The sequence below is a fragment of the Stegostoma tigrinum genome, chromosome 35, assembly GCF_030684315.1.
Source record: "Stegostoma tigrinum isolate sSteTig4 chromosome 35, sSteTig4.hap1, whole genome shotgun sequence".
Taxonomy (NCBI): domain Eukaryota; kingdom Metazoa; phylum Chordata; class Chondrichthyes; order Orectolobiformes; family Stegostomatidae; genus Stegostoma; species Stegostoma tigrinum.
Window position 1 is genome coordinate 10,951,899 of NC_081388.1, and position 60,948 is coordinate 11,012,846.

At 44.2% G+C, this 60,948-nt stretch overlaps 1 protein-coding gene across 1 annotated transcript; it reads right to left on the bottom strand.

Moving 5' to 3' along the window:
* Positions 1–9,030: 9,030 nt before the first annotated feature.
* On the bottom strand, positions 9,031–60,443 carry LOC125447398 (adhesion G protein-coupled receptor E2-like). The gene is made up of 24 exons (XM_059640005.1): positions 60,343–60,443; positions 58,050–58,130; positions 54,765–54,923; positions 53,961–54,095; positions 51,906–52,064; positions 51,102–51,236; positions 49,047–49,205; positions 48,243–48,377; positions 46,188–46,346; positions 45,384–45,518; positions 42,022–42,141; positions 40,879–40,967; positions 39,063–39,161; positions 35,012–35,189; positions 33,450–33,566; positions 30,746–30,948; positions 29,899–30,069; positions 23,153–23,344; positions 17,642–17,877; positions 15,752–15,818; positions 14,127–14,218; positions 13,444–13,612; positions 10,716–10,802; positions 9,031–9,123 (listed from the first exon to the last, which is right to left on the bottom strand). Exons 1-24 carry the CDS (start codon positions 60,371–60,373, stop codon positions 9,031–9,033), a joined length of 3,201 nt encoding a protein of 1,066 aa, XP_059495988.1. The 5' UTR covers positions 60,374–60,443.
* Between the last annotated feature and the right edge of the window lie 505 nt (positions 60,444–60,948).

Consider the following 60,948-nt stretch of genomic DNA (forward strand, 5'->3'; position numbering starts at 1 on the left):
GTACTGCCACTTTCATTGGTTCATCTGCTTGTAAGACTGAAAGGCAGTGCCACATGCTCAGTGGCGGGGGCACTATCCACTACCCCACAGGGACCTCCCTTGCAAGACATCAGGAACATTTTAATTCCAGCAAGCAAAATGAATCACCTCACACTTCATAGAATTTCACTCCAAAAGTTAGTTTATACAACAGAACATTTTAATAAGGGGCCTGTATTATTTATATAATTGATATTCTGTATAAATCTTGATATCTTAACTCAAATTGAGTTTAAAAGTCCTCCTACTGTCTAGTGGTCACCATTGGATATACATCAGAGGAAGAAAGGAACAGAAACCAGTCTCCAGGCTATGACTCAACAATGCACATCCTGTTTGGTTTGGAGTCCATGAAGAGCATCTATTGTTAAAGCAGATCATTCGGAGTAAAAAGATTTCAGACAAAGTCACAGTTAGAAATCAATAACTGAAGTTACAACTCTTCAGAGAACCAAACAGCATCTGACTGCTTCAGCTAAAAATAACTAGAAAGTCTGATCTGGGAGATCTAGCCATTCCCCTTCTATTGTTACAACTGTTGTAAAAAAAACCTAACCGTCTCTTAAATTATTGACTTTGGCTGGCTCCAGTAGACACTTCAGAAACTCTGCCTTTACAACCCCTCTTCAAAAAACTCAGCTCAAAACAACCTTTTTAAAGTGACAGCATTGTCACACTAGAGTTTAGAAAAGTGAGAGGAAACCTAATTAAGGATATAAGATGTTAAAGTAGTCCTACAGCGGATATTCCTCCTTGAGGGGTGATCTCAAATGGAGGGGCATACTTTTGATTAAGGAGTGGCAGATTTAAAGCAGAAATGAGGAGGAATTACTTCTTGCAGAGAATCATGAATCTCTGGTAATCACTCCCCAAAGTGTGGTCGATGGCAGGGCACTGAATAAATTTAAGGAGGTCATAGATTTTTATTTTGTAACAGGTTAAAGGGTTCCGGTGAGTTACTAGGAGAGTGGAGTTGAGCTGAGATGAGAGCAGCCACGATTGTAATTCTGAGAAGATAGATCAGAATCACAGCCAAAGAAGGACTCGCATGAAAGAATGGGTGTGACCGTCTTTCAAAGACAAGTTGGTCACTGAGTTTCATGTTGTTGACATCGATTACAACGCAAGCAGTTGTACTGTATGGTTAAAACAAAGACCACTGGGGGAAGTTTTCAACCTTGTTATCCTGAAGAGTGAATGGGGGCTTTGCAAAATCTGTTGTGTCCAAGTTGATAATGGAGTTTATAGATACTTTGCATAAATTCCACAACTGATTGTGGGCATTGTAATTTTTCTTCTCTACCCAGCTCTTATACAAACTGAATGCTTTTCTCCCTTCACCAAAAACCATGGCATGTGTTTTTCTATATATTAACCAGCAATGGTAAACCGTCTGTGTTTCCAATTGGGATTCAGGCCTCTATGCAGCCATTTCAAAATTGATCCCAACTTTTGTCCCTGTGGCAAATTCAGGTGACCATGGATTACAGAGGATTCAAGAAAGGGGCTGCAGTGAGAAAAACAATAAGAAAATGGTGACATTGGTGACAATGCAACTATCAACACAGAAGGGAGAACAGGACGTGAGAGAGATGCAGGGGAAGGGGCTAGAAAAGATAGGAGCTAGAGCAAAGGAGGAAATTGGGTGGGATGGGATGGGAGAGCACGGTGAAGAGAGGGGAGATGAGGAGTCAGAAGTCAGAATTTGGACATGTCCTCTAAAGAATGGGAGGGGGAGTTAAAATGGTTCATGACTGGGAGGTGCAGTTTATTGCGAACCAAATGGAGGTGTTCTCCAAAGCGGTCCCCAAGTCTCCACTGGGTTTCCCCAATGTAGAGGAAGCCACACACATGCTAGCACCGTGCCTCTAACACCATGAGCCCTTATCTTACTCAGCAGCCTCCTGTGCGGCACCTTGTCAAAGGCCTTCTTGAAATCCAGGTAGATAACATTGATTGACTCTCCTTAGTCTAACCTGTTTGTTACTTCCTCAAAGGATTCTAACAGATTTGTCAGGCATGACTTCCCCTTGATGAAGCCATGCTTTACCCTATTTTACAATGCACTTCCAAGTATTCAGAAATGTCATCCTTTACAGTGGACTCCAAAATCCTACTCACAACCGAGGTTAGGCTAATTGGCCTGTAATTTTCAGTCTTTTGCATTACTCGTTATTTAAACTTGCGTATCACTTTAGTGATTTTCCAGTGCTCTGGGACTCTCCCTGAAAGATCACCACTAACAACTCCACTATCTCTTCAGCTATCTCCTTAAGAACTCTGGGATGTAGTCCATCTGGTCCTGCTCATTTATCTACCTTCAGGCCAATCAGTTTTTCTATCACCTTCTCCTTGGTGATGGCCATGATACTCAACTCTGTACCCTGACTCTCTTGAATTTCTGGTATATTAGTCATGTCTTCCACTGTAGAGACTGAAGCAAAGTAATTATTCAGTGTCTCAGCCATTTCTTTGTTCCCAACTACTATCTCTCCAGAGTCATTTTCAGCAGTCCAATATCCACTTCTGCCTCTCTTTTGCCCTTTATATGTCTAAAGAAACTTTTACAGCCCTCCTTTATATTACTGGCTAGCTTACCCTCATATTTAATCTTCTCCCTCCTTATTTCTTTTTTTATTGCCCTCTGTTGGTCTTTGTAAGCTTCCAAATCCTTGTTTCCCACTGCCCTTTGCCACGTTATATGCTTTCTCTTTCACTTTTATGCTATCCCTGACTTCCCTTTTCAGCCACAGCTGCCTCATCATCCCCGTACCATGCTTCTTTTTCCTAAATTTGAATTTTTGCTGTGTCTCCTTCCTGAATTACACCTAGAAACTCTTGCCTTGGCTATTCCACTGTCTAGCCTGCTAGGCTCCTCTCCAGTCAATTTTGTCCTGCTCCTTCCTCATGCCTTTACTGTTGCCTTTATTCAGCTGTAATACCATTACCTCTGATTCAATCTTCTCCCTCTCAAATTGCAGAGTAAATTCAATCATACTATGATCACTGCCTCCTAAGAGTTCCTTCACCTTAAGCTCCCTGATCAAGTCTGCTTCACTGCGGAACACTAAATCTAGTATTGCCTGTTCCCTCGTGGGCTCCACTACAAACTGCACCAAAAAACAATCTCGTAGACATTTCACAAATTCCTTTTTCTTACAATCCACTACCAACTTGATTTTCCCAGTCCACCTGCATATTGAAATCCTCCACGATCACCGTAACTTTGTCTTTCTTCCACACCTTTTCTATCTCCAAATATATCTTCTACCCTCAGCTGCTGAGTACTGTTTGGAGGCCTGTACATAATTCCAGCTGCGGTCTTTTTTTTACCTCTATGGTTCTTCAACTCTACCCACATAGATTCTACAACATCTGACCCTACTTCATTTCTAACAATTGATTTAATTTCATTTTTTACTAGTAAGGCAACACCATCCCTTATGCCCAACTGCCTATCTTTTCAATAAGATGTATATCCTTGCATATTCAGCTCCCAATCCCGATCCCCCTGCAACCATGTCTCTGTTGTGCCCATCACACCATATCTGCCAATTTTGATTTGCACTGGAACTTAACCAGTATCAGCAGTATATCCCTGCTCTGATGTCAATACCTTGCCCTGTGAAGGAAAGCCTCCCCATACCTTCTTTATCACTTTATCTACCTGTCCTGCCACCTTCAGGGACTGGGGGACATGCACTTGAGGTCTCTCACTTCTTTTACCTCTCTCAGTGGCATCCTGGTTATTATCTATTCCCTTGTTTTGTTTACCTTCCCTAAATGCATAATCTCCCAATTCTCTGGATCAAATTCCATTTGCCATGATTCTGTCAATTCAACCAAACCACTGATACAACCCTGCAGTTGATAGCAGTTCTCTTCACTATCAAATGCCCTGCCGATTTTTGTGCCATCTGCAAATTTCCCAATCATATTTCCCACATTTAAGTCTAAATGATTAACATATACCACGAGCAGCATGACACCTCACACTGAGCCCTGTGGAACACCTCTGAAATTCATTCACAAAAAACATCCATTCATCGTAACATTTTGTTTCCTATCACTGAGCCAATTTTGGATCCAACTCACCACAATCCTTTGCAGAATTTTTCTAGCAATTTCTGTCTTTGTTTGAGACATCCTGAACACTGGCACCAGGTAGGCAGCATAACCTTTAGGACTCTCAATCTTAGCCACAGAGATATTTTACAGGATGACAGCATCACTGTCTAGGCCAGCATTTGTTGCCCCCCTCTAATTGCCCAGAGGGCAGTTAAGAGTCAACCACATTACTGTGGATCTGAAATCGCATAAAGGCCAGGTAAGGATGGCAGTTTCCTTCCTTTAAGGACATTAGGGAACCAGATGGGTTTTTCCTGACAATTGGCAATGGATTTGAGGCCGTCATTAGACTCTTAATTACAGATTTTTATTGAATTCTAATTCCACCATATGCAACAGTTGGATTTGAACCCAGGCCCCCGGTGCATTACCTGGGTCTCTGAATTAACAGTCCAGGAAGAATGCCACTAGGCCATCACCTCCCCTCCAGAACAGAGTCTATTCCCTAACTGTACTATTCTCGATTTCAACTATGTTTCTGTTTCTCCCCGGTTTCTCTCCACACAGTCACAATCATCCAAGGTTGGAATCAAAATCAGATCCCTGGCACTATGAGGCAGCATTGCTAACCAGTTGACACTTAACTGTCCTCTGAAATGGGCCTAGCAAGCCACTAAGTTCAAAGGGTAATTAGAGATGTACAGTAAATGCTGGGCTTAGCCAGTGATGCCTGCTTCTTGCATTAATATTTCCATCCTCTGCACAGTACTATGATCAGTTTGCTTATCCTCCTTCTTGACCCCACTCTCATCCAAACAAAGCAAGAATCTCAAATGTGTTAAACAAGCTCAGGGCCCGAGGCTTCTTCAGCACCACCTCTTGGATACTTCAAACTGCCTCACTTGTAGTCACACTTACTGTCCCTGATCACTGAATGGATTTAAGCTATTTAATCTAAAAGATGAGACTGCCTGCCGAAACATGGAGTGCAGGTAACTCTTCCTCCTTCCAGACGGGTCGCAGCGTTCAAAGCTCAGACTCTAGCTCATCAACTCTGAGCTGGAGTTCCTCATGTAACCTATACTTACTACAGATGGAAAAAGTTGTAGAGCTGGATAAACACAGCAGGCCAAGGAGCATCAGAGGTGCAGGAAAGCTGACGTTTTGGACCTAGACCCTTCTTCAGAAATGGGGGAGAGGAAGGAGATTATGAAACAAATAGGGAGAGAGGGTGAGGCGGATCGAAGATGGATAAAGGAGAAGATAGGTGGAGAGGAGACAGACAGGTCAAAAAGGCAGGGATGGAGCTAGTAAAGGTGAGTGTAGGTGGAGAGGTAGGGAGGGGATAGGCCATTTCAGGGAGGACAGACAGGTCAAAGGGGCGAGATGAGGTTAGTTTGTAGGAAACGGGGGTGGGGCTTGAGGTGGGAGGAGGGGATAGGTGGGAGGAAGGGCAAGTTAGGGAGGCGGGGATAAGCTGGGCTGGTTTTGGGATGCAGTGGGGGGAGGGGAGAGTTTGAAGCTGGTGAAATCCACATTGATACCATTGGGCTGCAGGGTTCCCAAGCAGAATATGAGTTGCTGTTCCTGCAACCTTTGGGTAGCATCGGTGTGGCACTGCAGGAGGCCCAGGATGGACATGTTATCTGAGGAATGGGAGGGGGTGTTGAAATGGTTCACGATTGGGAGGTGCAGTTGTTTAGTACAAACCGAGCGTAGGTGTTCTGCGAAGCGGTCCCCAAGCCTCCGCTTGGTTTCCCACCAAAGACATTTTCCCCTCCCCACCCTTATCTGCTTTCAGGAGGGCTGACTCTCTCCGTGACTCCCTTGTTCGGTCACACTCCCCTCCAGCCCCACCATATCTGGCTTTTTTCCCTGCAACCGCAAGAAGTGCTACACCTGCCCCTACACCGTCCCCCTCACCCCCATCCCAGGCCCCAAGAAGACTTTCCACATCAAACAGATGTTCACCTGCACATCTGCTAATGTGGCATACTGCATCCACTGTTCCCGTTGCGGCCTCATCTATATCAGGGAAACCAAGCCCAGATACTGGGCTTCAATTTATCCTGTTCAAACAAATCCCTACAAACTATGAGTCATAAAAGATAAACAAAAAGCACCTCTTTACATCTGCACCAAATTCCTATGCTGCCTCCAGTCTTCCCAAACTATATTCTCACTCAGGTTCCTATATTGGCATTCCAGGGCCAAATTGCAAAGCCAGAGAATAAGAAAGAGAGCGAACTGACACCAATGAGTAAGGCAATGATTTCACTGCAGGTTGGGTCGAACATCAGTCTATAGAAACAAGTCACTATGCGTGACAGCAAACAGAATCTATTTTATGCCAACATTGGTGATCATCTCCACTGTAGTCAGGTCTCATGGTGTCTCTATATGTAGCATAAAGTGAAACTCATTTGGTCACAAATATTACGCAGTACACCTAAAAGAGTAATAACAGTAAAAAAAATGTTTATTCTATTAAAATGCAATTGGTAAAGAATTGCAATTAACCATTAAACAGTCCAGAAAATTTCCAGAACATATTCTTTTGCAAGCACAATTTCACTGTAATTTTAAATCCTGTTAATTGATATGTCCATTTCAAACATCAATCTTAGAAAAACATGCTTGATGTTAAACAAATCTAGAAAGCAGCTTGTGCGACCAGGGTAGGGTAGAAATGGAAGCATTATTCTCAATGCTTTCAATGTGTACATATATGCGTGTCCTATGTATATCTGTTATATCTTTGTCACTGATGGCTATGTATGTCACATATGTGACTCTGTGTGTGTGTGTGTGTGTGTGTGTGTGTGTGTGTGTGTGTGTGTGTATATGTGTGTGTGTGCACGTCAGTATCATCTATGTATATACATATTGAGGTTGGTTGGCTCACTGAGCTGGTTTATTGTTCCGCAGACGTTTCATTACCATGCTGGGTAACATCTTCAGCGCAGCCTCCGATGAAGCGTCAGTGTGTTCTCCCGCCCAGTGTATATGGGGTTGAGTTCAATGTGTTTATTAATATTATACACTCCATTATGAAGGAAAACCGGAAGTGAGGCAATCTAGCTCAACGGACTCCAGAGTTTAAAAACCAGGCAGGAAAACACACTGACGCTTCATCAGAAGCCGCACTAAGGACGCTACCAAGCATGGTAATGAAACATCTGCAGAACAAGAAACCAGCTCAGCGAGCCAATCAACCTTAACACCCACAACCGTACAAATCTACTCCAAAACCTTAGAATGTATAGACGTATGCCTGTATGACTATGTGTTTGCGTGAATCTGTGTGTGTGTGTGTGTGTGTCTGTGGGACCTTACCAGTGAAGCCTACATCCCATGAGAGAATAAAGAAAAAGCACCAACTTCTGTGAGGAAACAAATAAGCTTGTCTGGCAAAGCTTGAAAGCCAACAAAACAGAAATTTTATTTTTTAAACAATGCACATGCTGTATTCACAGAGAGAGACAGACAGACTGACAAACCGTGGACGCTCTTCTCACAGTCACCTCTTGAGTTTCAGGAGAGTTATGGTGTCTTAGTCTAGTTGAGAAAATAAATGAGGATCTCTCATTACTTGCCCCTGTCCAATTTGGAGATACAATTATCCTGAAACCCCTTGGGGTCAATGATGGCTGATGACCAGGCGCACGGTGCCTAATAACACCTGCTGGGGTTTACAGGGTCAATGGAAGACCATAAGATGTTGAAGCAGAGGCAGGCCATTCAGCCCCTTAAGACATCTCAGCAGTAGAGATAGGGTGGGCACTACCAGTTTTTGGCAGGGGAGCAAAGCACATGTGCCTAGGCCTGTTGGAAATGCTGGCATCCAGTTGGTATGTGAACATAGAACATAGAACAATACAGGGCAGAACAGGCCCTCTGGCCGTCGATGTTGCGCCGACCTGTGAATTAATCTAAGCCCCTCCCCCTAACTATCCCATCATTATCCATATGCTTATCCAAGGACTGTTTAAATGCCCCTAATGTGGCTGAGTTAACTACATTGGCAGGCAGGGCGTTCCACGCCCTTACCATGCTCTGAGTAAAGAACCTGCCTCTGACATCTGTCTTAAATCTATCACCCCTCAATTTGTAGCTATGCCCCCTTGTATAAGCTGAAGTCATCATCCTCGGAAAAAGACTCTCACTGCCCACCCTATCTAATCCTCTGATCATCTTGTATGTCTCTATTAAATCCCCTCTTAGCCTCCTTCTCTCCAAACAGAACAGACCCAAGTCCCTCAGCCTTTCTTCATAGGGCCGTGAAGATGAAGGGGCCCAAGACTTCTGTACCAAACCATGCTTCTCTCTAACTTCTGAGCAAGAGGCTTATCTTGCATTAACAAGTAGCCCATTCCATCACCGAAAAGGAGAGGAAGGAGGTGTGGTAAGGCATAAATACTCTTGTGGAGGAAGGTAACACCCCTATTTACTTAAGAATCAGTCACCATGTCAAATGCAGAACGTCCCAAGCTGATCTAGGAGCAGGAGATAAGAAGAGTGGACTCTGCACTGCAGCAGAGGGAGAGGGGCTCAGTGCAACAAAATCAAGGAAAAAATTGAGAATGAGAGTGAGCTAGATAAATCCAGTCTTTGGGAGTCACCCACACCCTCTCCACCTCTGCCCTCCGTACGACATGACAACCCCTCCCCAGTTCCTCCAGGTCCCATTCTTTTCTTGCCCATTTAGGAAACAGTAGCGTCCCAAGAGCAGTGTTTGGTTTTGAGATGGGATTGTACAGGAATTCGATGGCGTTCCCACAGAAATTTAATCCTAACTCGACAGGATCAGGCAAGGGTTTAGCAGCATTGTTTCGTACTTTGTTGCACTTTATTGTCTCTCCACCTTGACTTCACTCTTGTCCCAACTTGTTTGGAGGCAACATTGGTGTCATGGGAATGCCATTAGATCCAATTTTTCCAGGGAGAAGGGTTCCAATCCCACCATGACATCTCTGAGAATGGGGCATGAGGATCCAGGATATGCTGCTGTGGGCACTGGAATGCAAAGTGAAAGCATGCCATTCTGAATCTGAGCATGGAAATCACTTGACCATTCCACAGGAGAAAGCGGACAATCTTCACCTCACATTCATCTATCTGCACATATTCCCATGAATACAGACACATCCTGAGCTCAGGCAGAAGGCTGGGAACTTGGATTAAACAGTCCGAGGTATGTGAGTTTCTGCAAAGATGCCATCCTGAAAAGACCACAGGTCAGTGCTTCCCACGAGCATCCTGTGGTAGGTGAGTCGGGTGTAGAGATGGGATGGTGGGCTGGTCCAAATTGCAATTCACTAACACACATTGTCATGGGCAAGATCAAATGAGGGATCAAACCCAAACCTGTCGCCAACACTCCCGCAATATTGCAAAATCAGATGTGCTCCCACATGCACGATGATCATTGTCACTTTGGGATGATGTCCCTTTAAGAGTTCACCATGCAAAATGAGCCAAACAGTGGGATGTTAATACATGATCATAGGTTCCTGGCTTTCTGCACTGCAGTTTTCAAGGCACAGGCTATGTCTTGGGATTACCCTCTGTTTTATATATTCATCCAGAAATTAGACTCATTAGAGATTTTCAAGTAAACTGGATCCACTTTTCTCATTTGAGTTACATTTACATAACACGGAAATATTACTCCAGCCATAAGCAATGTTATTTTATGAACTCAATATATATTATTGTTGTTATTGTTTGATGAATACAGATGCAAGATGAATGCTAGTTTCTCAGAGATTAAGGCTGCCTTATGAGGAAGGATTAAGCAGGTTGGACCTGCACAATTGGAGTTGAAAAGAACAAGGTTTGCACTCTCATTGAAACGTAAGGTTCTGAGGGGGTCTTGACAGGGTAAATACAGTGAAAACATTTACTCTCACGGGATAATCTAAAATGAGACAGCAGAGATTCAGAACAAAAGGTCTTCTATTCAAGACAGAGATGAGAAGCAGTTTCTTCTCTCAGATGGTCATTGCTGCTTGAAATTCCCTCCCCACAGAGGGCAGGGGAGGTGGGGCCATGGAATGCTTTCAAAGCTGGATTCAACTAATTTTTGATGGACCAAGGAGCTGGGATCATGGGGTACAGGAGTGAAAGTGGAATTCAGACCAACATCAGAAGATGGAGAAGTCTATTCCTGAACACTCTTTATGCTCATGTTAAAGACTGTGATGGTTTTATAACACAGATTAGAACGTTTTAAATAAACATATTATCTTCTGGTATTAATGTTTATCGTAAGAATAATGTCTGCTCTTATTTTTCTAGCTGAAGTCAATTTATATATGTTATTTAGTCAGATATTGATGGCACATGTATTCACTCCATTCAGTGGGGAAAAGCAGGAAACTTTACACATTCTCCATTTTACCTTGAATTCTAATTTTTTTTGAGAGAGAGATAAGTCGGTGGACTAGGATTGGTGGGTGGGGGGTATAGTATTGGTGGGGTAAGGTGCCTAGGGTCCATGGCATCTTTCTGCCCTGCCTAAAGTATTCCATAGTTTGAAGGTTTGACAACTGCTTATGAGACAACGTCATTGCATGTCACTTGCCTTTTGGTGCCTCATTCCTTACCTCAAGAGAACTCATCTGAACATTTGAGGTGTTGCTGGTTGAGTGTGTGCTTGTCCTGATGAACCATTTCTGAACTTCATCCCTCACCTTCAACAAAATGAGGATAATTAAGTCAGTCACAAAAAGTTGCGTTAAGTCCGTGGAAACACCTGGTCGCACCCAGCTCACATGGCTGTGAATATTTTTGATCTCCACGGTGTCAAAAGAACACACAAACCATGGTAAAGGGGCAAACATGAAGATTGACTAGGATGGTATCAGAATTGTGGGGCTGAGCAGGAAACATTGATGAGTCTGAGTCTGGTTTCCCCAGAATAGAGCAGGTTGAAGGGTGACTGTTGAGTCAACGGAATTGTACTTTTATTTGTTGATTACCAACACAGCATGTGCCCAAGCATGGGATTGGAACCTGACTGTGTAAAGTTCTGGAAGATTTTTTTCTTCCGTTGTACACAGCTATCTTTAATGAGGCCTTTTAAAGGTGACTTGCAAGATTGCAGACTTGATCTTACTACAATGACTGGAAGTCTGTTTGGTTCTTGTTTTGGTTCAGTATTGATTTGGACTTAAATGCGGGAGGCATGACCAAAATATTTAGGAGATGACATGGAAATTGGTGTTGTGCTAAGTAATGCGGAGGCTAACTGTAAACTAGTGGAGGCTATGAATGGACTGGACAGCTGGGCACAGCAGTGGCAAAAGGAACTTAACTCAGAAACGTGTGAGGTAATACACCTGGGGAGGGCTAACAAGGTAACGGATTATAAATAATAGGTTCCTGGAAAGTGCTCAAAATCAAAGGGAACAAACACAGAAAATATTGGAGAAACTCAACAACTCCAGCAATATCTGTGGAGAGAGAATCAGAGTTAATGTTTCAATGCCCAGCCTGACTCTTCTTCAGAACATCAGAAGATGAGAGAGACCTTGATGTGGGTAAGCACCATTCTCAGATATAGTGTGTGCCGTGCCTCCCCGTTGGCCCTGCCGGTAAGCCCAGCAGTCCCGGCTGCTGGGTGACCAAATGACCAGAAAAAGTACGAGACAACCGTGGTCTATATACAGACCAACACTCAAAAAACCAGTATGAGTCTCCAGTTCCACTGGAGCAGTCTGGTTGGGAAGCGTCCCGGATAAACAACCTCCCCGCAGCATCGTCCACAACCGCGAGCTGTGATAAATCAATTGGTTGTACATGCGTAAGATCCGCAACAAGGTCCATCTCGGTCCAGGTCCAGATCGAGACAGCGACATAGAGACATTACCTACTACCATACATGGAGCTGAGTTCGGTCTGACAGATGCCGGCTCACCCTGTATTGGATGACATAGATAACGTTGAAGGCGGCACCGTAAGGGCAGCCCACCCTGCGGTTGAGATAAGCAGTACCACCCAAACCTTCTACAACAAAAGTTATCGACACACTGGGCAGAGACAAACATAACTGAGACTGGCGAGGAAACATCTGATGCAACTGCCTTCATGGAAGAAGTTGTCATCGAGCCAGTATACGACATAAAGACTTACTCTGTCACTGACACTTGACAGCTCTCCAGTGACAAGTGAGCAAACCCAGGGCATGGGCCCCGCTGATAATGATGATAACAACGCCTCATATAACACCTGTATCATCTGGTCCTTGGCCTGTGGTGATACTAGAGAGTAGACAAACATCGACGAGCGATGTAAAGACTCGGAAAAGGCACTCCCCGGAGTGTTCCAAGATAGCAGGGCAGGTAAATGAGGTGATTAAGAAGCCAAGTGGGATACATGCTTTTATTAGCCAAGACACAACACAAGAGCAAGGAGGTTCAGTTGGAACTGTATAAAATACTGGTTAGATCATAAAGACAGTATTGCACGTCATTCTGGCTTTCACATTGTAGAAACGATGTGATTGCATGAAAGAGGGTGGGGCGGAGACTCACAAGGATGTTCCCTCAGTTGGAACACCTCAGCTTTGAGGAAAGACTGGAGATGCTGGGTTTCTTTTCCTTGGAGCAGCAAAGGTTGAGAGGGAACCTTATAGAGGTACATTAGATTATGTGGGGCGTAGAGGGTGGATAGGAAGGTCCTTCTTCCCATTAGTAGAGAGGTCAATTACCAGGGGGTATAGATGTAAGGTTAAGAAGTAGAAGGCTAACAAGAGAGTTGAGGAGAAATGTTTTTCACCCAGACGGTGGTGGGAGTCCGGAACTTACTGTCTGAATGAGTGGTCGAGTCAGAAACTCTTGTAACATTGAAGCAGTACTTAATATTCACTTGTACTGCTGTAGCCACCATGGCATTGGGCCAAGAGCTGGACAATGGGATTAATGTAGTCAGAATGTTTGTGACTGGGAGGACACGATGGGGTGAATGGCTCCTTCAGTGCCGTAAGTCTCTGTGAGACTATGATCTATGATGAACAGGGTTGATGGAAAATAAATAGCAGTACAGACTAGCTGGGCCAAATGATCTCTATGTGCACTGAACTTTGTATTTAGTTCTACATGACGTGAAGGATCTTTGTGTCTTTTACTGAAATTAAATGGATTCAGGTTGCTAACTACTGTTAACTCTTCATCAGATTGTTGGCAGTGAGAGTCACTGGACAGTCACTTTGCCACACAGCTAATATCTGACCCACACCCAGTTCCTCTGATAAACCTATCCTTTCCTGTTCCACAAATATAGCGGGGTTTGGAGAGTCTCCAGTCGCTCCACCTGTAAAGGAGTCAGCCTTACCTGGCGATTGGAAACACAGTAGACCATGAAAATAAAGAGGCCCTGGAGAGTGTTGATGATAGTGAATAGGTAGGAGAGGAAGTTGGTGCTCTCGTTGAAATGAAATATTCCAAAGATCCAAGTGATTCCCAGGACAAACAATCGTGCAGCTGCCTTAAGGGTCAGGGTCCTGACAAAAGGCACAAAATAAAAGAATATTCATGTTAATCCACATCATCATAATTAAGAGAAAGGCGCCCATTTGTCTTTCACTACAACAGGAGGTCTTAAATGCCACAACAGCCAGTGAAAAACATTTGTAATGTTGGCAATGTTGTGATACAGGAAACGTTGCATCCAATTTGCATGCAGGAAGCTCCTACCGTTGGTATTGTGATAATTTATATTTGCTGCTGTCACCGGAGAGATAATTATTGACTAGGATGTGAGGGAAATGATTTGTTATAATTATGTGATGGGATGTTTCAGTTTGATGCTTCGTCTGAAAGAGGGTACCTCTGAGAGTGAAGCACTCTTTCTGTGTGCACTGGGGTCTAACCCTAGCCCTGCACCATCCATCTCTCAATATAAAGGTAGAATGGACCATTGCAGGGTGATCTCATTTCAGCCACTGCTACTGGGTGGGAGTGAATCATGCTGTGATCTGAAGACAGTGGGCCATGAATTTTCTGCTGGATACTTACGTGGTGTCTTTAATCTTTGACACATTCACGTCACGTGAAGACAAATGATGTCTCAGTAAGCAGAGTGTCCAGATGTACAACACCATATTCACCTGGACAGGAAGAGAGACAAAGTTTGGGAAGCAAAGGCTGAATGATTTCTTAGAAAGTTTCAGTGCACAGAATGCTCGCTGTCTAACCATTCAAGTTCTTTGTCATCCAATCTTTCTCCTCCTACTTGCTGGTTGTTAGTTTTTGGGATGTGGGCATATCTGGCCTGGCCAGCACTTGTTGCTCATCCGAAATTGCCCCTGACAAGGCAGTGGTGAACTATCTTCTTGGTCCGCTGCAGTCCATGTGGTGTGTTAAACACCAGAGTTCAACGTTTGCTCAGACAAAGTCCAGCCAAAAACCTTTCTGATTTAATTTGGCTGATACACTCAAACAACATTGCTATATTCATCCCTGTAACACAGCCAGCCAGAAGGGGAGGTGGTGGCATTCTGGCATTGTCATTCAATTGGTAATCTAGAGACTGAGAAAATGGCTTGGGGCCTTTGGGTCAAATCCCACCAAAGTAGATAGTGATAATAAAATGTGAGGCTGGATGAACACAGCAGGCCAAGCAGCATCTCAGGAGCACAAAAGCTGACGTTTCGGGCCTAGACTCATCTGATGAAGGGTCTAGGCCCGAAACGTCAGCTTTTGTGCTCCTGAGATGCTGCTTGGCCTGCTGTGTTCATCCAGCCTCACATTTTATTATCTTGGAATTCTCCAGCATCTGCAGTTCCCATTATCTCTGAAAGTAGATAGTGAATTTGGTTGAATGTGGTGTGTCATAATTTGCCTAGACAGGTTGGTTAAAATACCTACACCCAGTCAAGCTCTTGTCCAATTATCCTTTAACTAGCTTAGGTAACCTGTTTCATTTGGTTTAATGTATACCTACCAATAATGATAACATTGTATTGCTGCACTGAAAGAGGTTTCTTTCTGTTTGACACAACTAAATGTCTGCTAGGGTGACTTAGCTCAGTTGGTTGGACTGCTGGTTTGAGGTACAGAGTAACACCAACAGTGTGAATTGAATTACCACACCAGCTGAAGTTACTGTGAAGGTCCTGCCTTATTAACCTTTTCTCCCCTTCCCTGGGATATGGTCATCCTTAGATTGAACCTGCCCAGTCATCTCTCCTGATATTTGAGAACAGCTCTATGGTTACCTTTATAACTAAGTATGTTGCCTAGGTGGTTAAGAGTTAATATCATCAGCAGTACCTAGAGTCAAATGTAGGCCTGACCTGGTAAGGTTGGCAGCTTTCCACATTGATGGACATTCGTGAACAGGACAATATAACAGTTTTGTGATTATTATGACTGAGACAATGATTTTATTCCAGATCTACTAATTGGTTGAGTTTAGGTTCCCCCAACAGCGTTGGTGAGATTTGAACTTTAGTTTCTCTCACACCTTCCTTGCTTTGTGGCTTTGCCTATGACTTCTTTTCTAACTTTTGTCTAAAACTCCTCTAGTCTCTGCGTCCTGTGCCTTCTAATTTTACCTGATAGCCTGATCTCTCTCTCTGTCTTTCTCTCTCTCTCCTGAGCCAATGTTAGGGGCAAGGAAACACCAGAAAGACACGTACCACAATCACAAGACAGACTGGCCCTTGGAAACTCCATCGAAAGCCCCGCTCTAGGCTTAGCCAGCAGCTGTGAGAACCAAAGAATTCATTACTGCATGTCATCCAGCCACTGAAGTACCTTTGTAATGTTGTCACCATTATCATGTAGAGACCAGTGTGTGCACAGCAAGCTCCCACAAGTGAAAGTTGCAGTGAGGGGTTTACTGTATGATAATGAAATGAGACACAGTATACATCATCTCAGGAAGTGATAGAATGTCACATGATATGATCACAGCCTTGCTCTTGCCTACAGCTTGATGGCTGGATACAGTCCCTGTTGCTTGCTGTTACTTTTGGTTATGTTCTTAAATATTAATCTCTTGCACGTGGTCTCGGCAAACACTGTCAGTATACGTCAACACATCAAGATCAAAAATATTATAAAGTAGGAACAGCCGACAATGTTACAACACTGACCAAGTATTAATGATTCAAATGTTCTAATGAGATTGGTTCAGAGGATACCCCAGTCCTAGGACTTCAGCGACACCTACCCACACCTTCTCCAGTCTTTCATTTGGAGTCAGTGAAAATAAAATCAAAGACATGTGGAGGGACTGCCAACCTTTTTTATATTTATGACAGAAAGTTAGGGCCGGCGTATCAATGGGGTTACTAGACAGTGAGGGTTAATGAAATTTTTGATACTGAAATGCAGCCCCCAAAAATCTGGCTAACAGTAAATTCCTAAAATTTGGAGTCAAAGCTATGACATAACTACAGCTGGAACACTCCTGTGCAGTTTTGATCTTACATAAGGAAGGATGTATATTTCCAATATGTATAATCAACCTGTTCAGACATGTTATTACACATATCTGGAACAGATAGGTCTTGAGTTCTTTAACGCAGAGGTCTATGGAAGATTATAGGATGCAGTGCAGAAACTGATGATGTGTAAGCAAAGCCTTGAAATGTAAGGAAAAATAATTTCACAAAGCATCTCATGCACACAACAAGTTTACACAGTGACACTCTGCACTATAGGGAAGGTTGCAATCCTGGGGACAGGTCAACTGAGGCAAACAACAGGGTGTTGGATGACTTGTTGATGGACAATAATGGTGTGAACAGTTATAGGGAAAAGGCAGGAGGCTGGCTGTATGTAAAACAGCCAGACTAGATAACCAAACCAGACTTGATAGTGGAGCCAGACTAGGTAACAGAACCAGATAGAATAGTGGAACTGGATCAGATAACAGTGCCAGGCTAAATAACAGAGCCAGATTAGATAAGAGAGTCAGAACAGATAAGACAGCCGGATGAGATAAGGGAGCTGGACTGGATAACACAGATGGGCTGGACAATAGAACTGGATCAGACAACAGAAATGGATAAGGTATCGGAGCTGGGCTAGATAAATGAGCCAGAGCAGGCACTATGTGCTGAATGGCCTCCTTCTGCACTGCAATCAATCTGTGATTCTGTGAATTAGTTTTTGGATGAGATGATTATCCTATGATGAGGCCGAGGGTGTTTGCTAAAAAAGAAAATACTAGTCCAGTACTGGCCTGCTGTCTATTGTCGTCAAAGCCCACCTGGTTCCTTAATGCTCCTTTAGGGAAGGAAATCTGTCATCCTCACACTGTCTAATCTACACATGGTTCCAGATCCACAGCAATGCGGTTGATTCTTAACTGCACTCAAGGCAATTAGGGATGGACAATACACACTGGCATAGCCAGTAATGCCCAACCCCACAAAAAATAAAAGTATAGAAGAATGAAACGTTGAGATATACAAGATTCTGAAGGAGCCTGACAGAGTATACTCAGGAGCTTCATACAGCAAATTACCTCCTTCTGTGCTGTTGATTCTGTGATGTCAAATAAACATAAAATTACTCACTGTTTTTCTGATCCGTAGCCGAAGGGATAGATTGCTGCCGATATAATGACAATCAGCGCAGAGACAGCATAGCCAGAAGGATACAGGTATCTCCGTCTGATGATGTATGTGTGAGTGAACTTTGTGACTGTGAGGTGTCTGCACACAATGAAGATCTGCAAAGCATCCAGGAGCATCCAGGCAAAGACAGTTAGAAAGAAGTAATGTAGGCAACCTGCAACCAGGGCACAAACCACCTGGAGGGAAGATCCGAATAATCGGTTAGGTTCAGCAGTGAGTAAAAACACACAGCGACAAAGGCAGATGGAGAGAAACACAGGCGGACACACTAACACGACAAACACAAAGACTAACACTCTGAAGGGAGATGTAACACACAGAAAGAAATATGTCTGGAGAAACACAGAGAGATCACGTAGACAGATATACAGGCAGACTCACTCAGAAACAAACTTGCAAACAAGGAGACACACAGGCAAAGAAAAGCACATAGACAGAGACACACATAGAAATTACCAATAGAGATAAATACACACATAGTACAACCAGAGAGACACAGCGATAAAGAGACAGACATGGGTAGAGACACAAATACAGACAATTGTTGATACTGGCAGAGACAGGCACAAGCAGAGACAGACACAAGCAGAGACAGACACAAGCAGAGACAGGCACAAGCAGAGACAGGCACAACCAGAGACGGGCAGAACCAGAGACAGGCACAAGCAGAGACGGGCACAACCAGAGACGGGCACAACCAGAGACGGGCACAAACAGAGACGGGCACAAGCAGAGATGGACACAAGCAGAGACGGGCACAAGCAGAGACAGACACAAGCAGAGACAGGCACAAGCAGAGACGGACACAAGCAGAGACAGGCACAAGCAGAGACGGGCACAAGCAGAGACGGGCACAAGCAGAGACAGACACAAGCAGAGACAGGCACAAGCAGAGACGGACACAAGCAGAGACAGACACAAGCAGAGACGGACACAAGCAGAGACGGACACAAGCAGAGACAGGCACAAGCAGAGACAGGCACAAGCAGAGACAGGCACAAGCAGAGACGGACACAAGCAGAGACAGACACAAGCAGAGACGGACACAAGCAGAGACGGACACAAGCAGAGACAGACACAAGCAGAGACAGGCACAAGCAGAGACAGGCACAAGCAGAGACAGACATAAGCAGAGACAGGCACAAGCAGAGACGGACACAAGCAGAGACGGACACAAGCAGAGACAGACACAAGCAGAGACAGGCACAAGCAGAGGCGGACACAAGCAGAGACAGGCACAAGCAGAGACGGACACAAGCAGAGACAGACACAAGCAGAGACAGACACAAGCAGAGACGGACACAAGCAGAGACGGGCACAAGCAGAGACGGGCACAAGCAGAGACAGACACAAGCAGAGACAGGCACAAGCAGAGACGGACACAAGCAGAGACAGGCACAAGCAGAGACGGACACAAGCAGAGACGGACACAAGCAGAGACAGACACAAGCAGAGACAGACACAAGCAGAGACGGGCACAACCAGAGACGGGCACAACCAGAGATGGACACAAGCAGAGACGGGCACAAGCAGAGACGGGCACAACCAGAGACGGGCACAACCAGAGATGGACACAAGCAGAGACGGGCACAAGCAGAGATGGGCACAAGCAGAGACAGACACAAGCAGAGACAGGCACAAGCAGAGACGGGCACAAGCAGAGACAGGCACAAGCAGAGACGGACACAAGCAGAGACGGACACAAGCAGAGACAGACACAAGCAGAGACGGACACAAGCAGAGACGGACACAAGCAGAGACAGACAAAAAACTATATAATACAGTCACAGCTGCAAGCAGGCACACAAAGATGAGCAGAGACACAGAGAGAAACGGGGTAATAAATAGGGGGTTTTGTGAAATCTGTAACTCCATGGTTTGATGTATAATTTCGATTGTAATGATGGGGCAGAATCTGTGGACTTTAAAGATCATAGGGCTTTCAGCAGGGTCATGACCTACTATTAAATTGTCAATAGACAGGAGAGGATGGGGTGATGGAAAGTTATATTGGTGAGCAGTAGGTGCTGTCCTGTAGAATAGTAAACAGTGAGAAGAATAGTCGTAAATTAAAGGAGGATATAGATGGGCTGATCAGATGGATGGATCAGTGGCAACTGGCATTCAATCTGTATAAATGTGAGATGATGCACTTGGGCAGGCCAAATAGGGCAAGGGAAGACATTTTAATTTTTTAAAATTTAATTTACTGTTGTCAAATGTCTTCAGATACAGTGAAAAGATTTGTTTTACATGTAGTACAGGCAGATCGTGATATACACAGGCACAAAGATCATAGGGTGATTAAATAGAGCGAGGACAACAAAGTTACGTCAGTAAAGAAGGTGTAAAAGAGCAAAATCAACGTTAGACTTGAAATTTGAGAGGTCCATTCAGAAGTCTAATATCAGTGGGGAAGAAATTGTTCTTGAGGTTGTTGGTCCATGCATTTAAGCTTTTGATGAACTGCAGGACACCAGTAAGCACCAAGGATCAGAGAGAGATAATGGTAACTGCGGAATCTGGAGAATCTAGCAACCGCCGCATATGCTCTCAGGATGAGGCATTCCACTCCCGCACATCCCAGATGTCCGCGTTCTCCAAGGGCCGCAACATCCCCCACCCCTGCAGTGGTCGAGAACACCCTCGACCATGTCTCCTGCATTTCCCGCACCTCATCCCTCACACCCCGCCCTCACAATAACCACCAAAAGAGAATTCCCCTAGTCCTCACGTACCATTCCACCAACTTCCATATACAACGCATCATCCTCCGACACTTCCGCGATCTACAATCCGATCCCACCACTAAAGACATTTTTCCAACCACACCCTTGTCTGCATTCTGGAGAGACCGCTCTCTCCGCAACTCCCTTGTTCGCTCCACACTCCCCTCCAACCCCACCACACCGGCACTTTCCCCTGCAACCGCAGGAAGTGCTACACTTGCCCGCACACCTCCTCCCTCACCCCCATCCCAGTCCCCAAGATGACTTTCCACATTAAGCAGATGTTCACCTGCACATCTGCCAATGTGGTATACTGCATCCACTGTACAAGCGGAGGCTTGGGGACCGCTTTGCAGAACACCTCCGCTCGGTTCACAGTAAACAACTGCACCTCCCAGTTGCGAACCATTTCACCTCCTCCTCTCATTCCTTAGATGACATGTCCATCCTGGGCCTCCTGCACTGCCATAATGATGCCACCCGAAGGTTGCAGGAACAGCAACTCATATTCCGCTTGGGAACCCTGCAGTCCAATGGTATCAATGTGGATTTCACCAGCTTCAAAATCTCCCCTCCCCCCACTGCATCCCAAAACCAGCCCAGCTCGTCCACGCTTGCCTAACTTGTTCTTCCTCTCACCTATCCCCTCCTCCCACTTCAAGCCGCACCATTTCCTACCTACTAACCTCATCCTGCCCCCTTAACCTGTCGTCCTCCCCGGACTGATCTATCCCCTCCCTACCTCCCCACCCATACTCTCCTCTCCACCCATCTTCTCCTCTATCCATCTTCAGTCCGCCTCCCCCTCTCTCCCTATTTATTTCAGAATCCTCTCTCCATCCCCCTTTTCTGATGAAGGGTCTCGGCCCGAAACGTCAGCTTTTGTGCTCCTAAGATGCTGTTTGGCCTGCTGTGTTCATCCAGACCCACACTTTGTGGTCAAGGATCAGAGAGACCTTAGTAAGCAAGTTCACTAGCCCCTTAAGGTAGCAGGAAAGGTAAATAAAAGTGATTAAGAAAGCATGAGGAATACTGCCTTTAGTTACTGAGGCATGGAGCTTAAGAGCATGGAGATTATGCTGGAACAGTACAAACTTAGTTAGGCCACAGCTACAGTATAGTGTAGAGGTCCGGAAACCACATTATAGAAGGGATAGGCTGACACTGGAGAGGGTGCAGAGGAGATTTACCAGGACGTTGCCTGAAGTGGAGAGTTGCAGTTATGAAAAAGGATTAGACAGACTGGGCTTGTTTTCCTTGGAGTAGCGGAGACTGAGTGGGGACATGATTGTGACATTTAAATTTATGAGGCCATAGCTAGCACAGACAGTAAAGAAACTTTCACCTTGAGGGTGGATCAATGACCAAGGGGCATAGATTTAAAGTAAGGGCCAGGAGATCTAGAGGAGATGTGAGGAAAATTGTATTCCCCCACAGAGTGATGGGAATCTGAAACCCACTGCCTATAATGATGGTAGAGGCAAAAACCCTCACAACATTTAACAAGTATTTAAATGTGTGCTTGTAATGCCAAGGCATGCAAGGTTATGGATAAAGGGGTGGAAAATGGGATTAGAATAGGTAGGCGGTTGTTTTTCGCTGGCACAGATACAATGGGCCAAAAGGCTTTTTTCTTGCAGTGTAGATCTCTATGATGCTGAATGTGTCATTCCATAACTTATTACATGTCTCAATGATGACAATCCCATCTAGAGTTGTGCAGGGTACAGACTGAGATCTTAGATATAGCCATTGTGAAGGACTTAGGGCTGGAGTCCACTTCCAGAACCTCATCAGAATCAATTCTGAAGTCACTGTGGAATGGATATAAAGGTGAAGGATGAGCTGGTGTTGAGTTCCCATTGACTCCTTTGTGGTCCCCATTCATTGTGGCATACAGGATCAATGCCAAAACTGATGAGGCAACTGATCAGCCAATCCTTAGGGTACTTCTCTGGTCACTCAAATGTCCCACATCCTCCTGGCAAGTAAGGACTGGCAGAAATCTGGGACTGGTCAGTGGATGAGCAGTCTCATCACCAAAGAGAAATACACTGTGACTGTAACAATCTAGAAGGATAAGCACATCTGATATAAGGGAACACCACCAAGCCCCATTCCATCTTGACTTGGAAAATATCGTCTTTTCCACACTAATGCTCAGTCTATATCCTCCCTAACAGTAGTGTGTGTGTGTGTGTGTGTGTGTGTGTGTGTGTGTGTGTTCCTACACTACACCAACTACAGCAGCTCCAGAAGCTAGCTCACCAGCACCTTTTCAAGGGCTATGAGGGATGGTGATATTCAATGATTGAATGACAGAAAGAGAGGATCAAGTGTCAAGTGTCAGCAAGGAGAGTTAAGAATGAGTTCGGGTGGACTGAGAGTGATTCATCTGAGAAATAATTGGCATATAAAAACCTGGATTAGACACTAAGGCAAAATAAAGTTAATTTTTCCATTCAATCTGGGCAGGATTATAAAGGAGCAGCCTGCACATAGTGATGGAAGATCTGAATTGTTTTGAACTGATGAAGCTGAAAATTAGACAGAATTGAAAGAGACCAAACCTAAGATGGTATCTTAAGCCTGATATCTACGAAGGCTTGATTGATTGGACAGCTCGGGGAGAAAGCAGAGGGTGAGGGTCCTGTGGCGTGGATGAGGAGCCTGGGGTCAGTTGCGTACCTGAGAGAGGTGGTACACAGGCCAGCTTTCTCACCTTGTTTGTCACATGGATTCCTGTCAGGAAGATGAGCTGTGCCAGGAAGAGGTTGATGCTCAGGTGCTTGTACACGATGATGTTGGCCTTTTGGATGGAGCGGCACTTTGTGAACACAACGATGGAGGCGGCGAGGCACAGCAGAGATATTGTGAGCCCGGCTGTGCTGATCAGCAGCAAGGACCAGCTTTCCTGCAGCAATGACAAACAAGGAATTACATGCTGGGGCACAGCCGTTTGGATGCTCCCACAGAATTACTTTGGGGATATAGCTCAGAAACAGGTCATTCAGATCATCGGGCCCATACTGATGTTTATATTCCATACAAGCCTATCCCCTATTTCATGACATCTCATGCTATCAACATGAGAACCTTCTGTTCCCTTCTCCTTCATCTATTTATCTAGCTTTCTTGCAAATACATCAAACTGTTCACCTCAGCCATTTTGTGTGGCAGTGAGTTCCATCTTCTAATCATTCCCTGCGTGAGGAGGTTTGTTCTGAATTCCCTGCTTTCTCAGCTTTGGTTCGGGGATTTGAGTATCACCAATACGCCCACCATATGTTGCTCACCCAACGTTGCCCACCCATAATTGCCCTTGAGAGGCAGTTATGAGTCAATCAAATTGACTCTGAGTCAAGAGTCACCGACTGAGTGAGATAACAAATTTCCTTTCCCAAAGGACATCGGTGAACTAGATGAGTTTCTATTTCCAATAATCGATGATCGTGTTATGGTCGCCTTCACTGAGACTAGTTTTGAATTCCAGATTTAATTAATTCTATTCAAAATTCCACAAGATGCCTCAGCGGGATTTAAAACCACAAAAAACAGAACATTAGCCTGGGCCTCTAGATAATGGATCCACTCACATGGCCACAAACATGAAGTACTTACGTTGTCATAGTCCACCCAGACCATAGGTTTGCTCTCTCATTGGAGGGACAGAGAGACAAGTGGTAGTGGCTTGGAAACATGCAATGGAAACAGACCCTGATGACCGGATATCGTGAATTAATCCGGTCCCATTTGCCACCATTTGGCCCATATCCCTTTAAACCCTTCCTATTCAAGTACCCATCCACATGCCATTTAAATGTTGTAATTGTACCAGCCTCCACCACTTACTCTGGCAGCTCATACTGTACATGCACCACTCACTGCTTGAAAACGATGCCACTCAGGTACCTTTTAAATGTTTCCTCTCTCACCTCATACCTATGCCCTCTCATTTTAGACTCCCCCAACCCAAGGAAAAGACCTTGGTTATTCATCTTATCCATGCCCCTCATGATCTCATAAAGCTCTACACAGTCACCCCTCAGCCTCTGACATTCCCAGGAAAATAACCCCATATTTCCAGCATCTCTTTACAACTTGAACCCCAATCCCAGCAACATCTTTGCAAACATTTTTTGAACCTTTTCAAGTTTCACAACATCCTTCCTGTGGCAGGGAGACCAGAATTGCACACAATATTCCAAAAGTGGCCTAACCAGTGTCCTGTACAGCCACAACATGACCTCCCAGCTCCTGTACTCAATGCACTGACGAATATAGGGAAGCACCCAAAATATCTTCTTCACTATCCTGTCTACCTGCAACTCTACTTTCAAGGAAAGTCAAGATCTCTTTGTTCAGCAATCCTCCCCAGGACCTTACCATGAGGTGTATAAGTCCTGCCCTGATTTGATTTTCCAAAATGCAGCATCTCACATTTATACAATTAATCTCCATCTGCCACAGCTCGGCCCTTTAACTCACCCGATCAAGGTGTCATTGTATTCTGAGGTAACATTCTTTGCCGTCCACTACAACTTAAATTTGGTTACCATCTGCAAAACTACTAACCAAACCTTTAATGTTCAGATCCAAATCATTTATATAAATGACAAAAAGCACTGGATGCAGCACCGATCCTTGTAGCAAAACACTGGTCACAGGATTTCAGTCTGAAATTAACCCTCCACCACCACCCTCTGTTTGGATGCTGAAGATCTAAAACAAACAAACACAGAAATGGCTGGAGAAACTCAACAGGTCTGGCTGCATCTGCGGAGTGAAAAACAAAATCAATGTTTTGAGTCCAGTGAATGCCACCGCGTAAACCTTCTCTGAACTGATACATACACATTTACTTCCTTCGTTAAATAAGGAGACCCATACTGTCCACAATACTCGATGTAGTCTCATTGGTGCATCATATTATTGAAACATAACTTTCATACAGTTGTATTTAATTGCCCTCGTAATGAATGATAACATTTTATTAGTTGTCCTAAATACTAGCTGTTGCTACATAATAGCCTTTTGTGATTCATGTACTATGGATATACAAATCCCTTTACAACTTGGAGCTACACAATCTCTCACCATTTGAATAATATGCTTCTTTACAATTCTTCCTGACAGAATGACGGAAATCACATTTTCCTACATTAAACTTCATTTGCAAGATCCTGGTCAATTCACTCAATCTATTTATGTGTTTGTAGCTCCTACACTTTCACCACATCTTTTTGTGCCATTAACAAATTTAGTACCCCATATCTTCAACCTGTTCATCCAAATCATTTATATAAATTGTTAAAGATTGAAGTGTTAACACTGATCCTTGTCATACACTACACATGACATCTTGTTAACCCATTATATGTTAACTCCTGTTAGCCAGTCAAACTTATATCCAGACAAATATATTAGCCCCTACACCGCAAAAGTCCATTTGCCGCAATAATCTTTGATGTAGCACCTTATGAAATGCATTCCGGAAATCTAAGTTTGCTATGTCTGCCCCTTTAACCACAATGTATGCCACTTCTTCAAAGAATTCCAACAAATTGGTTAAGCATGACTTCCTTTTCACAAAACCATGTTGACTCTGCCCGATTACCTTGAATATTTCTGAGTTTTGATCCAGCATCTTTCATAATAGTTTCTAATAACGTCCATTTGACATATGCTAAATTAAGTGGCTTTTGGTTTCCCGCTTTCTGTCTTCCTGGTGTTATATTTACCGTTCTAAGGAGGAGTCATACTAGATTCAAAACATGAACTGTTTCTCTCTCCAAAAATACTGCCAGACCTGCTGAGTTTCTCCAGAATTCTTTTGTGTTTGTTTCAGATCTCCATCATCACAGTCCTTTGGTTTTACTTGAGTTACATCCAGTATCTACTCATTGAATGGACCCTTATCCAAATGCACAACACTTTGAATATTCGAAACAACTGATCAGATATCTCATTAACCACTGCCAATACAGCGAAGATCACCATGAAAACCCTGCCTTCTTAAGCTCACTCCTTGCCTGGGGCATGGCATTCCCAGGTTAAAGCCATTGCCAGCCATTTCTTTTAAATGAGTCTATGGTTGTCTGTAAACTTTCACTCATGTAAAACAGTGATGATCTTGTCTGCAAGTGGAGTTATAGTGGACTCAAAATGTTAACTATGTTTCTCTTGTAATCGCTGTTTCGACTTCAGATCTGCAGCATCCACAGTATCTTAATCAACCTGTTCAGACGTGTTATCACACGCCTCTGGAGTGGGCGAGATTTGAACCTAAGTCTCCTGGCTCAGGGATAGTGCCACAACCTGTTTCACACTTTGTTCATCTTTTAATTATCCTTGATTCTAGTAATGACCAGGGATGTTGCTTCTGGGATAAATATTGATGTGGGACATCTCTATTGCTTTCCTTAAAAATAACTTCATGTGATCTTTACCATCCTCCTAACACAGCAGATAGTCCCTTGCTTTAATTTCACAACTGAATGATGGCAATCCAGACAGTGTCATACTCCTTCACAAATGCGTTTGGAGTGTCAGGTCTGATTTATGTGCTGAGGCAGATTTTTCATGTAGAGAGAAGTTCATACGTGGAATGAACTGCCACAGAAAGTGGTAGATGCAGGTACAGTTACAACATTTAAAAACCATTTGGACAGGTACAAGATAGGAAAGGTTTAGAAAGATATGTGCTAAATGCAGGCAGATGGGACAAGCTTAATTTGGGAACCCTGGTCAGCATGAACGGATTGGACCAAAGAGTCTGTTTCTGTACTGTTTGACTCTATTCCCATAAAAATTATAACTTCTGTATTTATTTCAGAAAGAGGAAACACAATTCAGCCCAGTTCCATAGAAAAACCCATCTATCTGCGTGCGGTTGGTAATGTTAATGTACTTCATCTATTGTGTCCCTGAAAATATCACACTATTTTATTAAATGGAGAGCACAGTTTCACTTGGTACCATATGCTGTACAATTATATCTTGCTGAGAGTCACACAGCAGAGGTCCCAGATTCAGGTGTAGCACTGAATATTTCCTGAAAATGTCAGAGAGGCTGCACTGTGATCACTGATGGGTCAATACTTGTGTATTAACTTACTTACTATCAGTAATGCTGTGTTAATGATGGGACAATATTCTCATAGCCCTCCATCACCTGTTTCCTGTCTGCTTCTTGCTGTATTCTGACTGGCTTCATTGTTCTGTTTGCAGTCAAGAAGTTATTCCCTTGGGTCACTGTCTGGGTTCACTCCCTGATATAGCTCCTGGAGTCTCAACACACCCATTCACTGGGGTAATTGTCTGTGTTAATCTGTGGTCACTCCTTGGGTGACTTTCTCGAGTCTGTGATCACTACAGCGTCAGTCTTTGGGGTCACTCTGAAGTCAGAGAGTGGTCCCTCTCTAAGTTCACAGTCTGAGTCCCTCTGGGTTTCAGTGGTAACTGTCTGAAAGTATAGTCTGGCTGATCCCTCTGTGCTTCTCCAACTGACTCCACTCTCTGAAAACAATGCTGCGAATCTCCAAGATAACGTTCTTCGAAATCTATGCTTCTCATTTTCTTCAGGTCATTGCGGTGGCCATGGATACGTTCAAGGGCCCCAATTAAGCTTGTCTCTTTGAGGGGTATGTGGAACATTTCTTGCTCCAGTTCTAATCAGGATCCCACCCACAACTCCTTCTCTGAAATATCGATGATATCGTCAGCACTGCTTCCCTCTCTCATCTGCAGTAGGAGAAGTTCATTGATATCGCTTACAATTCACACCTTGCCCTCACATTCAGCCGGTCTAGCTCTGACTTCTCCCTTCCCTTCCTCAACATCTGTGTTTCCATTTCCGCGGATAAACTGGCCACAAGTATCCACTGTAAACCCACTGACTCCCAAAGTTACCTGGATTATACATCCTCACATCCTGCTTCCCATAAAGACACCATTCCACTCTCTCAGTTCCTCCGTCTCTGTCGCATATGTTCTGATGAGGCCAGCTTTGACAAGGGAGTCTGTGGAATACCCACTTTCTTCCTCAACGGAGGATTCCCCAGCACCACTGTGGACAGAGGCTTCAACTGGGCCTAAACCATCTCCCGCACACCCATCCTCACCCCTCTCTTCTCTCCAGCAACAGTGATAGGGTTCCCTTGTCCTTACCTTCCATCCCACCAACATTTATACGCAGAAGTTCATCAGCTGCCATTTCTGTCATATCCTACAAGATGCCACCACCAGACAAATACTCCCCTCCCTTGTCCACCTTCAGCAGGAACTGTTCCCTCTGGGAAACTCTGGTCCACTCCTCGTCCATTCCTCTTTCAATTTCAACACACCCCACAGCCGCATGGCATCTTCCACTGCAATCGCCGAAGGTGTAACACTTCCCCATTTACATCCTCCCTCCTCAGTATCCAAGGGCCCAAACATAGCTTCCAAGTGAAGCAGCACTTTACCTACACTTCCCACAATCTAATTTATTGCATTCGCTGCTCACAATGTGGTCTCTTCTACATTGGGAACTAAAGCTTTGACTGGGTGACTGCATCACAGAACATCTACATTCTGCCTGCAAAAAAAGAGCCTGAGGTGCCACTTTAGTACACCATCCCGTTCCCTGGCCAACATCTCTGAATCAGGCTTGCTGTAGTATTCCAGCAAAGCTCAGTGCAAGCTGGGAACAAGACAACTCATTTGCGGCTTGGAGGCCCTGCAGCCCTCTGGACTCAATACTGAATTCAATAATTTTAGGCTGAACTCTCCCATGTCCTAGCCCCCTACCCCATACACCACGCCTTGTTATCACATAGTCTGGCATTAAACACTACCTCTGTTGTTAGCCATTATCAGTCCCATTAACAGCTATTCCTAGCTAGATTGTTATCAACTCCTTTAGCTGTTCAACTGTTCTTCTCACTTTGGGCTCCATCCCCACCTGTCGTTTATTCCTTACCCATTCCCAAACCCTATCTTCTGCATATAAACCAACATTTTCCCGGCATCAGTTCTGAGGAAGGATCACTGGACCCGAAATGTTAAGTTTGATTTCTCTTCACAGATGCTGCCAGACCTGCTCAGCTTTTCCAGCACCTTCTATTTTTGTCCCCGAAGATAACCTTCTTCACTGTCTACTACATCACTAACTTTGGTGCCATTTACTGACACTTCTCACTGTATTTTACATTTGAATATATCTGACAATAAAGGATATTCTATTTGGTGTTTCAGGGGCCTGTGGGCTCACTCTCTAAATTACTCATAATCATTAATGGAGTCAATTTCCAGCTCGCTGACAATCTTTCGTGTTATTCTGACTCTGCAGCTTCATCTAATCTCTTTCTTGTGTGTCTGATTCCTAACTGTTTCATTCTGTCAGTCTCTGCTTTCTGGCTGGTACACCTTTCTGTTTCCTATTTGGATTTACTTCCCACTTTGACTGGAGTTTGAATGATGTTTTACCTCAATCTCAATCGGAGACATTAAAATAGCAAAGCTCGTCAGATGGTCACATTGGCACATTACGGAGCTTCCACTGGAACCAATCAGGAAGCAGCCCTCAGGGGACCAGAAACTTCCCCCGTCTGTTATCTTCAAATAAACGCATTTGGCCTTCTCATGATCGTTGGTATCCTGCGTGAAGGAACAAACCTTGTTACACAGCCTGCACCTACCACAGATACAAATATTTACACCTCCCTGTACCACACCAGAACAGAACAATCAGTACATATGAACTTAAGATGCAACAGTATATTTCATACAATTATAAAAGCAACATTTGCAAAATCTTCCTCTACACAGTCCCCATCAAAGGGTCTGGGGTCAGATATAATACAGGGTTAGATACAGAGTAAAACACTCTTTACCCTATCCCCATCAAACCGTCCCAGGACAGGGACAGAGCAGAATTAGATATAGAGCAAATCTCCCTCCACTCTATTAAAACGAAAGTAAAGCTCCCTATGCACTGTCCCCATCAAATACTCCTCGAAAGGTACAGTGTGGGGTTAGGAACAACGTAAAGATCCCTCTACTCTTTAGAATGGAAAATAAGGTGTCCTGTAGTCTTTAAAATTAAAAGTAAACAGAAAGTAAAGCCCCTCTACGCTGTCTCCAGCAGACAGTCCCAGGCTAGGGACAGCATAGGCTTCGGCACAGAGTAAAGCCTCCTCTGGCCCATCAAACATTTCCAGGGCACCACGGGGTTAGATACAGAGTTAAAAAAAAACTCTCTACGCTGTCCAATCCTTCATCTTGGACCACTACAACTCCATTTGCACGAAAAGCCTCAGTCTTCCTTACAAACCTGGTTGAATTTCAGTGTAAAATTGACCATTTCTGTCAGTCCACGACTGGCTGCTTTGTTACTGATTCTGGCAGTTACCACTTTTGAGTTTAACCAGCTTGTTCCTTCAGTTGCCTCCAATTGCTTCACCCCATCTTTACGGATCTCGCTGGTCAAAAGGGATTCCATGTCGCTGAATACAAAGAAGGCAACTGCAGCAAAGTCTGGTGGAGCAAAGCGATTTGGACTTTGATCAGTGTCAAGTCATCTGAAACAGTGTGGCAACAGTAGTTGATCTTGGTATAAGTCCAATTCTACAGCTCATTGAATCTATTCCAATGATACGTTGTAGAATGGTTCCAAATATGAAAGAAAGGCAATTTTTAAAACTCATTAAAAAATGTGAGTAATTTAACAGCACAGAAGCTGAAAAAAGACAAATGTTCAAAGCGTTCTGGCTTGCACTCATCAGGACAGAACTGCAGGAATACCAAACCTCAGAGGAAACACCAATTTGTACTGCATGGGAAGAGGTGGGAAGATTTGTACTAGTATTGACTTGTTGCTACAAGAACTCATGGGCATATTTGTGAACTTGCAATTATATAGGGCATTTCATGATCACAGGATTTTCAAAAACGCCCCACAGTCAATTCTTTTGAAGAATAGTCACGAGAATGATAGCAGCCAAAGTTTGTGTGGAACTTTCAACAAGTAGCAATAAGATAATGGGCCATGTATTTAACTGCTCTAGCCTTCTACTCTCACACTCATGGATAGTTTTGTGGCATTGGAAATGATCCAGAGAATAATCCATTCAAGAGAATCGCAGCTGACCTGACTGTGATCTTAATGCCACTTTCCTTCCTGTCTCCACCCCCACTCCCACCATGACCCGTACGATCAAAACTCTGTCCTTGCTCATTGGGGCAGGGAATTCTAAGGTCTAATGAGCCTCTGAGAGAAAAGAGGCTCCTCCTCAGCTCCCTCTTCAGTGGGAGACCTGCGGGCCCTAGGTCTAGATTATCAGGGTTAGTCCGCTGAGATTTTCTTTATTCAATCACGGGATCAGGGTGTCGCTGACTAGGTCAGCATTTATTACCCATCTCTAATTGCTCTGAGGGCAGTTAAGGGTCAACCACACACTGCTATAGATCTGGATTCACATGTAGACCAGAGAACAGCTTCCTTGCTTATAGGACATTAATGAAGCATATAAGTTTGTCCCAACAATCAATAATAGATTTACAGTCACCGTCAGATTTTTAATTCCAGATATCTATTGGAGTCAAATTCCACCATCTGTCATGGCGGGATTTCAACCCTGGTCCCCAGGACATTACCCGCATATCTGGATTAACAGTCCAGTATTAATTCACTAGGCCACTGCATTTCTCAGTCAGTTGGATGCAGAGTGATATCAACAGCATGGGTTCAATTTCTGCACCAGCAGAGTAACAGAATAGAACAGAATCGCCTTTATTGTCACATATACCCAATGAATAAATTGAAAAGTTTAATGATCGCCAATTACAGCACAAACTTAGATACAAAAGAACCTAGGCAAAGCTTCTTTTGTTACAAGATTTGTTACAAAATAAAATGTCCAGTATTAGAGAAATGAGCTCTGTACAGCAGACCATGCTGGCACTTAGCATCTACCAGGCCCCGGCTCTACACCATGCTGGTGACATGCCGGGAGGCTGCTGCAGGAAACTGGATGGTATCCACATCACACCAGGAGGACGCTGTGGTGCCAGGCCAGGAGATCACCACGCCGTGCTGGGAGGTAGCTGCACAAGGCTGGGAGGTCAGGTCGGGTGGTCGACACACCAGTGCCAGGAAGCCGCCCCAGATACCCAGAGGACTCCACTCCAGAAGGCGGTTGTGCAAAGCCAAGAAGCCACAATGAGATGCTACTGCAGTAGGCTGGGAATCATCATTGGAAGCCGGGAATAGTTGCTCGCTGGATGCACGGAATCATCACTGGAGGCCAGGGATCGTTCCTTGCCAGAAGTCAGGAATTGTCGGCGGAGACCAGGATCATCGCTCACTGCAGGCCAGGGTTCGTTGCTCCTTGCCACAGGCCGGGAGTCAAACGGAAGAAAAGATGAAGGAGAAGAAGAAAAGAAAACAAACACGAAGAGGAAGAAAAAGAGTAGAAAAATAAGAAAAGAAGAACAGCGACACAGCAGACAAGTTCTGGCTGGATTGGCCAACTCAGCAGCCATCTTTCAACAAATCATGAAGGTCCCTCATTCTCAATCTCTCCCCTCACCTCAGGTGTGGTGGCTCTCAATTTAAAACTCCACCAGTCACCTCTCTCTAATGGGAGAAAAGCCCTGAGGTCTGGTAGGGCTGTTACTACTTTACTTTTAAGTTCTAGATTGCCCCCACAATGGGAAACATCTTTTCAGCATCTGTCTAGTATCAGCATCTCTCAGAATCCTGTACATTTCAGAAAGATCACTGCTCATTCTTCTGGAGTACAGACCTATTTTCTTGTTTTTTTTTAATAAGGCAGACACCTTCATTGCAATAATATCAACACAAAAAGGGAGGAATGAGTGAGGGAAGAGGAAGCGATGGGGAGAGAAAGAGATGGAGAGGGAGAAGAAGAGGGAGAGGGAGAGGGTGGAAGGAAAGAAGGAGGCGAGGAGAAGCATTTCTTAACACAGAATATTGGAAAATACAAATTTGGATGCAAAAGAAACTAAACACTTACCAGAGTTCTTTGCTCCCATGACTGTTCTCCAGTTTATCTCCATGGTGTTATTCCAGATCTCGATTCTTACCAAGTCGTCTGGTAAACTTTGATTACCAGATACTTGGATCTGGGCAGCTAAAAGTAAAGATAAGACTTTGTGAAGAATGCAGTGCCGATTGAAACTGTCTTGCCTCTTTCTCTCTCACAGGTTTACTTGTCTCTGATGTTACTCGATGATTCGTTCTGAGCTTACCTAAATACACAGAGCATCCCTGGCTTGCCTTTCTGCACTTGTCCGAGACATCAATCTCATTGTTTCTGAAGAAGACTCATCTCGGATTTGAAGCATAAACTCTTTATCACTTCACAGAATGCTGCCAAATCTACTGAGTTTCTCCAGCAAAGTCTGTATTTGTCAAACATTCTTTTTTGTTTCTGGGAAATGAGTCCCTAGGCATTGATGCATGTTGCCATTCATGGCAGTAAACAAGCCAGCTCGACTGACTACATTTTACAATGGTTAGTTGGCATAGCTATGAGCACACTCAGGACATTCCACCAGCAGACAACTGAAAGTGTTATGTATGAATTTCAGGGTCAGTGCATGTTGACTATACATTTCAGCAAACATCTGACTGAATCAAACAGGATGTTCCTTCAGTTGATGAAAACAGGCCAGATATAGACCCCAACCAACCAGGCTTCAATTGCAAAATCCAAAACAAAACATCTACTGTTCAATGTGATTCTGCAATTGGGCAGCAGTCACTTAATCCCAAAGAATCTCGACTTCATGTCCGATGTGAAAGACAGTCCCTCTGGCAGTGTATGCTCCCTCAGAACTGCTGTGGGATTGCCTGCCTCGATCCTGAGCATGAAGCCTCCAGAATCGGACATGAACCCCCAATCTTCTGACTGACACGCATTAAAATAACCCACTGAGGCCCAGAGGAGATTGCGCAAATGTTGAGGCACAGCGCAGCGCAGCACAGCAAACAGAAACAACCACGTCTGAACAACTGATACTTTTGGATTTGGAAGGATGAGGGAGGATCTCATTGAAACTTACAGAATACTGAGAGGCCTGGATATAGAGTGGATGTGGAGAAGATAATCAACCAGGAGGCGGCCCAAGTACACAGCCTTGGAGTGAAGGGATGAACTTTCAGCACTGAGATGAGGGTTGAATAGTAAAGGGTTTGACGGTTAAGAGATAAGATATAAGTGCTCTGATATCTAATGGCCTTATGTACAGAAGCAGTAACACAGACAGATATCAATTTCATTAGCAGTGTTTCTCTGGAAATGTGATAATTGAACACGATCCAGGAACTTTCTCCACTCTATGACACATCATCATTGACAATAATGTTTCTACATGTTCGTTAAAACAATTATAGGAAATATTGTTTGAAATTATTGATCAGATGTCACCATTTTAATTGATATCTGTGCTCAATCATAAAGTGCCAATTGGCTCAGAAAGGGCAGGCTATAAAACCATAAATAATAACCTTCTCTTTGATTAAATGTCCACTCGACATCTAGAATGTTAGTATTTCTACTGAGTAATATTTTACCAAAAGAGTCTGCTGAGATTGACTTTGTTTCTCCTCTGGGCAAAGTCAAAGCGATAGCCATTGCTGTATTCTCCACAAGATCCAAGATGGTCGCTACGACATTTAACCGCTGACTGGTCGTCATGTTCTGCAGCCGTGAATTCCTATTGAGGAAACCATTTGTCAAGTTTGTGACAGCCTAAGGGTAGAAAAAGAAATGGCTTCTTGAACTCATGGGCCTGTTTTGTCTGCTTTTTTATATTCATTTTCTCTCATTCCTTTCCTCTATGAACCGTTTCCTCCTCAATTTCTTTTTGCTTTTTCACCTCCTTTTCTCACACCCCTGTCACGGTGTTTGTCTTGGAATCTTTCTTTCCGCTCCTGTTTTCTCCCTTCCCTGTTGCTGCTTTCTACCACCTCCTCCTGTGATTGCCAATTATCTGCCTCAATAAATAAGGTTAATGCCCCTGACTCTTACTAGTTGTTGTAACATGCCACAACAACGGTGAACTGCAATTCACAAAAAGAAACTTTGAAATGAAACAGAAACAGCCAAAATAAGTGTTTTCACAATCACAGAATTGTAACAGTGCCAAAGGAGGCCAATCAGCCCACCATACCTGGGCTGGTTCTGTGCCCAGGTGCCGACCTTTTGCCTTGTCCTCATGGCAAATTACTACCACTTGTTGCCTTTGAACTGAGTGGCTTCCCAAGTCCATTCCAGATTGGAGTTCAGCCTCAATCCCATTGCTGTGCGTCTACAATCACGTGTGACCCATGCTGTTTTACCACTGACACACATCACTCAGACCCTGCCCAATTTACAGTCTGTGAGTTGAATGCTCCTACCTTTACAATGGTCATATTTACACAAGCTTTATACAGTGCTTAGTCCACTACTGCAGGGAGGTCTTATGGGTCCCTACAAGCTACACAATGACAGGATGCTATACACCCATCAAATAAGAACATCCTTGGCATATCAAACCCATATTCAGATTGGAAGATCCAGTTTCTCTTCAGAAGAGGGAGGTCATGAAGGGGCCATCAGCCTCACATTAAACATAGGGTTCTTTCCCCAAAGCAAGTAGACTATCACAACCGAAGGATTAAAAAATTACAATATCAAGTCATACTAGTCACATGATGACAAAAGGCTTGGTCAAAGAGATCGATTTTAAGGTGTGTTTCAAAGAGGGGGACCACATGAAATCATTACCTCATGTTGTAAAGGTTGAGCATGTTCATTAATACCTTTTAGGGAAGAAGCCCTGCCATCTTCACCTGGTCTGACTAGTACATGACTCCAGGCCCACAGTCATGAGCTTGACTCTTAATTGTCCCTTGAATCAAACAGGACAGAAGAGGCCTTTCAGAACATTGAGTCTGTATCACCTATGAAATGGCCTCAGTTCAAAGGCAATTGAATAAAAGCAACAAGTACTGGGCTTGCCAATAATATCTACTCTCAATGAAACAATAAAAGAAATGGGTAAGCAAGTTGAAGAGGATGCAAAGAGTCTGCAAATGGATACAGATTGGTCAAGGCAACTAGCAAAAAAAAATTTTAGATGGACAGTAATGTGGTAGAATATGAAGTTCCCCATGTTGGCAGAAAGAGTAAAAATTCAGAACATCATTTAAGTAGAGAAACATCAAAGGGTGCTGCTGCACACAGCGATCTCAGTCCGCTTGTACATGAATTACAAGATGTCACTGAAATGGAACCTCCAGCAGCAGGTGGTGATGCTGAGGAAGGGTGCTGAGCAGGGGAGCTCAAGCACTTGCGCCAGGGCCTCCAGCTGCAGGTGACAATGAGAGCAGGCATCTAGAATGGTCAAACAGATACTCTCTGGAAAAAAAGGAGTCTTTCTGGGGGGAGGACTAAATGGGAAGGAGCGGACATACAAAGGGTTTCTCAACTCATCATAAACCATAGGCTTCATTCCATGTAAATACATCCTCATTTAACCTTAATTTCTAATCACTTTTGTCATAACTTGATGCCAATGAAATAAAGAATTAATGTTTCATTATCTTTGACCCTTCTGTGTGTTCAACTCTCATGTTCTATATGCAAGACGGTTCAGCAAGTAATTAAGAAGGTAAATAGAGTGTTAGCCTTAACATCAGTGGGGATGAAGGATAAAAACAGAAAAGTCTTGCAACAGTGCTATGGCCATTTGTGTGAATGCATCTCATAGAACTCATAGATCTCGACAGTGTGGAAACAGGCCCTTCAGCCCAACAAGTCCACACAGACTCTCAAAGTATCCCACCTAGACCCATGTCCCTATAACCCACCCAATCCCTGAACACTATGGGCAATTTACGATGGTCAATCCACCAAGCCTGCATACCTTTGGACTGTAAGAGAAAACCAGAGCACCCAGATAAAATCCATGCAGACATGCGGAGAATGTGCAAACTCCACACAGAAAGTCATCCAAAGGTGGAACTAAACAGGTCCCTGGTGCAGTGAGGCAGCAGTGCTAACCACTGAGCCACCGTGCCAGCCCTCAGCTCACCTTAAATTAAAATTTTATGGAGGGGATATTACTGGCATCAGAAGTAGTTCAAAGAATGTTCACTCATCTGATTCCTGGGAGAAAGTGGTTATCTTATGAGGAAAGTTTAAGCACTTTTGGACTTAGACTCATTGCAGTTTAGGAGAACGAGAGGGGATCTTATTGTAACATTATGTTCTGAACAGGCTTTACAGGATGGATGCGCAGAGAATACTTTTCCTCACAGAGGAATCGAGAATTAGGGAGCACAGTTCCACAAGATGGGTTTTCATTTCAGACATCAACAAGGGGGACCTTTTCTGTCAGAGAGTTATTAATCTTCAGAATTCTGTTTCACAGACAGAGTTGAGGTTGGGCTATTGAACACCCTGATGGCTGAATTTTATTTTTGAGCAACAGGGAAGCCAAAGCTTGGGAGACAGGCAAGAAAGTGATCAAAACCAAATTGTCCCTGCTCTTATTGAATGATGGAAGAGGCCCAATGAGCTGAATGACCCTCTTCTGTTTCTATATTTTTATGATTTAATGGAAATGATGAAGGTAGAAAAGCTAATGAATACATGGTATTCCAAAGCAGAAGGTGATGATGGAGCCATTGAACTCAGAAATGCATAAGAGGCTAGAATCTGATCAACACAAATACCTTGGAGAATTGGGGCAATGGAAGTTGCAGAGATAGTGGTGACTCTCATTTCCTCTTACTCCTGCATTAGTTTTTACTCTCATAAAAGACTATACCTAGATATGGGAATGTCAGCTGTCTGCCATCAAATAATTACAGTTAGTAAGGAAATTTGCAAAACCCCAAGTGAACATAAGCACCTCTGTCTGGCAGGTCTAGCAAATAACCCACTCCTGCTTGCTATAGGCTGAAATTAAAGTCAGGCACAATCCTAGTACTAAGGTTTTAACTCATGTTATCCATATTTTAGTACACATGTAAATCTGGTGTATCAGATTAACTCAACAAAATCTAATCCTTTAAATTAATTGCTAACAATTGTGCTTAATTATATGCTAATGGAGGCATTAACTGGGGTCACAAATTGTCCAAATAAAAAGATATTCAAGGTCCATCATGCCAAGCAGTGATAGTGTCCTGGCCACTGGACTGAGGAAACCTGTCTCAAGACCCACATGCTTCAGAGGTGTACAATAACACCTTCGAACAAGTTGATTGGAAAAATAGATTAATTTAAAAAAAACTTTAAAAAATTCATGAGACATTCAATGAAGCTATAGATGGTTGATAATAAAATGTGAGGCTGGATGAACACAGCAGGCCCAGCAGCATCTCAGGAGCACAAAAGCTGACGTTTCAGGCCTAGACCCACCTCACATTTTATTATCTTGGATTCTCCAGCATCTGCAGTTCCCATTATCACTATAGATGATTGAGTTTGGAGGTACATGCTTGTACTGTTACATTCTGTAAATAAATGTAGGTCTATTCTTCACTGACTGGCTTTGTAGAGTCGAACACTCTGCACCAGAACCATGTCACTTTTAGAGTAAATAAAAACACTGGGCCTATAATTCCTTACCTGGAGATCCCCTGTGACGCTGAAATTCTGACAGACTTTGTTAAGTAATTTGTGAGCTGCTTCCATTGCAGAACAAGACCCAATACCCTCCGAGTTTGTCTAGATAGTGGAACAAGGCAATAGTTAAAAAACACCCCTTCTCATTGATAACTAATACTGAGCAAGTCAAACTAGAAAATACACCAAAATAACAGTCCCGAGAGCAAAAGCCTGGAGAATCGACTCTGTATCGTCTGGAAATAAGGGACATGGCATTGCTTGTGTCACCCGTGGTGACGCTGGGATTGTACCAGACAGTTATGTCTGGTTCTATTCCATGGGAGTTAATGTCATCAGTACTGGGGAACCTTGTTGGCATGGGATGTGTGAGCAAGCATCTCCTGAATAAAGAAACAGAGACTGAAAATGATATCACACCCTTCATTCCCTTTGGACATTTAAAAACTCTTTGTAATTAATTTTTGAAAAATGTATCTGTTCATGGGAAATGGGTGTGACTGGTTAGGACAGTATTTATTAGTCACTGCCCATTCCTAATTGCTCCCAGAAGGTGATGGCGAACTTCTTTCTTGATTTCTTGCAGTCCATCCTGTGTAGGGGGCACCTGGAGTGCTCTTCATGGGGAAAGTGTGCAGGGAGTTGCAGGATTCGGAATCAGTTACAGCAAGGGAACGGTGATATAACTCCAAGTCAGGATGGTGCATGGCCTGGAGATTGCTGATGTTCTCTAGGCATTAGCTGCCCTTGTCCTAGAGGTGACAATTTTCCCAGGTGCTGCCATGGGAGCCCTGGTGAGGTGCTGCAGTGTATCTTGTTAATCGGATACTGTACTCCCACTGTGAGTCACTGGTGGAGGGTGAGAATGTTGATGGTGCTGGATGGATGGTGTAGGCTGCTTTATCCTGAATGCTATGCAGCTTCTTGAGTGCTGTTGGAGTGACACTCATCCAGGCAAGTGAAGCGTATTCCACCACATACACGACTTGTGTTTTGTAGACAGTCTCTAGGATTTGGAGAGTCATAAGATGAGCTACTCACTGCTGGATTGATCTGCTTTGGTAGCCCCTATACTTATACAACTGGTCCAATTCAATTTCTGGTCAATGGTAATCCCCAGGACATTGATATTGGGGGACACAGCAATGGTTATGCCATTGAATGTCATGTTCAGACTTGCTGGAGACAGTCATTGCCTGTCACTTGTAAAGTGTGAATACAACTTGCCACACATATAAACACAATACTGAATGATGGACACAGATTGGTTCAGTAACTGAGGAGTCATGAATGGTCCTGAATATTATATGAGCTCCTTGATGCCAAACCTGGTCAACTATGGGCTTTATGTCAAGGTCAGTCACTCTTATCTTGTCCATGACATTGATTTTCTTACAGTTGTAAGTAGGAAAAGTGTCACTCAACTTTCACTAAGGCAGTTCACACAAACAGCAATGCCAAGTCATTAGAAAATTATGAGATAAACCACTTATAATTTCATATTGAGGACTAAATCTTGACTTGGACATTACTGGAAGCTCCTTCGTGCTTTTTCCACAGGAGTGCCACTGTGATCTTAGTTCTACCCATGAAGGCACATGGGATCTGGGTTTGACATCTCATTTGAAAGCTGAGCTTATGGTCAAGAAAATTTAAACCTACTAACAATCAATACCTGTGACCATTACAACCATCGGCAGCTATTTCAAATCCAAGCTCATGTTCAATCAAAACTCAAGCATACAAAGAAATGGACCCCATTAAACATCAGGACCGTTTGAGGTGTCAGTTTGAAAATGGAACAGTATGGGTCACATACCTGTTTGAGAGTTTGTGAATGCTTCCCACCACACTGTGAGAGGGTGGAATTGTTTGGCTTTTCTGGGTTGGGACAGTTGAGCGGTTGCACTGTAAAAATTAGAGTTGTTAAAACATCTTTCAAAGTTAATGCCTAGTTCAAAACTCATGTCGTCTTCCTACTACAGATTTCTGATGACCACATGACTGGGGAGATGCAGCCGAGTTTAGAAATCTCAACTAAAGCATGTTCCTCCAACAATGCAGCATTCCCTCAGCACAGGACTGGGGTTTGATGGGGAGAAATGGTTGAGCTTACACTCTCAAATCTTGGCATGGTGTTTCATACCAATACCCTTCTGACTCAGAATGATAATAAATGAGCTAAACTGACATTCACAATACTAACAAGTCTGCTGACAGGTTAGCTCGAATTATAGGTGAATGGAAATCAGGTTTTAGGCCTCCTTTAGGCCCTGTAATTTTGTCAAAGAGGGGCTTAGCACATGTGGGAAGACCCCATGAATAAAATTTCCTCCACAGAATCTGAAATAACTGCACAAAAGCCTGCACCGTGTCACCAAGTCACCCATTATTTACATGTGCACAGTACACTGGCTGTAACCAGCCAGTTCACAGTCAGTCCCTCAAGTAAACAGATTCTGAATTGCCCATTTCTTTTGGTCACCCAGTGCTCCCTAATGGCCCAGATTAACATACCCAATTCAGGATCTCATCAATGAGTTCCACTGGAGTCCAATCACTGCAGGGTTGATCTTGTGATTCTTGGCAATTAGCAATGAAAGATGAATTCAATTTAATTTCGGCTCCACAAGCTTTCTGATATCCTAAAATTTCTACCATTGCCTTTTCAGGCCCTGTCTTCCCTGGAACTGACCTCACAGTCATTGCCTGTTCCCAAAATTCCTCAGGATGGGCCAGAAAGTAACCTCAGGCCCAATTCCCTAGGCCTCAGGTATCCAAGGTCCATCAGGGAGCTGCCTGTGCATTAGGAGTCTTGGCCAAGTAATGGGCCCAGCCTAATTTCGACTCCCATTTATGTAGACTGACAACCACACACCTACCCCTCACCAAGAAGCCCACCCAAACCTCCAGGGCCAATAATCACTTCCATGCAGGTGTGTGTTTTAATCATTGCCTTTACCTGTGCAGGTCTTTCCTGTCTGTTCTGCAACTGGCTGACAGATACAATGGTAACTCCCAAAGGAGTTAACACAGGTTGCATTCTTGCCACACACATCTTCATCCTCACACTCGTCCACATCTGAAGGGAAGAGGGAAAGAGATCATAGCAACTGCTCCAGAGCTTGACTGAACAAACATGGACTACACAGACTCCCAGTTGACCAAAGCCTGGTAACATGGTGTTAATAATCTACATTACACTGCATTTGCAGCATGGAAAATGGCCATTTGGTCCATTAGATGGTTGGTGGTCTTGATGCTACACGAGCAGCCTCCTCCAACACTGTCTCACCGCATCAACATATCTGTCTATTCCTTTCTCCCCCATGTACTCATCTACCTCATACATCGATGTTCAACTTTTCCATGTTGTAGCAAGTTCCACATTGTTACAACTGTTTTGCTAACTTGGTTTCTCCTTAATTCTTCATGAGGTTTCTGAATAACTATTACATATATGCATCCTCTAGGTTTGAGCTGACCCCCAACCGAAGCTGGATTGTGTCCCAGTTAACACAGAAGGAAGCGTGATATATTTCCAAGTCAGGATGGTGTACAGCTCAGAGGGCAATTTGCAAGTGGTACACTTAGTTTCATTGTATCTCCTTGTATGCAAGTTTATTATCTGGGATTCACTTGTGTCACTTCATGAAAGAACAGAGTAGAAGAGTGGAGTGGTTGTTACATTAGGAGGTGCCTGTTTGTAAAGTGTATCTGAATAGGTAAATGTCTTTAAAAGTGTGCACATATTGGCTTCAGTTCTAGATCCAATCACAACTTTCTGGAAAATTGCAGTAGTAATTTCAACAGTCTGATGTTCTCGTTCACCTGGGTATGGGAGGTGTGTCGACAAAATTTTGTTGAGCTGCTGCTGTGCATTTCGTAGCCTGTGTCCATGGCACTGATAATGGGCTGACAGTGGAAGCACTGAATACCTAACACATTGTCTATGGCACTGATAGTTCAAATGTCAGATACTGCACTTATGGTATCGTGCTCTAATGGAACAATTAGACCGCCTGTCGGCGTGTTCTGGCTTGATCACTTATTTTCACCTCCCTTCATACACAGGTTCTCTCCTTTGGGGAATGATTGGGGAGGTTTCAAAGGATTAATAAGCTAATTATTAGTTTTTATTAGCTTCCAAACTTCAATGTTTAGTCCCAAATTACTGAGCTTCTCATCATGGCTCAACTCCTCCTCTCAGGTGGCACCCAGTGAAATTCCAGTGTGTTGTGTTCAAGGCAAGTACATCCTTCATCACAAAGGGCACCAAATCCATTAGCCAGGGCTATGAAAGGTCATGAAATAGAGGGAGCTAGTTGGAGTTCAGATACAGATCAACCATGATCTCATTGAAAGTGGGTGATTTTCTGGGGCTGAATGGTATTCTTCTTTGCCCACAGACAGCCTACTCTTTAGAAGTCACAGAGCTCAGCATTTTGACCCTGTATCCAGACTTAAATTCCAGCAGAGGCAACAGCAGTTCGTCTGATTTCAGTGAACAATGCTTATAATGAGGGCTGTGGTCAAGAGCCCACCAAGTTTAGAAATGGTCTCGAAGCCTTCCAGCTTCGACCTGGTATATTCGGATCCTGGAACCATTCTCCAGTCCTTCACTGGCACTATATGCACAGGTTTAGGCCCTGTGGAAACTACTGAACCTAGGAAATCCTTAATAATGATCTCACTCAACCCCTGTGTCAAAATGTCCATCCTTGCGCGACAACATTTTGTTTCCTTGCATTCTTAATGTCTTTGGAATTTATCAAGAAATATACAAGGCAAAAGCCAAAGCACCTGGAGGTAACCTACGCAGGCACGGGGAGAATGTGCAAACTCCACACAGACAGTTGCCGAAGGGGGAATTGAACCCAGGCCCCTGGCACTGTGAGGCAGCAGAGCTAACCACTGAGCCATGTCACCCTTATTGATCAAAAATCCATCTCATGCACCTTGATAATTGTATCACAGAGAACAGGAGCAGGAATTGGCCATCAAGTATGCTCTGTCATTCAAAACGGTCAAGAACGATCATCATACTGATTTCTGCGCACAGGCCTTTGACAGCCATGCAGCCATGAAGAAAATTCGGGGGCATATCACGCAGGAACTTCTGAACAAAGTCTGTCGCCTTGTATCTGTGTGCAGTTTTGGTCTCCTCATCTGAATAGGGATGGTCTGGCTATGGAGGCAGTGCAGTGAGCTGACTCCCATGATGGTTGGACTGATATATAAGGAGAGATTAAATCAGTTAGGATCATAATTGGGGCGGCACGGTGGCTCAGTGGTTAGCACTGCAGCCTCACAGCGCCAGGGACCCGGGTTCAATTCTAGCCTCGGGTAACTGTGCGGAGTTTGCACATTCTCCCCGTGTCTGCGTGGGTTTTCTCCGGGTGCTCCGGTTTCCTCCCACAGTCCAAAGATGTGCAGGCTAGGTGGATTGGCCATACTAAATTGCCCGTAGTGTTCAGGGGTATGTGGGTTAGGGGGGATGGGTGTGGGTGGGATGCTCCAAGAGATGGTGTGGACTTGTTGGGCCGAAGGGTCTGTTTCCACACTGTAGGGAATCTAATCTAATCTAATAATTGGTGGAGTTTAGATGAATGAAGGGGGCATCTCCACAAACTCCTCTGGCAGTCCATTCCTGGCTGTTACCACCCTCCGTTTAAAAAAAAATCTGTCTCACACCTCCTTTAAACTTTCCCCCTTTTCTCTTAAACCCATGTCTTCTGGTAATTAGGTGTAGAGTTGGATGAACACAGCAGGACAAGCAGCATCAGAGGAGCAGGAAAGCTGATGTTTCAGGTCAGGACCCTTCTAAACATTATCAGAGCTGACCCAAATTGTCAGCTTTCCTGCTCCACTAATGCTGCTTAGCCTGCTGTGTTCATCCAACTCTACACCTAATTACCAGGAGACATGGGTTTAAGATAAAAGGGGGAAAGTTTAAAGGAGGTGTGAGACAGGTTTTTTTTTAAACAGAGGGTGGTAACCGCCAGGAATGCACTGCCAGAGGAGTTTGTGGAGGTGGACATAATATCAAAGGGGAATTCAAAGTATGTAGGGGCAAAAGGTTTCCAGTTAAGAAAGACATCATGTGTTGCACAGTCTTGGTGGGCCAAAGGGCCTGTCCCTGTGCTGTATTATTCTTTGTTCTTGTTTTTTTTTAAATTATCCTTACAATTTTTCTCCTAGCTTTGACTTGGACATCAATAGCTGGTTCTTTTGGAGTCCATGACCATCCTGGTGAACTGATAACATTATCATAAACAAGAGATTACTGCCCCGTTTAACTGCTTGTAATATTATCCTCCTTACCTTTACAAGTTGTTGCATTGCCGGAGCTCCCAGGACTGGGGGTAAACCCTTTACCACAGTAACACTCATAGCTCCCAGTTAAGTTGCGACATAATGAGGGTGGATCACACGGTGACGACTTACACTCATCAATATCTGTGTAAAACAGTCATGTTTATTCACGGCTGGATCACTGTTTTGCTTGAATTATAACCTAATATGCTATATAGGAGCATGAGAAGGTGACTCAGCCCCTCAAGGCTACGACACCATTCAATAGCTGATCTGTATATGGCCTTCACTCCACTTTTTCTGATCAAAATCCATTGCATGCACCTTGAATATCGAAAACAGAGACAGCAGGAGTAGGCCATACAGCCATTTAAATATACTCTATCATTCAATATGATCATGAATTATCATCCTCCTATGTTCCACGCACAGATCTTGGACAGCCAAGCAGCCATTAAGAAAATTAGGCAGCAAGCCATGCAGGTACTTCTGAATGTTCTGCTAAAGGAGATGGTGGAGGTAGGTACAATTGCAGCGTTCAAGAGATATCTTGACAGATACATGAATGGGCAAGAGAGTAGAAGGATATGGACCATGTATATGCAAAAGGTTTTTAGTCTAGAAAGACATCATGAGTGGACACAGTCTTGGTGAAACAAAGGGCTGTTCCTGAGCTGTACTACTGTTTGTTCCTACCATTTGTCACTTGGATTTGACTTGGAGGTTAGACTCTAATTCCTCTGCAGTCCAGGATCATCCTGAAGAAGAGATAACCTTATCATAAACAAGAAATTAGTGCCCCTGTTTAGTCACCTGTAAGATTATGCTCTTTACGCTCTTGACAAATTGTCGCAATTCCAGAGCTCCCAGGAATGGTGATAAGCCCATTATCACAGTAACACTCATAGCTTCCCCGTAAGTTGCGACATTTTGCGGATGAATCACACGGTGACGATGTACACTCATCGATATCTGTGTAAACAGTGATGTTTGTCAATAGCTGGATCACTATTTTGCTAAAATTAGAACCAAAGATATAGGAGCATGTGCAAGTTACTCCGCCACTCATGTCTACTCTACCCTTCAATAGCTGACCTGTATGTGGCCTTCACTCCACTTTCCTGTCAGTTCCTCATAACCCTCAACTATTTTCCATAGAAGAGAATCACTACAGTGTGGAATCAGGTCCTACGGCCCAACAAAACCACCACCGACCCTCATAGCATCCCACCCAGACCCATTTCTCAGACCCACCTAATCTACACATCCCTGAACAATATGGGCAATTTAGCAAGGCCGATCCACCTCGCCCACACATCTTTGGACTGTGCGAGGAAACTGAAGCACCTGGAGGTAACCTACGCAGGCACGTGGAGAATGTGCAAACTCCACACAGACAGTTGCCGAAGGGGGAATTGAACCCACGCCCCTGGCACTGTGAGGCAGCAGAGCTAACCACTGAGCCATGTCACCCTTATTGATCAAAAATCCATCTCATGCACCTTGATAATTGTATCACAGAGAACAGGAGCAGGAATTGGCCATCAAGTATGCTCTGTCATTCAAAACGGTCAAGAACGATCATCATACTGATTTCTGCGCACAGGCCTTTGACAGCCATGCAGCCATGAAGAAAATTCGGGGGCATATCACGCAGGAACTTCTGAACAAAGTCTGTCGCCTTGTATCTGTGTGCAGTTTTGGTCTCCTCATCTGAATAGGGATGGTCTGGCTATGGAGGCAGTGCAGTGAGCTGACTCCCATGATGGTTGGACTGATATATAAGGAGAGATTAAATCAGTTAGGATCATAATTGGGGCGGCACGGTGGCTCAGTGGTTAGCACTGCAGCCTCACAGCGCCAGGGACCCGGGTTCAATTCTAGCCTCGGGTAACTGTGCGGAGTTTGCACATTCTCCCCGTGTCTGCGTGGGTTTTCTCCGGGTGCTCCGGTTTCCTCCCACAGTCCAAAGATGTGCAGGCTAGGTGGATTGGCCATACTAAATTGCCCGTAGTGTTCAGGGGTATGTGGGTTAGGGGGGATGGGTGTGGGTGGGATGCTCCAAGAGATGGTGTGGACTTGTTGGGCCGAAGGGTCTGTTTCCACACTGTAGGGAATCTAATCTAATCTAATAATTGGTGGAGTTTAGATGAATGAAGGGGGCATCTCCACAAACTCCTCTGGCAGTCCATTCCTGGCTGTTACCACCCTCCGTTTAAAAAAAAATCTGTCTCACACCTCCTTTAAACTTTCCCCCTTTTCTCTTAAACCCATGTCTTCTGGTAATTAGGTGTAGAGTTGGATGAACACAGCAGGACAAGCAGCATCAGAGGAGCAGGAAAGCTGATGTTTCAGGTCAGGACCCTTCTAAACATTATCAGAGCTGACCCAAATTGTCAGCTTTCCTGCTCCACTAATGCTGCTTAGCCTGCTGTGTTCATCCAACTCTACACCTAATTACCAGGAGACATGGGTTTAAGATAAAAGGGGGAAAGTTTAAAGGAGGTGTGAGACAGGTTTTTTTTTAAACAGAGGGTGGTAACCGCCAGGAATGCACTGCCAGAGGAGTTTGTGGAGGTGGACATAATATCAAAGGGGAATTCAAAGTATGTAGGGGCAAAAGGTTTCCAGTTAAGAAAGACATCATGTGTTGCACAGTCTTGGTGGGCCAAAGGGCCTGTCCCTGTGCTGTATTATTCTTTGTTCTTGTTTTTTTTTAAATTATCCTTACAATTTTTCTCCTAGCTTTGACTTGGACATCAATAGCTGGTTCTTTTGGAGTCCATGACCATCCTGGTGAACTGATAACATTATCATAAACAAGAGATTACTGCCCCGTTTAACTGCTTGTAATATTATCCTCCTTACCTTTACAAGTTGTTGCATTGCCGGAGCTCCCAGGACTGGGGGTAAACCCTTTACCACAGTAACACTCATAGCTCCCAATTAAGTTGCGACATAATGAGGGTGGATCACACGGTGACGACTTACACTCATCAATATCTGTGTAAAACAGTCATGTTTATTCACGGCTGGATCACTGTTTTGCTTGAATTATAACCTAATATGCTATATAGGAGCATGAGAAGGTGACTCAGCCCCTCAAGGCTACGACACCATTCAATAGCTGATCTGTATATGGCCTTCACTCCACTTTTTCTGATCAAAATCCATTGCATGCACCTTGAATATCGAAAACAGAGACAGCAGGAGTAGGCCATACAGCCATTTAAGTATACTCTATCATTCAATATGATCATGAATTATCATCCTCCTATGTTCCACGCACAGATCTTGGACAGCCAAGCAGCCATTAAGAAAATTAGGCAGCAAGCCATGCAGGTACTTCTGAATGTTCTGCTAAAGGAGATGGTGGAGGTAGGTACAATTGCAGCGTTCAAGAGATATCTTGACAGATACATGAATGGGCAAGAGAGTAGAAGGATATGGACCATGTATATGCAAAAGGTTTTTAGTCTAGAAAGACATCATGAGTGGACACAGTCTTGGTGAAACAAAGGGCTGTTCCTGAGCTGTACTACTGTTTGTTCCTACCATTTGTCACTTGGATTTGACTTGGAGGTTAGACTCTAATTCCTCTGCAGTCCAGGATCATCCTGAAGAAGAGATAACCTTATCATAAACAAGAAATTAGTGCCCCTGTTTAGTCACCTGTAAGATTATGCTCTTTACGCTCTTGACAAATTGTCGCAATTCCAGAGCTCCCAGGAATGGTGATAAGCCCATTATCACAGTAACACTCATAGCTTCCCCGTAAGTTGCGACATTTTGCGGATGAATCACACGGTGACGATGTACACTCATCGATATCTGTGTAAACAGTGATGTTTGTCAATAGCTGGATCACTATTTTGCTAAAATTAGAACCAAAGATATAGGAGCATGTGCAAGTTACTCCGCCACTCATGTCTACTCTACCCTTCAATAGCTGACCTGTATGTGGCCTTCACTCCACTTTCCTGTCAGTTCCTCATAACCCTCAACTATTTTCCATAGAAGAGAATCACTACAGTGTGGAATCAGGTCCTACGGCCCAACAAAACCACCACCGACCCTCATAGCATCCCACCCAGACCCATTTCTCAGACCCACCTAATCTACACATCCCTGAACAATATGGGCAATTTAGCAAGGCCGATCCACCTCGCCCACACATCTTTGGACTGTGCGAGGAAACTGAAGCACCTGGAGGTAACCTACGCAGGCACGTGGAGAATGTGCAAACTCCACACAGACAGTTGCCGAAGGGGGAATTGAACCCACGCCCCTGGCACTGTGAGGCAGCAGAGCTAACCACTGAGCCATGTCACCCTTATTGATCAAAAATCCATCTCATGCACCTTGATAATTGTATCACAGAGAACAGGAGCAGGAATTGGCCATCAAGTATGCTCTGTCATTCAAAACGGTCAAGAACGATCATCATACTGATTTCTGCGCACAGGCCTTTGACAGCCATGCAGCCATGAAGAAAATTCGGGGGCATATCACGCAGGAACTTCTGAACAAAGTCTGTCGCCTTGTATCTGTGTGCAGTTTTGGTCTCCTCATCTGAATAGGGATGGTCTGGCTATGGAGGCAGTGCAGTGAGCTGACTCCCATGATGGTTGGACTGATATATAAGGAGAGATTAAATCAGTTAGGATCATAATTGGGGCGGCACGGTGGCTCAGTGGTTAGCACTGCAGCCTCACAGCGCCAGGGACCCGGGTTCAATTCTAGCCTCGGGTAACTGTGCGGAGTTTGCACATTCTCCCCGTGTCTGCGTGGGTTTTCTCCGGGTGCTCCGGTTTCCTCCCACAGTCCAAAGATGTGCAGGCTAGGTGGATTGGCCATACTAAATTGCCCGTAGTGTTCAGGGGTATGTGGGTTAGGGGGGATGGGTGTGGGTGGGATGCTCCAAGAGATGGTGTGGACTTGTTGGGCCGAAGGGTCTGTTTCCACACTGTAGGGAATCTAATCTAATCTAATAATTGGTGGAGTTTAGATGAATGAAGGGGGCATCTCCACAAACTCCTCTGGCAGTCCATTCCTGGCTGTTACCACCCTCCGTTTAAAAAAAAATCTGTCTCACACCTCCTTTAAACTTTCCCCCTTTTCTCTTAAACCCATGTCTTCTGGTAATTAGGTGTAGAGTTGGATGAACACAGCAGGACAAGCAGCATCAGAGGAGCAGGAAAGCTGATGTTTCAGGTCAGGACCCTTCTAAACATTATCAGAGCTGACCCAAATTGTCAGCTTTCCTGCTCCACTAATGCTGCTTAGCCTGCTGTGTTCATCCAACTCTACACCTAATTACCAGGAGACATGGGTTTAAGATAAAAGGGGGAAAGTTTAAAGGAGGTGTGAGACAGGTTTTTTTTTAAACAGAGGGTGGTAACCGCCAGGAATGCACTGCCAGAGGAGTTTGTGGAGGTGGACATAATATCAAAGGGGAATTCAAAGTATGTAGGGGCAAAAGGTTTCCAGTTAAGAAAGACATCATGTGTTGCACAGTCTTGGTGGGCCAAAGGGCCTGTCCCTGTGCTGTATTATTCTTTGTTCTTGTTTTTTTTTAAATTATCCTTACAATTTTTCTCCTAGCTTTGACTTGGACATCAATAGCTGGTTCTTTTGGAGTCCATGACCATCCTGGTGAACTGATAACATTATCATAAACAAGAGATTACTGCCCCGTTTAACTGCTTGTAATATTATCCTCCTTACCTTTACAAGTTGTTGCATTGCCGGAGCTCCCAGGACTGGGGGTAAACCCTTTACCACAGTAACACTCATAGCTCCCAGTTAAGTTGCGACATAATGAGGGTGGATCACACGGTGACGACTTACACTCATCAATATCTGTGTAAAACAGTCATGTTTATTCACGGCTGGATCACTGTTTTGCTTGAATTATAACCTAATATGCTATATAGGAGCATGAGAAGGTGACTCAGCCCCTCAAGGCTACGACACCATTCAATAGCTGATCTGTATATGGCCTTCACTCCACTTTTTCTGATCAAAATCCATTGCATGCACCTTGAATATCGAAAACAGAGACAGCAGGAGTAGGCCATACAGCCATTTAAGTATACTCTATCATTCAATATGATCATGAATTATCATCCTCCTATGTTCCACGCACAGATCTTGGACAGCCAAGCAGCCATTAAGAAAATTAGGCAGCAAGCCATGCAGGTACTTCTGAATGTTCTGCTAAAGGAGATGGTGGAGGTAGGTACAATTGCAGCGTTCAAGAGATATCTTGACAGATACATGAATGGGCAAGAGAGTAGAAGGATATGGACCATGTATATGCAAAAGGTTTTTAGTCTAGAAAGACATCATGAGTGGACACAGTCTTGGTGAAACAAAGGGCTGTTCCTGAGCTGTACTACTGTTTGTTCCTACCATTTGTCACTTGGATTTGACTTGGAGGTTAGACTCTAATTCCTCTGCAGTCCAGGATCATCCTGAAGAAGAGATAACCTTATCATAAACAAGAAATTAGTGCCCCTGTTTAGTCACCTGTAAGATTATGCTCTTTACGCTCTTGACAAATTGTCGCAATTCCAGAGCTCCCAGGAATGGTGATAAGCCCATTATCACAGTAACACTCATAGCTTCCCCGTAAGTTGCGACATTTTGCGGATGAATCACACGGTGACGATGTACACTCATCGATATCTGTGTAAACAGTGATGTTTGTCAATAGCTGGATCACTATTTTGCTAAAATTAGAACCAAAGATATAGGAGCATGTGCAAGTTACTCCGCCACTCATGTCTACTCTACCCTTCAATAGCTGACCTGTATGTGGCCTTCACTCCACTTTCCTGTCAGTTCCTCATAACCCTCAACTATTTTCCATAGAAGAGAATCACTACAGTGTGGAATCAGGTCCTACGGCCCAACAAAACCACCACCGACCCTCATAGCATCCCACCCAGACCCATTTCTCAGACCCACCTAATCTACACATCCCTGAACAATATGGGCAATTTAGCAAGGCCGATCCACCTCGCCCACACATCTTTGGACTGTGCGAGGAAACTGAAGCACCTGGAGGTAACCTACGCAGGCACGTGGAGAATGTGCAAACTCCACACAGACAGTTGCCGAAGGGGGAATTGAACCCAGGCCCCTGGCACTGTGAGGCAGCAGAGCTAACCACTGAGCCATGTCACCCTTATTGATCAAAAATCCATCTCATGCACCTTGATAATTGTATCACAGAGAACAGGAGCAGGAATTGGCCATCAAGTATGCTCTGTCATTCAAAACGGTCAAGAACGATCATCATACTGATTTCTGCGCACAGGCCTTTGACAGCCATGCAGCCATGAAGAAAATTCGGGGGCATATCACGCAGGAACTTCTGAACAAAGTCTGTCGCCTTGTATCTGTGTGCAGTTTTGGTCTCCTCATCTGAATAGGGATGGTCTGGCTATGGAGGCAGTGCAGTGAGCTGACTCCCATGATGGTTGGACTGATATATAAGGAGAGATTAAATCAGTTAGGATCATAATTGGGGCGGCACGGTGGCTCAGTGGTTAGCACTGCAGCCTCACAGCGCCAGGGACCCGGGTTCAATTCTAGCCTCGGGTAACTGTGCGGAGTTTGCACATTCTCCCCGTGTCTGCGTGGGTTTTCTCCGGGTGCTCCGGTTTCCTCCCACAGTCCAAAGATGTGCAGGCTAGGTGGATTGGCCATACTAAATTGCCCGTAGTGTTCAGGGGTATGTGGGTTAGGGGGGATGGGTGTGGGTGGGATGCTCCAAGAGATGGTGTGGACTTGTTGGGCCGAAGGGTCTGTTTCCACACTGTAGGGAATCTAATCTAATCTAATAATTGGTGGAGTTTAGATGAATGAAGGGGGCATCTCCACAAACTCCTCTGGCAGTCCATTCCTGGCTGTTACCACCCTCCGTTTAAAAAAAAATCTGTCTCACACCTCCTTTAAACTTTCCCCCTTTTCTCTTAAACCCATGTCTTCTGGTAATTAGGTGTAGAGTTGGATGAACACAGCAGGACAAGCAGCATCAGAGGAGCAGGAAAGCTGATGTTTCAGGTCAGGACCCTTCTAAACATTATCAGAGCTGACCCAAATTGTCAGCTTTCCTGCTCCACTAATGCTGCTTAGCCTGCTGTGTTCATCCAACTCTACACCTAATTACCAGGAGACATGGGTTTAAGATAAAAGGGGGAAAGTTTAAAGGAGGTGTGAGACAGGTTTTTTTTTAAACAGAGGGTGGTAACCGCCAGGAATGCACTGCCAGAGGAGTTTGTGGAGGTGGACATAATATCAAAGGGGAATTCAAAGTATGTAGGGGCAAAAGGTTTCCAGTTAAGAAAGACATCATGTGTTGCACAGTCTTGGTGGGCCAAAGGGCCTGTCCCTGTGCTGTATTATTCTTTGTTCTTGTTTTTTTTTAAATTATCCTTACAATTTTTCTCCTAGCTTTGACTTGGACATCAATAGCTGGTTCTTTTGGAGTCCATGACCATCCTGGTGAACTGATAACATTATCATAAACAAGAGATTACTGCCCCGTTTAACTGCTTGTAATATTATCCTCCTTACCTTTACAAGTTGTTGCATTGCCGGAGCTCCCAGGACTGGGGGTAAACCCTTTACCACAGTAACACTCATAGCTCCCAATTAAGTTGCGACATAATGAGGGTGGATCACACGGTGACGACTTACACTCATCAATATCTGTGTAAAACAGTCATGTTTATTCACGGCTGGATCACTGTTTTGCTTGAATTATAACCTAATATGCTATATAGGAGCATGAGAAGGTGACTCAGCCCCTCAAGGCTACGACACCATTCAATAGCTGATCTGTATATGGCCTTCACTCCACTTTTTCTGATCAAAATCCATTGCATGCACCTTGAATATCGAAAACAGAGACAGCAGGAGTAGGCCATACAGCCATTTAAGTATACTCTATCATTCAATATGATCATGAATTATCATCCTCCTATGTTCCACGCACAGATCTTGGACAGCCAAGCAGCCATTAAGAAAATTAGGCAGCAAGCCATGCAGGTACTTCTGAATGTTCTGCTAAAGGAGATGGTGGAGGTAGGTACAATTGCAGCGTTCAAGAGATATCTTGACAGATACATGAATGGGCAAGAGAGTAGAAGGATATGGACCATGTATATGCAAAAGGTTTTTAGTCTAGAAAGACATCATGAGTGGACACAGTCTTGGTGAAACAAAGGGCTGTTCCTGAGCTGTACTACTGTTTGTTCCTACCATTTGTCACTTGGATTTGACTTGGAGGTTAGACTCTAATTCCTCTGCAGTCCAGGATCATCCTGAAGAAGAGATAACCTTATCATAAACAAGAAATTAGTGCCCCTGTTTAGTCACCTGTAAGATTATGCTCTTTACGCTCTTGACAAATTGTCGCAATTCCAGAGCTCCCAGGAATGGTGATAAGCCCATTATCACAGTAACACTCATAGCTTCCCCGTAAGTTGCGACATTTTGCGGATGAATCACACGGTGACGATGTACACTCATCGATATCTGTGTAAACAGTGATGTTTGTCAATAGCTGGATCACTATTTTGCTAAAATTAGAACCAAAGATATAGGAGCATGTGCAAGTTACTCCGCCACTCATGTCTACTCTACCCTTCAATAGCTGACCTGTATGTGGCCTTCACTCCACTTTCCTGTCAGTTCCTCATAACCCTCAACTATTTTCCATAGAAGAGAATCACTACAGTGTGGAATCAGGTCCTACGGCCCAACAAAACCACCACCGACCCTCATAGCATCCCACCCAGACCCATTTCTCAGACCCACCTAATCTACACATCCCTGAACAATATGGGCAATTTAGCAAGGCCGATCCACCTCGCCCACACATCTTTGGACTGTGCGAGGAAACTGAAGCACCTGGAGGTAACCTACGCAGGCACGTGGAGAATGTGCAAACTCCACACAGACAGTTGCCGAAGGGGGAATTGAACCCAGGCCCCTGGCACTGTGAGGCAGCAGAGCTAACCACTGAGCCATGTCACCCTTATTGATCAAAAATCCATCTCATGCACCTTGATAATTGTATCACAGAGAACAGGAGCAGGAATTGGCCATCAAGTATGCTCTGTCATTCAAAACGGTCAAGAACGATCATCATACTGATTTCTGCGCACAGGCCTTTGACAGCCATGCAGCCATGAAGAAAATTCGGGGGCATATCACGCAGGAACTTCTGAACAAAGTCTGTCGCCTTGTATCTGTGTGCAGTTTTGGTCTCCTCATCTGAATAGGGATGGTCTGGCTATGGAGGCAGTGCAGTGAGCTGACTCCCATGATGGTTGGACTGATATATAAGGAGAGATTAAATCAGTTAGGATCATAATTGGGGCGGCACGGTGGCTCAGTGGTTAGCACTGCAGCCTCACAGCGCCAGGGACCCGGGTTCAATTCTAGCCTCGGGTAACTGTGCGGAGTTTGCACATTCTCCCCGTGTCTGCGTGGGTTTTCTCCGGGTGCTCCGGTTTCCTCCCACAGTCCAAAGATGTGCAGGCTAGGTGGATTGGCCATACTAAATTGCCCATAGTGTTCAGGGGTGTGTGGGTTATAGGGGGATGGGTGTGGGTGGGATGCTCCAAGAGGCGGTGTGGACTTGTTGGGCCGAAGGGTCTGTTTCCACACTGTAGGGAATCTAATCTAATCTAATAATTGGTGGAGTTTAGATGAATGAAGGGGGCATCTCATAGAAACTTACAAAATTCCAACTGAACTAAACAGGGTAGATATAGGAAGGTATTCTGGAGAATCAGAAATCACTGTTTAAAGGTGTGGGATAAACTATTTAGGACTGAGATGAGGAGAAATCTCTGCACCCATGGAGTGCTGATCTTGTGCCCTTTAATTTTCTTCATGGCTGCACAGCTGTCAAAGGCCTGCGCGCGGAAGTCAGTAAGATGATTGCTCCTGACCTTATCGAATGACACAGCATACTTGAATTCGCCACCACAGAAAACATTCAAGGACTAAACATTGTAGGATTTCAAAAAGTAGCTGAATTTCACAGTTGGGACTAAAAAGCTCAAAAGATATCGAGGAAAAGCACGATAAGGAAACTGAGTTAGATGATCAGTCATGAATTTAATAAATAGTGAAACAGGCTTGATGGGCCGAATGGCCTACTACTTTTCCGGTTCTCTGTGTTTCTCTGACTTTCCTGTGGGCTGCTGACAACCATGACATGGTTCATTCCTTTGAGTCTGTGCTAAATAGCGAGGCCAGGCAGAAGTAATATGAACAAAATACTGCAAAGTTGAAGAAAAAAATCAGAAAGAGCCGGAGAAACTCTGGCAACATCTGTGGAGAGAGAGAAACCAAATTAATATTTCAAGTCTGATGTGACTCTTTATCAGAATTAGTACGTATGTGTGGGGCTGAAGGGGTAAAACACAAAAAGCCAAGGTAATGTAAGGCAGGGACGCTGTGAGCATCTAGGTAAGGCCTGTAGTGGAGTGTGCACTATGGCCGTGAGCAAACAACCTGGACTTACTGCCTGGTTCAGTCCATGAGCTGGGTGTGTGTCCCTAAGCACTCTTGACTGTCCTTGCTCCTGCATTGCAATGCTCTGTGCTGGAGTGGCGTTCAAATGCAGAAGTGGATTGGAGATGTTCAAAGGGTCCATCGAAGGTGGCACATGTTGGATGTCAATGTACATGGTTTTGAGGTACAGTGGTGAGATATTGGTGCCTGTTGTCCGACAGTGGGGTCCTTCAGGGTACGTGGTGAGCTGTAGTCACCAGGTCTCTGTTCTGACTTCTATATTGAGCATCCTGTCATTAAGGTCGTTTGGTACAGTTGGTCGGATAGGAAGTTGAATATTGATGAGGTGAGTAATGCTGTTAACATGATGTTTCATGAACTATAATCTCCCTTTCTTAGAGACGCATTCTGCCCAAGTGGAAAACTCACCTCACAGCTTGGCAAAAACATACCAGATACTCCCAATGTCAAGATGTGCCTCACCAGACTCCTGGCCCCATTCTGCTACATGGCTCACCACAGCCAATCTCGCCCAGACTTTTATTGAGCTCCTCCCCTCCTTTTATTATTCCAATGGATATAGACCCACTTAATCCTCATGGGATATTGCCTTCAACCAGAAATCAGTCTCATGCACGTTCTTCCAATTCCGAATATGTTGCTCCTTAAATAACCCGTACGCAGAACACAATATATGCTCTCCCAAAAGACCTGTCACATGCCTTACTTATCTGTTCCATTCCACTTGTGAAAAAGACAATTCTTTTTCAATTTAAAATATAAAAATTTGGCTTTTGCAGACAGAGCACCATTGTTCACAGTGGTAGTGGTCATGGGTGTGGAGCACTGGTGTAGGTATGGGTGTGGGGAATGGATATGATGCATAAGTATGAGAAAACGTGTGAGGCATGGGTAACAGCATGGGTTCGGGGCATGGGCGTGAAGGATTTGTGTTGGTATGGGTACGGGACATGGGTGTGCATACAGCACGGATGTTAGATATCCATCTAAGTTGCAGGACATAGACACTGCAACCTCCTCTTAGCATGACCAACAGGGTCAGAAACTGATGGGGAAAGACCTGAGCATTGTCTTCAATCATGTCGTAATTTCCCGACCTTGCTTAACACTTACCCATGCAGCCAAGACGTTTACGATTGTAATAACCAGGTGGACAAGACTTAGCCTGGCACAGCCTCCAAATGAAGCAGACTTCTGGGAGAAAAAGAAATGAGGCATTTTAAAATTTTGTTCCTCACTTACCTCTCTTCCTGGCCTGAAAAGATTTACTCATTCCCCAATCCTGCACCCGTTCCCTGTGCACAGGTCCAGCAACTTTTCAATCAGCTGGGACTGGTGATGGATCTGGGTTTGGTTGGAAAGATGACTGAGGTCCCTCCACAATGTCTGAGTTTGATACATGTGTATCAGCCCAGATTGGGCACTGTGGGCCTGTCCCTTTCCCTGAGAGCCGCTGTGAAACCAGTTGGCTTTGTACAATAATCTGGAAACTTCCAGGTGGACATCTCACCCAAAGCTAAATGTCAAATTAAGAGACATGATGAAGTCAGTTTCACAAGTTACAAGATCTGATTTCACCAAGTGGCCTGGCTGCTAAAACCCAATTGGCCTCGATTTTAATCTGCCCCTCCATTGGGCAGGGAAGAGTCAGGTGAGTGGTTAATACCTTAAATATCACCCTCCCACTCATTGTGTTGCCAGGCGATGTAATATTAGCAGTGGCAATTCAGGCTGTGGACAAGGCTCCCATCAATAGCGAGCAGGGACCTACTCAGATACAATCGTAATGTAATGACATCACTGGTGCCGTGATGCAGCGTTGCAGTAAAAGTAGCTGGAGGCCATGTGATCTGCTGCCCTCAAGAGATCAAGTTCTAAAATACATCGAATGATGGACAGGAGGTAGACTTGCAAAATTCCAGACACCTAACCCATTCCCTGCCTCTTTCCCGTGCTGGGGACTAAACTCTTCTGTTTAATCACATTAAGTGTGTGTATCTTTTATTTTAAACAATATGGCAAGGGTTTCTGTCCCTGCTGCAGCCAGTGAGCTCTGAAACTCCATCACCCTGTGGTTGCAAAGATTTACCTGTCAGCTTCACTCCAATTGTATTGCCTTATTATAAAATACAGTGAAAAGCTTTCATGTGTTGCCATAATCTGGCAGCACTTTGATAATCCAAGTGTAACAGAAAATGAAATGATATGTCTCAAAGGTTAAACAGGTTGGGAATCCACTCGTTGGAGTTTAGAAGAATGACAGGTGATCTCACTGAAACATAAGGGGTTTGACAGGGTAAATGCTGAGAGGATGTCTCTTATCATGGGGTTCTAGGACTACAGGGCAGAATCTCACAACTAATTTAACACTGAGATGAGGAGGAATTTCTTCTTTCAGATCATTCTTAGTCTTTGGAACTCCTTGTAGACTCCTCACAATGGTAAAGTTACCGCAGCCTTACCAGAGAATAGGGCTGCTCTGTTAGAGACTGGTGGTAGTGGTTAAACCTGATGGTCAACACATTTCAGGTCAGGGCAAAGGAAAAGTCCTTCACGGTAACTGCAGCCGGTATGGAAGTGGAACCGTGCTGCTGGCATCCCTCTGCAGCACATATCCAACTGAGCTAACTGACTCCCCAAAGCTGTACATGTTACTCAATCTGTTGCTTAATTAATATTTTACTCCTTTGACACAATGGATAATGTCCCTTAAAGGTTAACTTTAGTGAACTTACTAAGACTTTGCTGACACCTGTAAGATATGGACTGTTTATCCCTGTCTAAACCCCTGTTTTCATTGACCATGCAGGATCAACAACATTTCTCAAAATAGGGGAGAAAATTTAGTTCTGCTAATTCTCATGTTTCCTGCATTGCTGATTAAAATTTTTAAGCTGCATTTTCAAATCATAAACGAGGAATTGAGTGCACTAGTGAGGGGAGTGTTCTGAGAAAAGCAACAAAAGCCAGCGGTGATATTGGTGAGAATATAGTCATCAGTCCATATTCAACACAGAAAGGAGAACAGGATGGAACAGAGGTGCGGGGAAGGGGCTAGAAGAGATGGGAGTTAGCGCAAAGGAGAAAAGTGGTTGTGATGGAAGGGTGGAGTGGGGACCGGAAAGCATGGGTGAAGGGAGGGGAGATGATGAGCCATAAGACTATATTCGGAATGAGAACAGGAAAGAAACAGGGAGAATGCGGAGAAAAGATAGTGAGGACAGAGAAGTTACGGTCAGGAAGAGATGTTCCAGGGGAAGTGAGAAGATGGGCTCACAAAAGGTGAGGAGGGAATGAAAGGAGAGGAACGAGGAGATGGCCATGAGGAAAGAAAGAATGGAAGATGATAGAGGGTGGGCAGGGCAATCAAAAATAAATAATAAATAAATTAATAAATACTATTTACCCAGAAACAGCAAGCAAAAGATGATTTTCATGTCAACAATACTGGTTTACTCAGATTCGTAATTGCTGCAGTATGTCGGCACTCGATATGAGAAGTTATATTCTTTGCATTATCATGAGAGATGATCCAATCAGCAGGGACAGGAAATCAAATGATTTCCTGTTGGTTTTGATCAAGGCCAGAAAAACAAACCTCATTTTTACTGAGATAATGTGGATGTAGTTATTTCAACAAAGGCCGTATCTGGACTGTCAGGGCTTTGGCCCGAGGTTTGGGGCTTCTGGAATGAAAACCCTGCCCTGGGATTAGGAGCTACATTAAGCAGCTTAAAGCTTTCCAGAGACCATGTTAACTGCAGCTCTGCCTTAGTCATAATGATGATTCCCTTGGGATCAGCGCTTACAACTAAGACACTATATTTGTGTCTTAGTTAAGGGTTAGATTTCATCCAAACCAAGGGTCACTAATTTCATGAACACTGATGGATTCCAATTTGATCTTAATGCACATTCAGTAGGAGATTCTGAAAACTTGTTGTGGAAATTAAAAAAAAAATTTTATTGCTAATCTTTGATAATGTCGTACTGATATTCTTTCATGGAAGGT

Coding starts and splice junctions, on each gene's coding strand:
- LOC125447398 (XM_059640005.1), bottom strand. CDS start 60,373: ATGAAAATCATCTTTTGCTTGCTGTTTCTGG. Junction 40,968..42,021: donor GACAGGAAAGACCTGCACAG/GTAAAGGCAATG, acceptor TAATTTTTACAG/TGCAACCGCTCAACTGTCCC. Junction 14,219..15,751: donor CAGTCTGTCTTGTGATTGTG/GTACGTGTCTTT, acceptor CTTCCTGTCCAG/GTGAATATGGTGTTGTACAT.